General features: G+C 36.6%; 3 protein-coding genes across 3 annotated transcripts; 1 reads left to right on the top strand and 2 right to left on the bottom strand.

Annotated features, from left to right (window-relative positions):
- Nucleotides 1-33,473: 33,473 nt before the first annotated feature.
- On the top strand, nt 33,474-35,726 carry LOC127098481 (peptidyl-prolyl cis-trans isomerase FKBP16-4, chloroplastic). Its single transcript, XM_051037088.1, has 10 exons — nt 33,474-33,666; nt 33,752-33,904; nt 34,020-34,075; nt 34,259-34,314; nt 34,395-34,452; nt 34,580-34,654; nt 34,880-34,969; nt 35,077-35,154; nt 35,306-35,346; nt 35,428-35,726. Exons 1-10 carry the CDS (start codon nt 33,606-33,608, stop codon nt 35,453-35,455), a joined length of 696 nt encoding a protein of 231 aa, XP_050893045.1. The 5' UTR covers nt 33,474-33,605; the 3' UTR covers nt 35,456-35,726.
- On the bottom strand, nt 35,627-42,165 carry LOC127098480 (cactin). The gene is made up of 14 exons (XM_051037087.1): nt 41,967-42,165; nt 41,490-41,812; nt 41,297-41,388; nt 40,859-40,958; nt 40,511-40,582; nt 40,288-40,350; nt 40,062-40,199; nt 39,788-39,883; nt 37,580-37,864; nt 37,360-37,498; nt 37,102-37,253; nt 36,818-36,994; nt 36,212-36,478; nt 35,627-36,136 (listed from the first exon to the last, which is right to left on the bottom strand). Exons 2-14 carry the CDS (start codon nt 41,769-41,771, stop codon nt 36,017-36,019), a joined length of 1,983 nt encoding a protein of 660 aa, XP_050893044.1. The 5' UTR covers nt 41,772-41,812; nt 41,967-42,165; the 3' UTR covers nt 35,627-36,016.
- Nucleotides 42,166-56,514: 14,349 nt separating this feature from the next.
- LOC127098479 (polyadenylate-binding protein 7) lies at nt 56,515-59,475 on the bottom strand. The gene is made up of 7 exons (XM_051037086.1): nt 59,112-59,475; nt 58,549-58,661; nt 58,239-58,432; nt 57,829-58,088; nt 57,618-57,724; nt 57,353-57,542; nt 56,515-57,061 (listed from the first exon to the last, which is right to left on the bottom strand). The coding sequence occupies exons 1-7, from the start codon at nt 59,305-59,307 to the stop codon at nt 56,790-56,792; spliced, it is 1,332 nt and encodes a 443-aa protein (XP_050893043.1). The 5' UTR covers nt 59,308-59,475; the 3' UTR covers nt 56,515-56,789.
- Between the last annotated feature and the right edge of the window lie 12,614 nt (nt 59,476-72,089).

Below are 72,089 nucleotides of genomic sequence, written 5' to 3'. Positions count from 1 at the left end.
AAATATGTGAAGAAATGTCACAAGTGTCAAATTTATGCGGATAAGATTCATATTCCTCCGACACTTCTGAATGTGATTTCATCACCATGGCCTTTCTCTATGTGGGGAATCGACATGATCGGCATGATTGAGCCGAAAGCGTCCAACGGACACAGGTTTATCCTCGTAGCAATTGATTACTTCACCAAATGGGTTGAAGCCGCTTCATATGCGAATGTAACCAGACAGGTGGTTGTGAAGTTTATCAAGAACCAGCTGATTTGCCGTTATGGTGTGCCAGAAAGGATCATTACTGATAATGGATCCAATCTGAACAACAAGATGATGGATGAGTTGTGCGCTGAATTCAAGATTGCACACCATAATTCCTCTCCCTACAGACCTAAGATGAATGGGGTTGTTGAAGCTGCTAACAAGAATATCAAGAGAATTATCCAGAAGATGATTGTCACGTACAAAGATTGGCACGAGATGCTGCCATTTGCTTTGCATGGGTATCGTACGTCTGTACGCACTTCAACAGGGGCAACCCCTTTCTCTCTTGTTTATGGCATGGAAGCCGTTCTCCCAGTAGAGGTGGAGATCCCATCAATGCGAGTCTTGATGGAAGCCAAGTTGACTGATGCTGAATGGATTCAGAGTCGTTACGACCAACTGAATTTGATCGAAGAGAAGCGATTAACTTCCATATGCCATGGTCAGTTATATCAGCAAAGAATGAAGAAAGCATTCGATAAGAAGGTCAAGCCTCGTGTGTTCCGAGAAGGTGACCTCGTGCTCAAGAAAGTGTTGTCTTTCGCGCCCGATTCCAGGGGCAAGTGGACTCCAAACTACGAGGGTCCATATGTTGTTAAGAGAGCCTTTTCAGGCGGTGCTTTGATGCTTACAACAATGGATGGGGAGGATTTCACTCGTCCTGTGAATTCAGATGCAGTCAAGAGATACTTTGCCTAAAAAAAAAAGAGTATATGCAAATGAAAAAACAGAATAGCTCGCTAAGTTGAAAACCCGAAAGGGCGGCTTAGGCAAAAATGAGCGTCTCGGTGGAGAACCCGCAAGGGTAATCCAGGCAAAAATTAGAGACTTGAAAAAAAAAGAAATATATTTGCATCCCGATAGATTGAGTACCTCACCCTGGGGCAATCTAGGCAAAAATTAGGGATTTGGCAAGTAACTGCATCCTGACAAAACTTTCTGGTTTATCAGCCGTCATTTCGTCAAAAGATCCTCGATTCGTCGTCAACTGAAGCTTCGGATACATCGAGATTCAAATTGGTAGAGAAAGGATCATTATGTTCAATGTAGCCATCTTCCAATATATATCACTGATTTCAAATTTGTACAGATCTATGGAGTCTTGCCATTTGCAGACTACCATTCCATCAAATCAATTTGAGCTTTTTATCCAATTATTTGCACTCTTATTTGTTTCAATTCAACAAATGTTTTGCATGTTTTAAATTGATAAAATGTCATTGTTTTAAACAAATAAATTTTTCAAAAATATTGTTTTAAACAAAAGTGAACATTCACAAGATTGAAAGGATACTCAAGAATATCTCAGTGCTCTCCCGAGGGTGGCATGATTCCCAACAGGTAAGACATTCGTTCATATTCCTGGTTTGGTTGTATCTTCTTTCTTCAGATCTTTGTTGGGGTTATTCCTCAAACAAAGTTGTTGTTGGGGTTGTTCCCCAGTATAGTCGCAAGCAGAGTGTTGTTGAAGACTTCGTTTTCTCCAGCAGCAGTTTTCCTAGCATGGGTGTTTTTCTTGTAGAAGTTTCGGCGGTTGATGGTTTGTCATCTTGGTGCCCCGTCACTTTCTCCAGTGGGTCTCCTGCCCCAGACTTTATTTGTCTCCTCAGTACAGTCATGAGTAGAGTTGTTGTTGATATCCCCATCGGATTTGCGAGCAGAGTTGTTATCACTCTTCCCAGTGCAGTTGCCAGCGGAATTGTCTGTTTCCTCAGCACGATCGCTTTCTTTTTAAAGACTCGGTAAGTCAGCGGTTTGATACCCGGTACTTTACCTTTTCCCCGGCAAAGTCGTCTGTGGAGTTGTTGCTATCTCTCCATCAAAGTTTTTCTCTCCTTAGCAGAGCAGGATTTATTTTCCTACTCGCTGTTTGTTTGGTTTGATATCCCAGTGTATTTGCAACCATCTTTTCCTCAGCGTAGTCTGCAGAACGTTTGTTGTGGCATGTTTGCCTGTTGAGTACTCCTTCGATTCCCAGCATGGTCGGATGATAGCTCTACCATCCAGTGAACGGATTGATTTCCTGACTGTTTGTGATCCCCAGTAGAGTGGCTTGTATTGCAGAATCTACTTGTTGTGATCAGATTGCTATGTGTATTCTCCCCAAGTGGAGTGGTTTGTTGCAGAATCTGCTTGTTTGATCTGTCCTCCCTCAGTGGTTTGTTCCCCAAGAGAGTAGCCGGCAGTTTTCCCCAGTAGAGTTGCTTATGCAGTTAGATTCTATCTGGATGATGTCATTCTCCCTCAGTGGGTTGTTCCCCAGTGGAGTTATGTGGATTTGCTTCTACAGCAGTTCGTGCTATGCACCCTTTTGTTTCTCAGCTGACATTGGGATCCCCTGCAGATATCTTGGGTTTTCTCTTGTTCCCCTACAGATTTGTCTTGGTGGCTGTTTTGCCCGTTGTGACTTTCTGTACCCTGATTGGGTTGTTTCTTGATATCTCTGATCCTCTGCTTTTTCAGCAGTGCTCGCAGATCTTTGCTTTACAGCATGTGGACCTCCGCAGATTGGCTCTCCAGCTGGTTTTTCCCCTGGAAGTATAATACCGGATGTTTGGTTCCTGAACCTGTTTGTGTTAGAATCGTCTGTTTTGTCAGCATTCATCAAACATAAATCACGCATATTCATGCATACTCATAAACATTCAGATATTCATGCTGCATTTCCTGCCATATATCTTTTGTTTGTCGTGTCTCCTGCTATGGTGATATAGATCTCTTTACAGATCTCCCCAAGCAGATGTCGGGTGTTATAAATCTCTCCATATAGAGTCAGCCCCATAAGCAGAAAACGTTGTCTTTCCTTCTGCAGTTCCCCACCGAGATATATCCTCGTGGATGACGGTTTCTTCCGTTTCCTCCCAACACATATATTGGGATGGATTTTCCTATTTGAGTTACATCCTCATTAGGACGTGTCTTTATTCAGTCTGTCTTTTCGGATTATTCCCGAATTGGCTATTTGTCAAAAGTCTTGTGCTTCCCAGTGGGTTGTTCCCCAGTGGAGTAGTTTTTGGGCCTCTACCCTCATACCGGTAGTTATAAGTCCTATTCTTCCTGGCTTTCTTAACAGAATTTGTGGTTATACACCTTTTATTCTCCAGCCAGAGTTTTGGTTTTCTACCTACTACCCGGTAGTTGTAAATCCTATTTTTTCCTGCTCTTCAGCAGTTTGTGGTTTGTTATAAACCTTATCTTGGTTTCCCGTGCGGATTTGTGATTTGTTCTATCCCCCACGTGGAGTTGTTGGTCTTCTACCCCGTATTCGGTAGATGTAAACCCTAATTTTGTGGTTATCTTCATCTAGTCTTTGATGTTGATTTTTCCTTTGCTTGGATAAGTTGCTCAGATCAGCACTTATATCCCTAGCAAGTCTTTTGTGGATAATTGCCGTATGCTAGCAATTTTATCCCCAGTGGGTCCTTTCACCGTTTGCTAGTGATTTGTTCCCCGGATCATTGGTTGTATACCAATACATCCCCAGCTAGTCCCTGTGGATAATTGTCGGGTGCTGGCAAATTATCCTCAGCAGATCGCCTTTCATTTACCCTTTTGTTGGTAATGTCTGTTGCTCCCTTTTGATTGGTCATCATTATATACCTAGTTTGGTATCCCGATGCCTTTCTTTTCGGATCTTATCCTATAAACAACCCAGTAACCGGTTCAGGATAATTTTCCTTTCGAGTATATTATTCACGGTCTGCCGGTAATGAATAATATGTCTCATGCGCTCTTTGGTTGGAGTCCTTTGTTGATCTTCCCCAACTGAGCAAGATTCGCATTCCTTGTGGAATCGAATGTCCATCCTATAAACAAGTCTGCTGTTCTAGCTTTCTTCAGGGTGATGAGTGTTTTGGAACACACACCAATTCACGTTTTTTTCGGCCATCCTATAAACAAGTCTGCTGTTCTAGCTTTCTTCAGGGTGATGAGTGTCTTGGAACACAAACCAATTCACGATTTCGGATCTTATCCTATAAACAACCTACAACCCGGTTCAGGATAACTTTCCATGCGAGTATATTATCTACGTTTTGACGGCTATAGATAATATATCTCATGCACTCTTTTGTCGAACACTTTGTTTGTTTCCCCAACTGAGTAAGATTTGCATTCTTTACAGAATCAAATATCCATCCTTTAAACAAGATTGCTTTCGCTCTCTTCAGGATGATGAGTGTTTTGGAACACACACCAATTCACGTCTTTGGTCGGTCACCTGTTACATACCTACAACCCGGTATCCTTGGTGTTCCTTCCTGTTTTTTGTTACCCTTTTACCGGTAACACCTCATTTTCTTTGGTGCTTCCTTAGTGAAGTCTTTCCTGTTGCTTCTCCCCACGAGTCAGCTTGTGTCTCTCCGATGGATTTATTTTCCTTTGGAATTCTTTTCCCCAGTGTGAGTCCTTCACTCCCCAGTGAGTTCTCCAGTCTGTTTTCTGTTATTCCCTAATCAGAGTCGTGTCTTGTTCACGCTGTGTCAGTTTTGTTTATCCCCAACTAGAGTCTTGTTAGAGTCTCTGTTCCTGGTGAGTGTACTACTCCGATGGATCGTCTTTTCTTCTGTGTGAATCATTTTCCCCACAGAATTTGTGTCTTTTGCATACATACATCTGCATCATGAGGTCTCTTAGGGACCAAAATTTGTCTCATTACTGTTATTTAAGCCCATTCTACCGCGTCGAGATGAAGATTTCTAAACTTCTCTTCTCCGGCTAGAATGACCTTAAATAGGGGCATCTGTAAGACCCCAATTTTGGCCCTAAGATCCCTCATGGCCCATATCATATCATATCATGGCCTCAAGGATCATTGCATGCCCTAGCTTCCCTCCTAGTGGGTAGGTTGCCTTGTGAGTGTGATTCTTGATCACAAAGCATGTTTGCATTTGTATATCTTTGCTTTTCATATGTTTATCATTCAAAAAGTATAAAAATATTGTCAGTCTAACCTTGTTGCTTGCAGATGAAGCAATTAGGTCAAAATCAGTCAAAGTCAGTCATTGCAATGGATGGTGGCCATTCTTGCAGAATTTGGGCACCATGATCAATAATAAAGAGTTCATATAACTTGGGACATCATTTGGAATCAAGATATCAAGGAATTAGGGTTTGGAATTCATCAGAAGGTGCTTCAGTCAAGCAAAACCCTAGAAAGTCAAACTTGGTCAACTGTGGATTTAATCAGTGATTTGATGGATATAATTGATTTGAAGGAGCTCATTCATGTCTATACAAGCCTCATATATCATGCCAAACCTCATCATGGAAGAATTTGAAGCAAAATCAGAAATTTCCAGAAATAGAAAGTTGACCTGTAATTTTAACTGCCAAAAATGGAAACTTCTTGATCTTAATCTTGCATCGTGATACAAGCTTCAAATGATTTTTTGCCCAACATGAAAGTTGAAGATCTTGTTCTCCCATTTTCAAAAAGTCCAAGAACTCTCAAATCCCATGTATGGTTGTCAAGATATGATCAATTCATTTTCACAATTTCATGAACTTCAAGAGGCCATATCTCATGAACCACAAGGCCAATTTTGGTGGGGTTTTTTCCTACAAACCACATTTCATCTCCTCTTTCCAAAAATATAAATTTCATGTACCAAAAATCTATGGATCAAAATGGCATTTTTGGACTTGTCTTATTTAAATTCAAGTGTGGACCAAAGTTGACTTTTTGAATTAGGCATTTTTGCTCACTTTGGCCAATTGGGATTCATTTAAGAGGTTATTTGAAACATGTTTGAGGCCCAAACTCGGCCAGAACCATACACCCCATGTGCTTATGTTGGAAAATTAGCAAAATGCAAATTCACTTCATTTAAGTTAACCAAGCTTAGCACCTTCATTACCAACCTTAAACAGTCCATATATAGTTCATTTTCTGTGAATTAGAACCCTAGCTGCAGCCTTTACACAACAGAAAACCTTCATTCTCTCTAAACTTGCATTTTCACGATTTGCATTTTTCTGCACAAAACTCCCAAAGAACCACGAGTAACTTTGTTTGTTCCATCATCTGGACAACATTTGGAAGCTTTTTCAAGCATCATTCATCACCTGTACTGCAGCATCGAGCTCTGTTTTCTCCAAAGCACAACAATGGCAGATCTTGATTTGAACATTTCCAAGCATTGCTGAGCTCGATTACTTCAAGCATCCATCATTCTGAACCATAAGGAAGATCTGTTTCAAGCCAAAGCACTCAAACATCACTGTTTTCTCAAGTTTCTTCATAACCAAGTAAATTTTCGAATCTCATATTTCATTAAACTATGCCATGCTTCTTGTAGATCTTTGTTTGCTGGTTGCATTAAGCTTAAAATCGTGCGTTTTGGTTGTTTGAGCTGAGAGAAATCTAAGTTTAAAGTATCATGTTCAAAATGGTTTTTGTTTGTTTCTTCTTTGATAGATGGATTTAATGGTTATGGATGTTGTAGTGATGATATATGATGTTAGATGCACTGAATGCCATGTTTAATTTCGATTTCTGGGTAAAAAAATTCATGTTGATGCGATGAGAACGATGAAGTTACTGTAGCAGCCCTAGGGTTTTCCAGAAATGCGTTTGATTACTTCTGTTGGCATGGTTACTGTTTTATTGAATCAACCAATCACAACATTTCCTCTGCGTGTGCTAAACGTTGCGTTTTGATAAATGAAGGTCATATTCACGAAATTGCCATCGGTCAACCACCTTTGACTTGCTAAATCATGTTATGTTGCTCATGGTATTCCAAATTGTTACTCAACTTCTAAAAATCATTTCTCACTCGTTTCAATTCCAAAATTCATGAAATTTTTTTCATCATGTTCACATGAATGTCTACTTTTTTATCATGATTTTTTCTGAATTTTTGGTCGGCTGGATTTTAAATGGTATCAGGTTTCTTGACATGTATGCACATTTTGTACCTTTTGCCATTTCTTTTGTGAAATTGTGATGATGTATCCAATGCCCCTGAAATTTTTTGTGGTTAATCTACACTCATTCATGTTTGTTTTGATGTAGAGTTCTTGAATTTATCATATGTGGTTTGTGAGATATGAATTTTGGAAGTAGGGTGTGACAATTTGTGTCACACCATTGATATGCAATTTCATGATTTTTGTTGACATGCTTCCTGACCTCCAATTAATGTGAAATTTTGCATGAACCTTCTCTTTTATGTCTAGTTGACTTTTGAATTTTCCTGGAATTAATTATGCCATTTCCTATTTGTTTGAGATTTTTCTTCTCTGCCTAGTCAAATGTTGACTTTGTGTGACACATCTTGCCATTTCATTTGGGAAATTCTCATGCTTTATTGTATGATCATGAAATTCTACATGTGCATACTAGACATCTTGAGCTTTGCATTGGTGTTGATCCCATTCATTTCTCATCTGTTGGCATTTAGTTATGATTTTTTGAAATTGATACATGTTTGTTTGACTTCTTTGAGCATATTCAAATTTGCTTTGACTTCATGATTTTCATTGACTGCCTTCCACTTGTCCAATTGTGATGAAATTTTATATGCTTACCATGCTAGGTGTTAGGATTGATCATGAATTATTTGGTGATTTTTGAAAATGTTTGAGTTGACTTTTGATGCAAGTCTTGCTGTTGACTTCTATGAGCTTTCATTTGCCATGCTTTGACTTCTTTTGCTTATGAAATCATGATGATGAATGATATGAACTTGAGACCAATTGGGTTGGCTTCTTAAATGTTTGAACTTGACTTTGGTTGACTATCCCTTGCTGTTTTGACTTTCTCATTTCATTTTGACCCTAGGCTTGTCCTAGTGGTCCTGTTGCTTATGTTTGAGCTCATTGTTTCAGGTTAAGCACAAATGCTTCAAAGAGAACAATCCAATTTGTTTGAGCTTGATTGTTTATCATGTGCTAACCTCTTTGTTTTGTAGGTTGCTTGGCTCATAAGCTTTGTGCCTTGTGCTTTGCACATTTGCTTATCTGTTTTGACTGTTAATTCTATTCTCATTTTGCTTTGACTGTTGAATCGTGTACTGATTTGTTTGACTATTTCAGGTACCATTAGTTGCTTAAGTTCTTTGAACTTGCTTTGCTTTGCTATTTAGCAATTTGCTTTGAGGTATAATTCCTTTTTCTTCATGTAGTCTGGAGACCCGGCCTGTTATTTGGCCGGGCAAACTGTCTGAAGTCCTCCTTAAGAGGCAATGCTTGTGTGTGTTTAATTTTGTCCCAAGCAGGAAAAGTCCTTCAAGTAAGGCAATTGGTAGATCAAAGGGATAAGTAGCCTATCCCCTACTATTCAGTGAGTCTTCTCCTTGCTCCCATTACATGGTTGTAGCATTGAGATCCAAGCCCAAGATCAATCGAGTCTAACATGTGGAGAGAGTTCCTACTTTCTGAACTCCCACCCTTTCTGAAATGCTCTCCCTGATCAGGGATAAGAGCAATGAGGCACACCCCTCATCTCCTTTCATCTGCTTCACCTTAGCCTCTCAATGGCAAGGTTAAGAGCAAATCTTTGACCCTATTCCAGTTGGCCTCAGTGCCTAACCCTCTTGTGTGAGCCTCCTTGTTTGGCTATAGAGTGTGCTGTTTGATATTGATTGATTGATTGATTGCTTCATATGCACATGCTTTCTTGTATGCTATATGCATTTATCATCATTAATTGCTCATCAATGCATAATCATCTCATTTGTCTTTGTGACATTATCATTGTTGTTTACCCATTGAGGACAATTGTAAGACCATCCATTGGCCATTGCTCCTGTGATATGGAAGTGAGTATAAGACCATCACCTTGGCCACTCATCATATCTTTGCTTGATGCATTTGATTGTATGTGAGGTTGCAATTGTAAGTCCCTGTAAGTTGGCATTTGCTTTCCTATGATCACATGTTGGTTTGTTTGTTTGTATGTGAGGATACAATTGTAAGTCCGTGTAAGTTGGCATTTGTATTCCTAGGACCATACTGTGGAGGTTAGGGTAAGCCCAGATAGATTGGCATCTGACGTCCATGTTTTGCTTTTCTTTGTTTATGTGAGGATGCAATTGTAAGTCCCTGCAAGTTGGCATTTGCTTTCCTATGATCATATGTTGGATATTGGTATAAGTCCAGACAGATTGGCATCCGGTATCCAAGTTTCATTTTGTTAGGAGATTAGTGTAAGACCATTGAGTGGCATCTGATATCCAGTTTTATTTTAGGAGATTGGTATAAGCCCAGTGATTGGCATCCGATATCCGCTTTTGTTGACTTTCTTGTTTGTTGTTATTATCCATTGCTTATTCCAAAGGACACACTTGAAGCATCTCCTATATGATTTCAAGAAGTGAACCTTCTAAGAAGTTTTACAATCCATCCTCATCCATTCATTCTCATTGTGTCCTAAACCTTTTCACACATTGTTTTCAAACTTGACATAGATATTGTACAAACATCTTCATGTTTTCAAACTAAAAACCTGGACTCAAGTCCTTGACTTTTTTTCAAACTCCATTTCGTAATACTTCTTTTGAATCAATCTTAATCATACTTTGACTCCACTTTCATAATCACAATCAATTAACTTCACCCATTCACTTGTTTTGGCTCTGTCCATTGTTAATCTTTTCACATTAGCCATAGGTTTCAATTATCATTGTGGTTGATGTAAATCTTGCCTATCCTTAGTGAGTCGACAGTAAGACTTCCGTACTGAAAACAGGGCTAACCCCTCTAGTACGTCGAAGCTATCCTCGCATGGTGGATGTGGGTCTTGGTCGAGTTTTCTCCCATTGATAATGAAAAGCCTCAGTGCTATTGTTTAAAATTGAATCCACCAACTTTTGGAAATCTTTTAGCCGAACTACGGCGTTTTGATCCTTACCTTTGATGGAAGGTACGTAGGCAGCGGGTTCATCCGTTCAAACCCAATAAAAATTGTATATTCTTTTCTCATCATCCCAATCATGTTTGCACAATGTTTATGTCATAACAAATAACAATTTATTACAACAAGTGTGAAAAGGGCTCCCTAGGAGTACCTAGGACGTAGTGGGTGCCTAACACCTTCCCATTGCGTAATTTACCCCTTACCCAGACTCTCTGATCTTTTTATTAGTTTTCTACGTGTAAAACTTCTTAGGCTTTTGTTCGCTTTTTAGCCAGTCCTTTGGATAAATAAAAGTGCGGTGGCGACTCGAAAATTCATTGTATACCTTGCTTATGATTTAATCGATAGATCATATAGCGATGAATACACCGCTACACTAATCAAGCTCTAATCATCCAATTAACCAAATGCCATGTGATTAGCAAAATGCAATTTTCTTAAGCAAGGGCAAATATGTCTTTTCACTATGGGGCCCATGACAGCTGTATGACAGCTCACACATTCTCTAAATATCAGTTATGATGTGTTGCAACTTGTCCCACATTGATTGGCCATGTAATTTTCATTTTCCACATGTCATGGCACTTTGTACAATTTCAAGTGCATTTCAAAAGTGACTTAACCAAATAATGAACCTCAACATGTTATGACAGTTGAAACCACTTCTAATTGGCATATGTGAGGTGTTGCAAAAATCCCCATGCCAAAATTCCAATTATTTCTCAACTTGGACCATTTTGCCCTTGGATTTTTAATTGTACACTTGAAAATTGACTTTTTGCATCGATCATTTTTGATGAATTCCAATTATGCACCATGAAAGTACATGTCAAATGGAGTTTGCACATAAAAAGATCACTCAATTTGGACACTCCATGTGGAAGTTATGCCCCTCTGATTATGGGTCATTTTTGAAATTGAATGGACCATAACTTGCCAACCATACATGGGAATTTCAAGTTCTTGGACTTTTTGGAAAGGTGAGACCAAGATCTACAACTTTCATGTTGAACAAATTTTCATTTGAAGCTTTTTTGGACACGTAATTTTGTGGTCAAAAACTTTCCATTTTTGGAAACTTCCATTACAAGTCACTTTCTATTTTTGGCAGTTTTTGTTCTGACTTGATTTTCTCCATTCTTGAGCTTTGAAATGTCAAATAACACTTGTTCCAACATGAATGAAGTGTATCCAACTCTCTTCCACCTCCAAATCCATAAAATCAAGCATAGTTGACCACAGTTGACTTTTCCAACTGATAGATGAATTTGGCAATGCATTGATCAAACTGAGCTCCAATCTCCTAATGAAATGGCCCAAGGATGAAACCCTAGCCTCAATTAGCTCCATATAACTAAATAATGATCCCCATATCCATCATAGACCCCATCTCCTAGCCATGCCCTGATTGGCCCAATGCACCTAATTAGGGTTGACCAGTGGTCAAAACCCTAATCTCAAGGAATATGCTCCAACACTTGAATCTTCTGATGATAAACCATGATGATGATGATGTATCACTTCAATCAAGATGAAGACCAATCTCCTTGAGAATCACAAAACCCTAATTTGGACCTCCACATCCTCAGATGATTAATGACCAGTCCAATGAACCCCTATCTTGCACACAACCTCTTATCTTCTGACCAAGACTTGGGAGGATGATTTGCACAAAGTAACCACATGATATGCAATATGCAATGCCTAATGACCTAAAATGATATGCAATATGTTAAGCTAGTCCCAAGAGAGGAGGGCAAATTTTGAGGTGTTACACTTACATATCAGTAATATTTCCCTTGAGTATGTCCTCTCCACCCCATCATGGAGTGGAGCCATCTAAGTATCAATTACTGGCTCATTAAAGTTGGAGGAGAAATGACAAAGTTTTACCGATAATTTTGTTATGGCTCCAACAAATATGGGGGGCTATTTTATTCAGAGCTTCATCTTAAGGATCTCTAATCCAATTGGAAAAGATATTATTTCTTTTCTGAAGTTGGTGCTTCCTATCAAGTACATGCAAGTTGATTATGAGTTTTGTGAGTGCATTCTTCTGTTTAGATATGATTTGCATGATGACAAAACTAGAAAGTAGCATTTATGTACATTGGACGGTATCATCCAAGTCTAGTTGTTCATTTTAGCGTTCTTACATTAGGAAACATGTTAACATTGTTGGAAATGGTCTAGAAAACATTTGTGCATCAAAATAGTGTGTTGTGCATGGTAAACTTATTTTAAGTAAAAAAATCATCATTATAGGTCGACACATACGACTACAGGTTGACCTATAGATGAATTTTTAAAACTTCAGGTCGACACATAGATGGTATAGGTCAACACGTACGCTGCGATATTAAAGCCTCCGGATTTTGTCTCATGTGCTGAGTCTTCAAGTCGACCTATGGGTAACACATAACCTTACAGGTCGAAACATGCTTCCAACAGGTCGACACATGACTTGAATAGGTCAACACATGATTCATATAGATCGACCTATTGGTTAAATGTTTTGAAAAATTGAATTTCTTTTCATTCCTTTTGCTTCTTATGAGTCTCATATATATAAATACTAAAGGAGAAGGGCGATCCAAAACGCAGCGGAATTTAAAATTTCTCTTTTAATGATCCTTACGAATGGGCATGATCAGTGATAGACTCGTTACCTCTTGTGGCGATTATAACCTTTGATGCAGATCTACGGAGCGATCACGAGCGTTGAATAATGACAACGCCTCTACTCAGTCCACACGAACGGATTCCTTCAATCTCAGTACTAGCTGCTACGAATGAAGGCTTTGAGTGAGAGAGAAAGAGAGAGAGAGAGAGAGAGAGAGAGAGAGAGAGAGAAATGAAATTGCAACTGTACAAATGCTTCTACACAAGGGTTTTATTTATAGAACCACTTGTGTGGGCTATAAGCTAAAAAGTCCACTCAAGTGTATATGGCCCATATCTTATAATATGCCAAAATCACTTAAGCGTATGGTACCTTACCATATTTCGTATTCTACTTAAGTACACCATACCTTACGATGTTCTATAATTCACTTAAGTGCACCGTACCTTACGATGTTCCTTAGTTACTCTATCTCTCATCAATCCGTCCTTTGTGTGTAACCCTGTAGGTTTTCGTGGCATTGGAAATTATATTAAATCACGCATTTAACATAATAAACAGTGAGCAGTATCTAGCAACACATCCCTGCTACCCAAGACACGAAAATGTCATGTGATCTGACAAATCCTTCTGTGATAATACTTATGTGTATAATTATCCTTTTGCCCTTATGTCTATATTGAACACAAGGCATAGACCGTGTCATCCTTGTCCAGTTCAATATTGGACCCATAGACATTTATCCTGTTACGCAGGATGGGAAAATTCTATCTAGGTCACTCATGGCCCTTAGCATGCTTCGTGGAGTACCCATCAACTGTCTTTATGGTCATCCAGTTACAGACAATGTTTGATCAGCAATAAGGCACTCGACTCTACATCTAGGGTCCATAGTGGTTTTAGGTCGAAGGGTGGTATACACCATTATCACCATGAGAATAACTTATGACACTTTGCATAACATTCTATATAGTATTCTCATAGCGGGTCAATCCAGTATAAATATTACTCTTAATATTCATACCTATGTTTAAGACTTGATAACTCTTTATCCATGATCCATGAGATGTGATCATCAGTCTATAAACATAATAGTCTTCATGCTTTAATGTTATCCCACTTCACAATAAAGCTTGACTACAGATACTTTAAGAATAGTGTCATTATGTTTAATGTGATCTCATGATTAAGTCATACTTGATACATTAAACGGACTAGCTATTCTAGGGACTTTATTAAACAAACATAATAAAGAAAAAGCCTTTTATTATTAATAAATAATTCGATACAAGTACCAAAATTATTGGCCTCTAGGGCTTACACCAACAATCTCCCACTAGCACTAGAGCCAATCAGGCATACCCCTAATGTCCATAGATCTAGTATGGCCATCATGCTTCTGCTGCACAAGAGGCTTTTGGCAGTGGGTCAGCAATATTGTCAAGTGTAGTACTCTGCATGTTTTCACATCTCCTCTATATATTATCTCTCGAATGAGGTGATAACGCCTAAGTATGTGTTTGGATCGTTAGTGAGATCTAAGCTCCTTAGCTTGTGCGATAGCACCATTGTTATCACAATAGAGACCAATGGGATCCACAATGCTAGAAACTATGCCAAGTTCACTAATGAACTTTTTGATCCGAACTGCTTTCTTTGCTGCACTTGAGGCAGCAATATACTCGGCCTCGGTTGTAGAATCAGCAACTGTATCTTGCTTTGAACTTTTCCAGCTCACAGCGCCACCGTTTAAGCAAAACACATAACCAAATTGCAATCTAAAGTCATCCTTATCTGTCTGGAAGCTAGCATCGGTGTATCCAATTACAGCCAACTCTTCCTGACCTCCATATATCAAGAAAGGGTCCTTAGTCCTTCTCAAATACTTAAGGATATTCTTGACAGCTACCCAATGGGCATCACCAGGATCAGATTGGTACCTACTCGTTGTACTTAAAGCATACGAGACATCTGGTCGAGTACATAACATGGCATACATGATAGATCCTATTGCAGATGCATATGGATTCTTATTCATGCGATCCCTTTCTTCCTTAGTTGAAGGGGATTGTGTTTTTGATAGACACAGACCATGTTGCATAGGTATGAATCCTTTCTTGGAATCATGCATATTAAAGCGTCTCAGCACTTTGTCTATGTACGTACTATGACTTAGGCCAAGCAGTTTTTGTGATTTATCTCTATAGATTTTGATTCCTAATATATAGGTTGCTTCACCTAGGTCCTTCATAGAAAAGCATTTCCCTAACCAAGACTTTACTTGTTGCAGAGTAGGGACATCGTTTCCAATGAGTAATATGTCATCTACATATAATACCAGGAAAACGATCATTCTCCCACTAACCTTCTTGTAGACACAAGGCTCATATTCGTTCTTGATGAATCCATATTGTTTTACCGTTTCATCAAAACGAAGATTCCAGCTTCTGGAAGCTTGCTTCAATCCATAGATTGATCTTTGTAACTTACATATCTTTTGGGCTTCTTCTGGTATGTCAAATCCTTCAGGTTGTGTCATGTACACATCCTCAAGAAGATTCCCATTAAGGAAAGCAGTTTTGACATCCATTTGCCATATTTCATAATCATGATATGCAGCGATAGCAAGTAAAATCCGAACAGATTTAAGCATTACAACTGGTGAAAAGGTTTCATCATAGTCAACCCCATGAATTTGTTTATATCCTTTTGCAACCAGTCTTGCCTTATAGGTATGTACCTTACCATCCATGTCAGTCTTCTTTTTGAAGACCCATTTGCATCCTATAGGGTTAACTCCTACAGGAGGCTCTACCAAGGTCCAAACTTGGTTTGTGTACATGGAATCCATCTCAGATTTCGTGGCTTCTAGCCACTTCTCAGACTCGGGACCAGTTATGGCCTCTTGGTAGGTCACATGCTCATCTTAATCCATGAGTAATACATCACCTTGATCAGTTATGAGATATCCATATCTCTCAGGTTGGTGGCGTATCCTGCTTGACCTACGTTGGTCTTGTTCTACTTGAGCAGGTTGCTCTTCCACAACTACTTGTGTTTCCTGCTCTAATTCCTCCATAGGTGTATCTATGCTTTGTGATTCTTGAATTTCTTCAAGCTCTACTTTCCTCCCACTGATTCCTTTGGAAATAAAATCCTTTTCTAGGAAAATTCCAGTTCGAGTGACAAACACTTTCCCCTCAGAAGGATTGTAGAAGTAATACCCTCTTGTTTCTTTAGGATACCCCACAAATAAGCATTTGTCAGATTTGGGCTCAAGCTTAGTTGAAATTTGTCGTTTCACATAAACTTCGCAACCCCAAATCTTCATGTAAGACATATGTGGTTTCTTACCACTCCATATCTCATATGGTGTCTTCTCAACCTTTTGGATGGAACACGGTTAAGTGTGTAGGCTGTTGTCAATAGTGCATATCTGCAAATGGAGTTTGAAAGATCGGCGTGACTCATCATGGATCAGACCATGTCTAACAGGGTTCGATTTCTTCTCTCAGATACACCATTCCATTGGGGTGTTCCAGGAGGAGTAAGTTGGGATAGGATCCCACACTCTTTCAGATGTTCATCAAACTCTAGGCTTAAATATTCACCACCTCGATTTGATCGAAGAGTTTTAATATTCTTACCTAGTTGGTTTTGTACTTCATTCTTGAATTCCTTGAACTTTTCAAAGGACTCTGATTTGTGTTTCATTAAATACACATAACCATATCTACTGAAATCATCAGTAAATATGATGAAGTACTGAAAACCTCCTTTGGCTGGTACGTTTAGTGGTCCACATACATCAGTATGTATTGAAGGAGAATTGCCATCCAAGGCGCAGCGGAATTTAAAATTTCTCCATTTAGTGATCCTTACGAATGGGCATGATCAGTGATAGAATCGTTACCTCTTGTGGCGATCACGAACGTTGAACAATGACAACGTCTCTACTCAGTCCACACGAACGGGTTCCTTCAATCTCAGTGCTAGCTGGTGCGAATGAAGGCTTTGAGTGAGAGAAAGAGAGGGAAACGAAATTCCAAGTCTTCACTTGAGTGTTAGTCTTAATGACAATGCTTCTACCCAAGGGTTCTATTTATAGAACCACTTGTGTGGGCTTCAAGCTAAAAAGCCCACTTAAGTGTATTTTGGCCCATATCTCATAATATGCCAAAATCACTTAAGTATTTGGTACCTTACCATATTTCGTCTTCCACTTAAGTGCAGCGTACCTTACGGTGTTCCTTAGTTTCTCTATTTCTCATCAATCCGTCCTTTGTGTGTGACCCTATAGGTTTTCGCGACGTTGGCAATTATATTAAATCACGCATTTAACATGATAAACAGTGAGCGGTATCTAGCAACACATCACTGCTACCCAAGACACGAAAATGTCATGTGATCTGACAAAACCTCCTGTGATAATAATTATGTGTATAATTACCCTTTTGCCCTTATGTCTATATTGAACACAAGGTATAGACCGTGTCATCCTTGTCCAGTTCAATATTGGGCCCATAGACATTTATCCTGTTATGCAATATGGGCAAATTCCATCTAGGACACTCATGTCCCTCAGCATGCTTTGTGGAGTACCCATCAACTGTCTTTATGGTTATCCAACTACGGACAATGTTGGATCAGCAATAAAGCACTCGACTCTACATCTAGGGTCCATAGTGGTTTCAGGTCGAAGAGTGGCATACACCATTATCACCATGAGAATAACTTATGACACTTTGCATAAGTTTCTATATAGTATTCTCATAGCGGGTCAATCCGGTATAAATATTACTCTTAATATTCATACCTATGTTTAAGACTTGATAACTCTTTATCCATGATCCATGAGATGTGATCATCAGTCTACAAACATAATAGTCTTAATGCTTTAATGTTATCCCACTTCACAATAAAGCTCGACTACAGATACTTTAAGAATAGTGTCCCTATGTTTAATGTGCTCTCATGATCAAGTCACACTTGATACATTAAACGGACTATCTATTCCAGGGACTTTATTAAACAAACATAATAAAGAAAAAGCCTTTTATTATTATAAATAATTTGATACAAGTACCAAAAGTATTGGCCTCTAGGGCTTACACCAACAATCTCCCACTAGCACTAGAGCCAATCAGGCATTCCCCTAATGCCCATTGATCTAGTATGGCCATCATGCTTCTGTTGCGCAAGAGGCTTTGTCAGTGGATCAGCAATATTGTCAAGTGTAGGTACTCTACATATTTTCACATCTCCTCTATCTATTATCTCTCGAATGAGATGATAATGCCTGAGTATGTGTTTGGATCGTTGGTGAGATCTAAGCTCCTTAGCTTGTGCGATAGCACCATTGTTATCACAATAGAGACCAATGGGATCCACAATGCTAGAAACTATGCCAAGTTCACTAATGAACTTTTTGATCCAAACTGCTTCCTTTGCTGCACTTGAGGCAGCAATATACTCGGCCTCGGTTGTAGAATCAGCAACTGTATCTTGCTTTGAACTTTTCTAGCTCACAGCGCCACCATTTAATCAAAACGCATAACCATTGGAACCATTGATATTAAAGCGTCTCAGCACTTTGTCTATGTACTCTGACTTAGGCCAAGCATTTTTTGATCTATCTCTATAGATTTTGATTCCTAATTTATAGGCTGCTTCACCTAGGTCCTTCATAGAAAAGTAATTCCCCAACCAAGACTTTACTTGTTGTAGGGTAGGAATATCGTTTCCAATGAGTAATATGTCATCTACATATAATACCAGGAACACGATCATGCTCCCACTAACCTTCTTGTAGACACAAGGCTCATCTTCGTTTCTGATGAATCCATGAGTAATACATCACCTTGATTAGATATCCATATATCTCAGGTAGGTGATGTATCCTGCCTGACCTACGTTGGTCTTGTTCTACTTGAGCAGGTTGCTCTTCCACAACTACTTGTGTTTCCTGCTCTAATTCCTCCATAGGTGTATCAATGCTTTGTGATTCTTGAATTTCTTCAAGTTCTACTTTCCTCCCACTGATTCCTTTGGAAATAAAATCCTTTTCTAGGAAAACTCCAGTTCGAGCGACAAACACTTTGCCCTTAGAAGGATTGTAGAAATAATACCCTCTTGTTTCTTTAGGATACCCCACAAATAAACATTTGTCAGATTTGGGCTCAAGCTTAGTTGAAATTTGTCGTTTCACATAAACTTCACAACCCCAGATATTCATGTAAGACATATGTGGTTTCTTACCACTCCATATCTCATATGGTGTCTTCTCAACCTTTTGGATGGAACACGGTTAAGTGTGTAGGCTGTTGTCAATAGTGCATATCTGCAAATGGAGTTTGAAAGATCGGCGTGACTCATCATGGATCGGACCATGTCTAACAGGGTTCAATTTCTTCTCTCAGATACACCATCCCATTGGGATGTTCCAGGAGGAGTGAGTTGGGATAGGATCCCACACTCTTTCAGATGGTCATCAAACTCTAGGCTTAAATACTCACCACCTCAATCTGATCGAAGAGTTTTAATATTCTTACCTAGTTGGTTTTGTACTTCATTATTGAATTCCTTGAACTTTTCAAAGGACTCTGATTTATGTTTCATTAAATACACATAACCATATCTACTGAAATCATCAGTAAATGTGATGAAGTATTGAAAACCTCCTCTGGCTGGTATGTTCAGTGGTCCACATACATCAGTATGTATGAGGGCCAAAAGATCATTAGCTCTTTCACCTTTTCCTGTGAATGGAGACTTTTTCATCTTTCCAATTAAACAAGATCTGCATGTCTCATATGATTCATAATCAAAAGAGTCCAAGAGTCCATCTTTATGGAGTTTGGAAATGCGTTTATCATTTATGTGGCCTAATCGACAATGCCAAAGGTAAGTTGGATTTAACTCATTAGGTTTCATCCTTTTAGTATTAATGTTATAAATAGGCATTTTAAGATCAAGGACATATAGTCCATTGTTCATTTGTGCAGAAGCATAGAATATATCATTCAAATAAATTGAGCAACAATTGTTCTTTATTATAAATGAAAAACCAAACTTGTCCAAACAAGAAATGGAAATAATATTCCTGCTAATTGCAGGTACATAATAACAATTCTCTAACTGAATTATTAAACCACTAGGTAAAGTCAATACATAAGTTCCTACGGCTAAAGCAGCAACCTTTGCTCCATAGCCAACTCGTAGGTCGACTTCACCTTTTGCCAAATCTCTACTCCTTTTTAGTCCCTGCACATTTGTACAAATGTGAGAACTACATCAAGTATCTAATACCCATGATGCAGAAGTAGATAAATTAATTTCAATAACAAAAATACTTGAAGTTGAAGTCTCTACTCCATTCTTCTTATCTTCCAGGTACTTTAGGCGGTTTCTCTTCCAATGTCCGGTCTTACCGCAATGGAAGCAAGTGCCTTCTTTTGCTATTCCTCCACTAGGCTTTAAAGCAGCAACAGTGGGTTTGGGTTTGGCAACTTCCTTACCTTTCCCTTTATCACCCTGCTTAGTGGGCCTTTTGTTCTGTCTCTTTCCATTTCCGATCATCAGAATGGACTTCCCTTTTGACTTCAGATTCTGCTCGGCAGTTCTTAACATGGCGAGCAGTTCAGGAAGCGATTTGTCCATATCATTCATATTGAAATTTAGGACAAATTGACTGAACCCATCTGGCAACGATTGTAAGATCAAATCAGTCGCAAGTTCCTTTCCGAGGGGAAAACCCAATCTCTCAAGGTTTCCCACATACCCAATCATCTTGAGTACATGGGGACCTACATGGGTCCCTCAGCTAACTTGCCATGAAAAAGGGCTTTTGAAACTTCAAACCTCTCATGCCTTGCTTGCTCTTGATAGAGCAACTTCAGGTGTTCGATCATATTGAACGCTGACATGTTCTCATGTTACTTTTGCAATTCTGAGCTCATGGTAGCTAGCATGAGACAAGCAATTTCATTGGCATCATCGACATGCTTCTTATAAGCATCTCTTTCTGCCTTAGGTGCAGAACTAGGAGGTTCCTCTTCAGGAACAGGTGTCTCCAAGACATACAGCTTTTTATCATGTTTGAGGACAATCCTCAGGTTTCGGTGTCAATCCAGAAAATTTGTCCCAGACAATTTTTCCTTATCAAGGATTGATCGCAAGATGTTGTTAGAGGTGTTTGATGTCATGGTGATCTACATAAGGATTAATGAAAATATAAGTATCATTGACATATTTAATTAGGCCTTTAATCAAATATGCTCCCACTATTTTACTCAAAACAAATGACCTTCATCATTTGATTCGGAAAATCCCGTTGGAAGATTTTCTAGTGGGTTGAGATCCATATTTCACTTCGTTCTAAGTCCGCGTAGGCGGATTACACAAAACTAGGTTATTTAGATAGGAACTCCTTCCAATTGTATCTCATACAACTCTCGAAAATTTCAGTTGGGTGAATAACTCCTTATTCCAATCCATCATATGGATCATTCCCAACTCTTGCTTCTAAACATATATAATTTGTTTAGTTAAGTTTGACCCATTGTTTTAACAATTGGATATTACAATTATCCCATCGCACCTTACTAATATAGAACATGCACCTCGCGTAGGCGAAACCTACATTATCCGATACTAGTCTTGATGAGTGTTAAAACTTGGAAAGCATAAACTTAATATTTAATTTGAGGGAATTGCCATTTTTCTGATCTCACCGGCTTATTTATCATATAAATCGCCTCTCACATGCATCAACATACATTCACATGCATCAACATACATACATACATAATGAAACAGTTATGGCCCCTAGCGCAATTGTTCTCCCAAGCCAATGAGAGAACCTAAGTTAACCTAACAACGATCTAAGCTTCTCCAAGCAAGATCTTCAAGGTTGTCCTCCTTTGGCACTGACTTCTTTGCTTTCTTCATATCATTACATTACATAAAGAAACTCGTTTTACATACGAGGGAGTGAGATGAGAAAAGAAGTTACATTTGGGAGATTAAGAGAGAGGCACGACACGTAGGTCATATTTTAAAAAACCAAAACAAAATAAAGGAAAATTAAGGCCATAACCGATCACCACAAGACAATAATAAACACATTATTATTATTATCAATTTTAATTCTTTTAATTGATTAAAACCAAATTAAATCTCGACGACCGATCACACTACGCAGAGTTAGCCGGGGGTCCGCTGCCCGTTCAGCGGACGGGGGTCAAGGGGGCAGCGCCCCTTGCGGGGTTGAAGGGGCAGCGCCCCTGGCCGAAATTTTTAATGAACAATTCATTTGAAATCAACTTCGTTTTTCGCATCAACACTTGATACTTTAAAGCACAACTCTTGCGCAGTCACAATCCTAATCGCATGACTCTCTGACAACACAACCCTTGTGCCGTCATTAACCCTAATGCACCAATTTCAAACCGTCAAACACATCTCGATTGTTGATTCAGTATGATTGATCAACATGTCATTGCTTCACCATACTAATGTCGGATCAAGAAGCAAACGACCAATGATCACTCAAAGGAAAACAACCATTAAGTGTTTGAATGAATGAAACAGAAATAGTATATCATATATACCGTATTTTGCATCAGGATTACTTATATCATATATATAACTTGATCGATCTCAACTTAATTACTCGTTTATTCTTTGATTCATTCCGTCTTTTAATCGTATTAATACAGAAAATACAGAAAATAAACAGCTATCAGATGCATGGTTTCGTAAGTGGCTCTGATACCACTGAAGGAGAAGAGCGATCCAAAATGCAGCGGAATTTAAAATTTCTCCTTCAATGTTCCTTACGAATGGGCATGATCAGTGATAGAATCGTTACCTCTTGTGACGATTATAACTTTTGATGCAGATCTACGGAGCGATCACGAGCGTTGAACAATGACAACGCCTCTACTCAGTCCACACGAACGGATTCCTTCAATCTCAGTGCTAGCTGCTACGAATGAAGGCTTTGAGTGAGAGAGAGAGAGAGAGAGAAACAAAATTGCAACTATACAAATGCTTCTACACAAGGGTTCTATTTATATAACCACTTATGTGGGCTATAAGCTAAAAAGCCCACTCAAGTGTATATGGCCCATATCTTATAATATGCCAAAATCACTTAAGCGTGTGGTACCTTACCATATTTCGTATTCTACTTAAGTACATCGTACCTTACGATGTTCTATAATTCACTTAAGTGCACCGTACCTTACGATGTTCCTTAGTTACTCTTTCTCTCATCAATCCGTCCTTTGTGTGTGACCCTGTAGGTTTTCGCGGCATTGACAATTATATTAAATCACGCATTTAACATAATAAACAGTGAGCGGTATCTAGCAACACATCACTGCTACCCAAGACACGAAAATGTCATGTGATCTGACAAATCCTTCTGTGATAATACTTATGTGTATAATTACCCTTTTGCCCTTATGTCTATATTGAACACAAGGCATAGACCGTGTCATCCTTGTCTAGTTCAATATTGGGCCCATAGACATTTATCCTGTTACGCAGGATGGGAAAATTCCATCTAGGTCACTCATGGCCCTTAGCATGCTTCATGGAGTACCCATCAATTGTCTTTATGGTCATCCAGTTACGGACAATGTTTGATCAGCAATAAGGCACTCAACTCTACACCTAGGGTCCATAGTGGTTTAAGGTCGAAGGGTGGTATACACCATTATCACCATGAGAATAACTTATGACACTTTGCATAACATTCTATATAGTATTCTCATAGCGGGTCAATTTAGTGTAAATATTACTCTTAATATTCATACCTATGTTTAAGACTTGATAACTCTTTATCCATGATCCATGAGATGTAATCATCAGTCTATAAACATAATAGTCTTCATGCTTTAATGTTATCCCACTTCACAATAAAGCTTGACTACGGATACTTTAAGAATAGTGTCCTTATGTTTAATGTGATTTCATGATTAAGTCATACTTGACACATTAAACAGACTATCTATTCTAGGGACTTTATTAAACAAACATAATAAAGAAAAAGCCTTTTATTATTAATAAATAATTCGATACAAGTACCAAAAGTATTGGCCTCTAGGGCTTACACCAACAAATACATGATACATGCATCATTCTCTAGTAAGGTTTATAGAGTGAGTAAAACCTATATGAATCTAGGATTTCAAAGCATGTCATCATCTTCAATTCATTCTATGCATACACACAATCAAACTACACATAATCATTTTTTGATTGGGTGCCATCTAGATTAGGATTGATAACGTTCAATTAGGTTTGTTGTACCGAGAATATTGGGTTGCAACCTTTGAGGAATTCAAATAAGAAAATTGGTTCAAGGTTTTCCTTCAAGATCTTTAGGGTTTGAAGGTCTTTGTCAAGATTGTGCAATTTGGATCCGATCGAGTGAAAGCCTTGAGGCTAGGTGTGTCGGTAAGGGAGTGGCGTGAAACGGTGAATCGTATTGATAAATCTTGGGTTCAACAAGTGTGTGCTTGGGATAAATTCAGTCAGGTGAAATCCTTGAGACAAGGAGGTCGTGCAAGGAAGTAGCATCAACAGGTGAATTGAAGCGGAATTGTTGGTGACTTGACTTGATCAAGCTTTGGTCAAGGTTTTTGGAGGTGCTAGAGTCAAGAATAAACCTAGGGTTTATGGGATTTGATTTCTCATCTCTTGCATTGATAATTTTTCAAAGTAAGATTTATTATATTAATATCTCAATTTGAATTCCAATTGAGGGCAGACATACCCATAGCGAGGTCGATTGGGGAATTGCTCAAACAAATCCTTATGTACTCTCTCTCTCTCTCTCTCTCTCTCTCTATCTCGTTAATTTTTGTGTTCACAAATTGTTAATTACTTTGATCTCTTGATCAACATTGTTTGGATAATAACTTTTGAATTCTTTTTTAAATTTTTTTTGTAGTAATCACTTACCATTTGGTAGTGGTTAGTTGTTAAGAACTACAAACATTATATTAATATCCAAACTTTGTTGATTGCACGCAAAGTGTTTGACGAATTGTGTAAATTAGTCTTTAGTGTATTGTTGACATTGGAGATAGATAGTTAATATAGTAGAGTATTCAATTTAGTGCTTGAATTATTGATAAATAAACTATTGAACTATTAACATACCATTGGTACTCATACGCATATCCTAGTTTTTCAATAGAAGGTTCGGTTAGATGATTTTGGATCCGGGAAATATTTTAAACTTGCTTCCACACCATAAAATTTTCTAAATCAAAGTTTTGAATAAATTTTTAATTTGGGATCTATTTACCCCCTATAGATCTAGGCATATCGTCTAATAAGTGGTATCACGAGCTCTAGTTGTTTCCGGTCTTAATATTTGATTATTAGATAATGACTACCGAACCTAAATGGGCGTATAATGGAGCGGTTATTTTCACCGGCAGAAATTATGGATATTGGAAAGCTTATATGTGTATCCATATCAACTTCGTTGATAAGGGTATATGGGACGTCATCGCCAATGATCTTAATCAAATTACACTGACCAATGGTGAAGGCGTCATCGTACCAAAACTGGAAAATCAATAAAATGATAATGATAAGAAGTTGTGGTCTCATGATTGGAAAGCATTAGGTGTTGATGAGTATTATCGTGTATCTCATTGTGAAACCGTCAAAGCTATGTGGAACGCATTAGAAGTTAAACATGAGGGAACTAATGAAGTCAAACAAGCTAGGATCAATACTTTGAACCAAGAGTTTGAACTCTTTCGTATGAAGCATGGTGAAACCATTGCCGACATGCAAAAGAGATTCACACATCTTATTAATATATTGAATGCTCTAGGTATCCTATCTCCAATGTTATTGCTACTAACAAGGTTTTAAGATGTCTCAATAGGGAATGGCAACCCAAGGTCATCACTATCAAAGAGGATAATAATCTTAAAGCACTTGATCTTACTACTTTGTTTGGTAAATTATAAGAACATGAGCAAGAACTCACTTGCTTGGAAAAACATGAAAAAGAATATGAAAAGACGATGAAGAAAGATAAATGTAAATACAAGGTGAAAGAGAAGAAGTCCATTGATCTAAAGACTTCTAGTTTAAAGTCCTAAAATAGTGAGCTTAGTGATTGTGAAACTCAAGATGAGGAAGACTCCGATGAAGAAGGCATGGGGTGGTTCATCAAAAGGTACAATAGATATATGTGGGAACGAGCAAATAAGCACTCTAAAAAGAAGGATCATGGAAAATCCAGAAGGTTGTCAAATTCCTCAAAGGATGATGAGAAGAAGAAAATTAAGGGTAGAAATACATGCTTCCATAATGGCAAAGAAGGTCACATTAGGCCGGAGTATCCTCAAATCGTGAAAAAAAAAATGAAAAAGGTCATCAAATAAGCCTAGAAAGACTTATGTTGCTTGGGAAAGCGGAAGTGGTTCTTCAAGTGGAGAAAGTTCTAGCTCAAGCGACGAATCGACAAATATGTGTTACATGGCCAACAAAGGAAAGAAAAAGAATGTAAGTCACTTTAAGCCTAAATCTACTCATAAATTATCTTATTCTAAGTTGCAATAGTCTTTTGAAAATCTACAAAGACAAGTCATAGAAGCTTTTAAAAAGCTTGCTTCAAATAAAAGAATTTTCTCTCATTTGCAAGCTAAAATGTTAGAAAATGAAAATAATATGGAAGATCTAAGGAAATCTATGATAGACATTTTAAAAGATAATTGTGATGGTAATATAAGCTCATGGTTTGGGTGTGAGACTTGTCATATTTGGCAAAAAGAGTCAAAAGATCTTAAAGTGAAGTTTAACAAGGCTTTGCAACCCAAAGTAACTTTTTATTGACACTTAAAAATATGATATGTCTTCTCATAATCCTTATAAAAGGTATATTTATGTTGAAAAGAGTTCAAATTGCAAAAGAGCATCTTCTAACAATGTTTATTGTTATTATTGTTGCATGAAGGGTCATACAATTCCAAAGTGTAACTTTAGGAGACTCTTGGTCCCCAAAGGCACTCATCAATGGTTTCCTAAGTGTAACCAAGGTTTCACTAATCATCAAGGATCCAATGAATATTGGATACCTAGCACTAGTCGTTAATCTTGCAGGATAAATGTCTTGACACTATGAAGAGAGTATGCGATCTTTTTCGTGGAAGCTCAAGACATAATATTTGTAACACTTCTCTATATCTTGACTTGGTAACAATAAAGATAGAATGTGTTACTAAAGTGGTTAATGTTTAGTGCTCTCTTAATTGGTAAAAGTTTGTTGATTATTACTAATGTTTTCTTCCAAGAAGTGACGAAAAAGGTATTGTTCTTAATGGTGTAGGTTATCTTTGACAAGACATACTCAAGTTCATCAAATTAGGGATTGATCAATCTAAGATGATAAAGCGTGAGGAGGAGCAAGATTATTATCATAATTGAACAAGATTGAAAGTCCAAGTATTAGGATGATCAATGAGACTCTTGGATACATTATTAATAGCAACTCTCATATACTTGTACAAAGAGAAAAGTGGTAAGAGTGGTTTGGTTCTTTTTGTGTTTGTGGCACATGTGGATTTCATTTCAACTTTATTTCAAAAGTTTCTCGTGGAAATATTGTGCATCCTCCGTCTTCGGTATGGTGAGGTTATATCGTTTCAATCCTTTTTCTTATTTCGTAAGTGAATATTTCTTTTACCAGGTTATTTTTCAAATGTATATGATGTAGTATGTGTATGACGTGTTATGCTTGTTCACTTTCAAAAATCTCAATGCAACCATTGTGTGCTTCATTTCATATGTTTATAGAGACTTCATACTAAATGCCATCATATGTGATTTTTTTTGCCAACTCATGTCTACTATTATGTTTGCATGTTAATTTCTTTCAAGCCATTAAATCATTGCATATGCATAGCCTCTTATTCATTAGTCATGCATAAGTCATTATGAGTCATCAAAAATCATTTCATAAGTAATAAATGTGAGTTTTGTCAAGCTTTGTCCATCATGAATCGACACATGGTCACATAGGTCGACGCATAAATTGGTTTTATTTGTATTTGTCAAAAATGCTTTAGGATGTATCGACACATCCATGGATAGGTCGACCTGTGGAATTAATTTTTCTATTCTTGATTAAACGTTTTAGTATGTGCCGACACATAACCTTAATAGGTCGGCACATTAACTCACAGGTCGACTCATATTCCATTTTTTGGTCAAAAAAATTCATTTCACATTCATGCTAGAAAATCTATCAAGTCTCCAAGCTTCATCTCATCTTATAAAAGTCATTCATTTCCGTCAAATCTTATTTGTCTCTCTCAACCCATTTCATCTTCCTTCACACTTTCATCAAATCTCCTACATTCCTCTTATTTTTCTTCTTACTCTTTCAAAAACCCTTTTTTCACCCTAAGTCACAAAAAGTTCTAGATTTTCCACTTGTTTTTGGTTTATTTTCTTATTATTATATGTTGTTACGACTGTGTGACATGCTTGAGTGTGTGGGTATTCAAACATATTTCATACTCATTCATTGTTCATTCAAAGTTTTCATCAAACACCTGGTGTGCATACCTTTGCTTCAATTTTCGTTATGGCTTTAAATATTTTTAAGTCCAAGAGTGATGTTAAGGGTAAAAGCAAGGCTATTACCTCTACTAATGCTGCTGAAAATCCATTCACTTTGTTTTCCAAGAAGTATGTCAAGGATTTTGAGTTAAAGCATCAAAATCGTCTTATAGTGAAACAATTTATGTAGAAGTAGGTTATTGTTGGTTGTTTGGATATACTTGATGTTGTTAAGCTCGTTGAGCATCAAAAAATTGACTACTTCCTACAACTTGCTCAGGATTACAATGAGGATATTATTTGTGTATCATACTCAGGTCTACATGAAGAACAAGGTTCTTGCTTCAAGTTTTCGATGGGTACCAAAGTTTATCAGCTTACTAATGATTTGTGGAAAACTTTGTTTGGAATTACTGCAGACGATCCTGATGAGGTTGACGAGGTTGATCCGTTGGTAAGGGATCTTTACACTCACATAGATTTTAATTGGAATGTTCATTTAAATGATATACTCAAGGCTCCTCGTGCCGAGGACTATTATGATCCCATTACCATCGGTCATTTAAAGATGGTGCCAAGAATTCTGCTATGGGTGATGTCTCATATCTTGTGACCAAAGAATGGAGGGTTTTCTAGAATTGACTATACTGAGATTCATTTGGTATACATTTTGCTTCACAAGGTCAAAATTAACTGGCCTCACTACTTCGTATCCCGTATGCTCTCTATCAAAAAATGCAACAAGGGCACTTCTTTCTGCTATCCCTCTATGATTGCTAAGATTCTAAACTACTTTGACATTGGTTTTTCGAATCTCACCTATAAATCTCCTGGTTCTTATCAAGAATTTTCTCACTGCACACTAGTTAACATGAACTACTTTGGGGATGTAAATCTGCGTGTGTACTATTTACGCTTAAGTAAGCATGGCAGGAAGATGTACAACTTTGATGATCCTATTGAGTATGGTGATGACACAGCTGGAGCTCCCATGAATAATGAGCAACCTATGAGGGTTCATCATAATGTTATGGAAGGAGATACTGTAAGATGCTCATATTGGTGATGATCATGGTGTAGGTTTTGGTACTAACTATCCTGATATTGCCTCTATTATGACTATGCTTCAGGATATGCAGCTAAAACAAGACGAGAGACATGATGAGGAGTGCAAGTGGCGAGAGTCCTTTGAAGGTGCACAAATGGAGCACTTTTGTTTGTTGCAACATCATATGTCTACTCAGAATTCCAACTTTGAGTCCTTTGCTTCATACGTGACTGAGGCATTGGTGTCCTTACGCACTTACATGAACGCAAATCATGAAGTTATTTTGGCTAAGATCAATCACATTGTTTCTGCTCATGAAGATGACTCTCATCAGTATGAGTGTTTCTATAGGGAGATATGTGAGCTTATGGATTCGCAATACCGCATTGAAGGACGGGGTTGGCAAAGGGGTGCACCAAGAGGACGTGGCAGAAGATAGATTGGTGTTTAAATGATGGGTTGTGAGATTGGTTTGGTGGTGTCCGTATATGTTTGGTGTCTTTGTGATGTTATGTATTCTGTTAATTCATGTTTGATATCTTTATGCATGTGCCTTTTAGATTATGGTTTGTTTGTCTCTTGGTTTATGTATTAATAATGGCTCTTTAACTGTTTGGATTTAGAAAATGGTTGTTGTATTAAGTACGTATGGTTGTTGTTATTGTTATGTTGTTTATTTAGTTTGTGTGTTATCATATATGTTGTACACATGTGAGCATATTTCTTATCTTCGTAAATTTCCTCTGTATTCTCTACTATGTATATGTGATTCTTCTCATTGTGTGCTTGATCTCTTTTTGATGTTGTCAAATGGGAAGAAGTATGACGGACACATTTAAGGGGAGCTTTCCATGAACAAGAACACATTGTCTCAAGGTTTTCCATTATAAAAAAGGGGGAGTATGTGAGTGCATTATTTCGTTTAGATATGTTTTGCATGATGTCAAACTAGGAAGTAGCGTTTATGTATATTGAACAGTATCATCTGAGTCTAGATGTGCATTTTAGCATTCTTGCATTAGGAAACATGTCAACATTGTTGGAAATGGTCTATAAAACATTTGTGCATCAAAATAGTGTGTTGTGCATGAGAAACTTGTTTTAAGTGAAAACTCCTCATTATAGGTTGACACATACGATTATAGGTCGACCTATAGATGAATTTCTAAAACTTCAGGTCGACACATAAATGGTATAGGTCGACACATACGCTGCAGTATTAAAGCCTGCAGCTTTTGTCTCATGTGTCGAGTCTATAGGTCGACATATGGGCAGCACATAACCTTACAGGTCAACGCATACTTCCAACAGGTCGACACATGACTTGAATAGGTCAACACATGATTCGTATAGGTCTACCTATTGGTTAAATTTTTTTAAAAATTGCATTTGTTTTCATTCATTTTGCTTCTTATAAGTCTCGCATATATAAATACATGATACATGCATCATTCTCTAGTAAGATTTATAGAGTAAGTAAAACCTATATGAATCTAGGATTTCAAAGCATCTCATCATCTTCAATTCAATTTATTCATACACACAATCAAACTACACATAATTATTTTTTGATTGGGTGTCATCTAAATTAGAATTGATAACATCCAATTAGGTTTGTTGTAATGAGAATATTGTGTTGCGTTCTTTGAGGGATTCAAATAAGAAAACCGGTTCGGGATTTTCCTTCAAGATCTTTAGGGTTTTAAGGTTTTTGTCAAGATTATGCAATTTGGATCCGATCGAGTGAAAGCCTTGAGACTAGGTGTGTCGGCAAGGGAGTAGCGTGAAACGGCGGATCATATTGATAAATCTTGGGTTCAACAAGTTCACGCTTGGGATTGATTCAGCTGAGTGAAATCCTTGAGACAAGGAGGTCGTGCAAGGAAGTAGCAACAATAGGTGAATTGAAGCGGCATTGTTAGTGACTTGATCAAGCTTTGTTCAAGGTTTTTGGAGGTGCTAGAGTCAAGAACAAACCTAGGGTTTATGACATTTGATTTCTTATCTCTTGTATTGATACTTTTGCAAAGCAAGATTTATTATATTAATATCTCAATTCGAATTCAAAATGAGGGAAGACGTACCCATAGCGAGGTCGAATGGGGAATTGCCTAAACATGTCCTTGCATACTCTTTCTCTCTTTATCTCGTTTATTTTTCGGTTCACAGATTGTTAATTACTTTGATTTGTTGATCAACATTGTTTGAATAATAACTTTTGAATTCTTTGTTAAATTGTGTTGTTGTAGTAATCACTTACCATTTGGTAAGTGATTGGTTGTTAAGAACTACAAACACTATACTAATATTAAAACTTTGTTGATTGCACACAAAGTGTTTGACGAATTATGTCAATTAGTCTTTAGTGTGTTGTTGATATTGGAGATAGATAGTTACTATAGTAGAGTATTCAATTTAGTGTTTGAAGTATTAATAAATCAACTTGTGAATTATTATCATACCACTGGTACTCATACACATATCTGAGTTTTTCAATAGAAGGTTCGGTTAGATGACTTTGGATCCGGGAAATATTTTAAACTTGCTTCCGCGTCAGAAAATTTTATAAATCAAAATTTTGAATAAATTTTTAATATGGGATCTATTCAACACCCCTCTAAATCTAAGTCTATCGTCTAACAGACTTATTGATGAAGTTGATTCTGGTGTTATTGATGAAGAGGAGAACATGATATCTTATGGTAATGTTGATGAAGAGGAGGACATGATATCTTATGATAATATTGATGAAGAGGAGAAGATTGTTGCTACTGATGAAGATGTGAAGACTGCTCCTACTGATGAAGAGGGGAAGATTGTTGGTATGTCTAGATTTCTCCTACTGATGAAGAGGAGAAGATTGTTGGTATGTCTAAGGAGAAGACTGCTTCTACTAATGAAGAGGAGAAGATTATTGGTATTTCTGAGGAGAAGACTGCTTCTACTAATGAAGAGGAGAAGATTATTGGTATGTCTGAGAAGAAGACTGCTCCTAATGATGAAGAGGAGAATATTGTCGATATGTCTAAGGATAAGACTTCTCTTATTGATGAAGAGGAGAATATTATTTGATATGTTTGAGGAGAAGACTTCTCCTACTAATGAAGAGGATAAGATGATATCTTATGTTGCTACTAGCGAAGAGGATAAGATGATATCTTCTAATGATATGAGTGATGAGAAGAAGTTTTCTTCAGAGGATACTCCAAGAACAAAAACAATTGCAGGTTAAGGCATGGCATCCTTCATCTGAGAAGAAAGACCCCAAAGGAGGGGTTGCTACATATTAGGGAAGGTTTTATTAAATTCTGTTGAGCTGTTTTGTTAAATATTATAGGTTTTGGGAGTCGTTAAATATTGTTTCATAAATGATAATCTTGGGAGGTGTTTTGTTGTAGTTGAAATGTTTTACATGTACTAGTTAAATCTGGAATTTGTATGCATAATTATTCAAAAGTTCAATTTGAATTTGTATGTCTAATACTCTTTGAGACTAGTGTAGACTAGTACTCCTAATCTAGAATATAGTTTTGTTTGATATTTTTGTGTTAAGAAATTGACTTTGAATTTGTTGGTCAACCTTATTATCTAACACTAGTTAATTTACTTTTTTATTTTTCATTTCTAGAACCTATTTTAAATATGTTAAAAATGGAATGATAAATCTGTTAAAAAATGTTTTTTTAAACTCCAATCACTTGTTATTGGGTAATAGACAAGAAAATTTATGTACACAAAATGTGGTACACTTAGATTTACCTTTTATTAATAGGAAATAGGCTGAAAAGAAACTAGTTGTTTGTTAAAAAAGAAAGAAGAAGAAATTTAAAAAGAAATTCCTAACATATTCTTTATAAAATCACTCTCAATTTTCAAAAAAATAGTCCAAAAAAAAGTTAGAGTAGGAGAAATGCGCCATATGTTAGAAAAAAAATCATTCAAGAAATTCTCTTCTTTAAAAATGTAAGAGATTAAAAACTGATATTAATGGTTTAGTTCATGCCATATATATAAAAATAGAACCTATAAAAAATATAAGCTTATTGATATTAATGGTTTAGTTCATGCCATATATATATCACTGTCAAAGAATAAAAATTGTGGATAGAATTAACTACATTATCCTCTCTCTATATTTTCTTTCTCTTTTTCCTCTCAAACCAAACTAAAAAGAAAACATAAAACACTTATAGAATAACAAAGAACAAACCAAGATCATGGAACTCTCTCTTCTCACCCATCAGCACAATCCTTTACTCGCCTCCAATCTCTTCACAAGTAACTTCTCTCTTTTCTACAACTTTCCTAATCACTTTTTTTTATCTATAAATAATCTTATACAATTGAATTTTCAACTCCACAGGAACACACAAAAAATTGTACAACAAAAATTCAAGTAGGTTATTACCATGTAGCTGTTCACATTCTTCTTCCAATAATGCTTCTGTAGAACCAGTTAATGTGTCTTCACAAATTGAAGGAAGAAGAGCATTACTCACTTGTCTCCTCACAACATGTAGTTAGTTAGTTAGTTATACATTTCATGATTTTCCTTATATATGACATTCAATGTTTGAATTATAAGGTTCTTAGGTTTGTTAAATGTTTATATCTTATGTGATTCTGATCAGTTGCTGGAGTCTATGCATGTGATGTGGCTGAAGCTGTTAGCACTAGTAGAAGAGCGGTATGTGTCTCCATCATTAAAATAAATGATGATTTGGAAACATAATTGTTATTTGAACATCGATTTGGGACATCAAAATTCAACACATTTTGATGTCCCAAAACGATGTTGAGGTAACATTTTGGTTCTGAAGATGTGACTAGTAATGGGAATTATGTTTTTCTTATTTTTGGTTTTCTACAGCTAAGAGGGGCCAAAATTCCTGAAAGTGATTTCAAAACCTTGCCGAATGGTTTGAAGTAAGTATATGTTGATTACATCTGCAATTGTTTTGATTATGGAGCAGTGTGTGATAAAACTCGAATATGTTTATGTTTAGATACTATGATTTGAAGGTTGGAAATGGAGCTGAAGCTGTGAAAGGATCGCGTGTTGCAGTACGGTTGTGATTCAGTTAAATATGTTTCACACTTGACAATGTTTTTGCATGTTTATACATGGACCTGACTCATATTACTCAGTTTGAAATTGGAACATGGAAATGATTCGATTATGATATTGTAGATTCACTATGTTGCTAAATGGAGGGGAATCACATTTATGACTAGTAGACAAGGAATGGGCGTTGGAGGAGGAACGGTACGATCCTAGTAACTCAACCGAAATCTACTTGTTGTTCTATAAGTTAACAGGTTCTTCCATGTATAAACAAGGCATGTTCTTCCTTGTTACATTATGATAACACATGGAGAAAATTATTTTCTTGATGATCATAATTCATAAAGTATAAATCTTCTAAGATATGTTCTGGTTGCAAAATTTACTTGTTGAGTGATTAATGAGAAGATGCTTGAATCATTGCAGCCCTATGGATTTGACGTAGGCGAATCTGAGAGAGGAAATGTCCTAAAAGGTTTGGATTTAGGAGTAGAAGGCATGCGAGTTGGAGGTCAGGTAAGAAGTGATTCTAAGCCGAAGCAGATCTCTGTGTTCTGTTACAAATTTCACTGAAATCATGACAGTCCGTAAATGGAAGCAGTAATTGAGTTAGTTTTCTGCAGCGACTGTTAATTGTTCCACCTGAACTTGCCTATGGAAGCAAGGGAGTTCAAGAAATCCCTCCAAATGCAATAATAGAGGTAAATTACTCTGATCTCTGTGTTATGAATACCTCTTGTAATTTGTTACTAGAGCTACCATTTTTGCTTCATTTAACAAGACTCCTACTATATGCTTGTGCATCTATATAAATTGAATTTTGTTCTAGGTTTAATTATTCAATTTCTGCAGGTGGATGTGGAACTGCTTGCCATTAAACAGAGCCCATTTGGGTAAGTAATGGTTTCAAAAAATATTGTATTCTTATACTAAAGCACTCTTGTAGTTAATTTCAAGGAATTTGGGTTCTGCAGGACTGCTGTAAAGATTGTTGAAGGCTAATGCAGTGGTTTAATATTCAGAGTGCTTTGCTATGTTAGCAAAAACTGGGAGAAGATAATATCTGTCCTGGTAGGAGACGTACCAGATGGCTCTTAGTCTTTGATGTGAATGAACATAGAATTTTACATGTTTCTGGACTAGCATTAAAGAAACATTGAAAAGGCTGAAACATTGCTAAAGAAAACTTGATTAGTTGTATTCAATTCAATATTTCAATACAAAAGTTCATGAATCGATACCACATAAATATAAACAATAATAGTTGTTTTCATGCCGTGCTCTTGCACCATACATCAATTGTTTCCAAGCACAGACCATTGATTCATAATTGCTCCACCGATGTTCACGAAAGTAGCTGTTCACCATTACTGATTCCTTCAACTTTGAATATGTGCCATCAATAGTAAACTAATTTTGCTGGAAATAACACAAGTCTTCCAAATATCTAAAAGAAACTCTACTGCAACACCTTCACATACATTTTACTCTTCAAAACAGTAGCCTTTTAGGTTCCTCAAGCTTGCAGGAGAAATTCACCAGAAAGCTAACCAGTGGCTGAAATTATCGGCGGTAGCGGTGGCGTTTGAAATTGAAGTAGACGTGTAGAATTCCACGTTCAAACGTGCACTTAAAACCTTTCTTGTGAGAATATTCCCATTCTTTGTTTACAATGCGGAAAGCCTGTTAAGACACATGAAATAAGTAATTTGGTTGGAGGGAAAAAAACCTCAGAACCATCAGGAACAGTAGACTTACAATGTCTTCGTATGGTGGCCCTGCATGGAATCTTATGATGCAAGTCTCACCATTGCTGCCATCCTTCTCAATAGTGTAAGTTGGAGCTTTTATCTTGTCTACAAGGTCTGGGTAGAAAATATTAAATTTATACCCTTGTACAACCTTTGGAGGTGGATTGTCATGATCATAGTGAGTCTGATTATATTTGTTCCACTCATATCCAGTATGAACGCGGTTGAAATACTTCGGTTTCCTAGGCCTGTATTTGTCATGCCACCAATAAACCTGCGCCAACATTATCATTTACATACGAAACTTTAACACAAACATGCAGTTAACAAGCATTCTAACTCACCCTAAACTAACAATATATTATGAGACAACATAATAAGACAATATTTAACGTGATGAACAAAACTCTTATTGTAAGTTGTTAACCAGCCCTCTGTTATAAATAATAGAACTCAAGAATTTCAGACTTTTGTATTCCAATTCCCAACTAACAAAATATTTCCCACTTCATGATAATTCACATTAAAATTTCTAGGAAATGTAGAAAGTGACGAGGATTTGAAGCCATTTTTCAAAGAGTAAAAAATCATACAAATGACCAAGACAAGATACCTGTGAATCCAGATTCACTTCAGCACCAGAGCCAAACATTACATCTCCTTCTTCCATAGCTCCCATAGCTTTCATGGCTTTCATCTCAAAATTATCTTCAGATGGAGCAGGCTTTGATGCCATTGCTTCCTGAATTCGTCTCTGCTGCTCTTCCTTTACAGCCATACGTTTTTGTTCCTATGAATGTACCATCATGGACGAGTTAGCAAGTTAGCCTATATGCTAGATACAGACACAAACTTAGAGACACAAGATCATTAGATTAAGTGCTAAATAAGATTTACCAGTAGAGCTCTGTCCTCTTCAGGGTCAATAGCTTCTTCATTTTCATCACCATGAAACAGTTCGGGTGAAAAGGACCCAGCCTCATCTTCAACTTCTTGACCCTCCTCTCCTTTGATGGGTTCTGGAGAAAGCGATCTATTTGTAGGTTGGACTGCATAAAAAAAAAACAGGAAAATATCGTATGAAATTTTGAATAGAGGAAGTGTATAAAGAGTCTATATTTCACAAATAGTTAAACAGTAACAAGCAAGTTATACATTCAACATAGTCCTCAATATCTTCCTCGGATTTCACTGCATGGGCGTCTTCCAATTTATCTTCTTCACCTTCGGATGGTTTCTCAAGGCGATGTAAATGCTTGCGTAACATTTTAGCATGAATTTCCCTTAAACAAGCCTGTATTGCAGCAAAGTAAAACAATTCATTGATTTATGGCATGTAACATAAAATACAAAAATAAAATGTTAGGAAGATTACCTTGGCCTTGTATATGCGGAGGTGCTTTAAAACAGTCTCCCAGTACTCAACAAGCTTTGCTGCACCAGTACGCATTTCTGACTCAATATGCGCCTGCAAAGCCTCCAATTCTGCACGTGTCTTCCCCTGCAAAAGCTTCTTCACATCTGGTTCAACACTGCAATGCAGACCTCTTTGTTCTGCAAGCACCTCAGCTGGAGGTTCTTCTCCACGCACCCTAGCTCGATCAAGTGCATCTTTTTTTCGAGCTTCAGCTAGCTCCCAATCACTCACCAGTAGGAGTGCCTGCATGATGATATTGACCAAGAAATATTCAACTTTGAACATGAACTATAAAATGACTAATTAAGTGCCAAGATGCATAGCATTTACATGTTAAGGAAACAGAAGAGGAGAATATTGAAATAACTAATTCATTTGAGCTTCCGTGCCTATATAAGACATAAATAGCTGCATAACCATGCTTCCATAAACATACCAAGAAGACATGCATAGTTGCATGAAAGACAAAACATACATAAATGATCATTCATCCAAGAAAAAATAAGCTTGAGTAACATTTCTCTATCACAAATCACGCCCAAACCAATTCTCCAATTAACTTACCCTCCTATTTGGATCCTATAGTTAACATCTCCCTATATATCCCCATCATTACATATGATGAACCTAAGGTACATAATATTTGTGATATAATATGTTATTCAATTTTTGTCTCTAATCTAGGATGTGTGCCTTCTACTAAACGTGTATTGTTTTATTTCTACTCGAGCGAAAACTATATGTTTCCATGATCTGTCTTCAGCTATGACTAAGTCATACAAAAAAAGTATGTATGATGGCACTGTCTCTCGGATATGTAAAACCACAATAAAATCATAAGCGGTCAAAGCAGACCTTAAACAAAGATAAATAGTCAAAACAGACCTTTGTTCAAATCTTTACTTATGAAACCCCATATGAACTTTCCACACGTTAATCGTGACCCCCACACACATATATTAGATTGATCAAGCATAAGAAATCCAAACTATTTTCTTCTTAGGGTCTTTATAAAACCTTTTAAAGAAAACTACCATATGTTTTTTTTTTTCATATCAATGAAAATCATAAACAAATCCTTCTGACTCCTCCAATATCACTACATTGATCTTCGCTCCACCGCATCACATTAAAAAAAATGGAATAAATTTTTCATTCAAAAACCAATTTTAAAATGTCTATACTATTAGAAAGAGAGAAAGAGAAGAAGAAAGAGAGTGAGAGGATTTGATTTCATTTGCGACTGAATTATGAATTTGCATTCTTGAGTTAGTTACAATAGGAAAGGGACTGAACTTATATAGTTCAGTTAGGAATGTGCTGACTCAGCACAGTCTGTTACAAAGTTTGTTATGAGAAACTAATCTACTATTCTATTTACTCTAATATATACTTATGAGGTCATATCATTGCAAATAATAGTTGGTTTTCAACTCAATGGGCACTAAGAAATGCATACGAGATATTGTGCTAATGTACTTTTAGAAATTAAAACTAAATGATTAAAGATATTATTCCAATGTTATTCCTGAAGAGTTAAAATTCAAAACTATCAAAATTATTAGGCATGATTGTAAATGTTGAGATCCCTATTATAGTATTATTCCACATGTGTTAGTCCGCACTTCAGATGTCAAGTCCTAAGCCTGTTGTGGGTGTCGAGATTTGAGAGTTCCACGTCAACTAGAGATTAGTGCTTATAAGGCTTGGGCAACCCTCACCATACAAACCAGTTTTGTGAGTTCAGTTAGACTTAAAGCTCAAATTCTAAGATTGTATTAGAGCCCTTCCTAGATCTTAGATTTGTTATCTGGCCAAGATCTGTTATACCAGCTGCATATGTCCACGCTTAAACGTCCAGCCATGGACTTGTTGAGATTCATGCATCCCATCCGCATTGGTTTTGTACAGTTGAGTAAGGTTTAAATTTAAACCCCGAATTCCAAGAGTATACAAGCATATATAAGAACAGATGCATGATATTTTCTCTTAATCTTTAGATAATTCCATAATTTTACTATGGAACCCGAACCCAAAACCAACCAGAAAAAGCTGTTAGTTCAGAGGTCATAGCTCCAAATATTCTACATGGGTTGGTGTTGCCCTATCAAAAACCTCTATGGAGAACTATGACGTAACTAAACCGGTTATGGACAAAGGAAATACCTCCCAATATTCTACATGGGTTGGTGTGGCCCTGTCAAGGTCCAAATGCATTTTGATATCATCACGAAGCTCTTCCATTTCGTTCACTGTCAAACCCTGCACCATAAATGTCAAATTATTATGTAATTTGTTCAATAATATTGACATTCGAAGCTAGAAATTTTTAGTCACACTGAGGAAAGGATTTAATAAGTTTTTGAGAAGTGTTTTACATTATAATTTACAACAGTTAAAGGAAAACAAAGATATTGCTATTATAAAGCCAAATATTAACCTTGAAGACTGTGTATGGTTCATTTATTTCAATATCCAAATCATCGCCATCAAGATGCTTGGTAAGGACATCAATTGGCTTGGCACGTCCTTCACGCAATCTAATCTCAGACCTAAACTTGCTTTGGTCGAAATGAAACTGCATATGAAATTGTTTTAATCATCAGATTGCTAATACTATGTTATTTTAGAATAACAACAAATGAAAGCAATTCAAGCAATCATACCTCCTCTTCTCTTTTTTCCCAGTCCTGGAACTCAGCTCGAGCACGTTCTCTAGCTAACAATGCCTGTGAAAAGATAATGGGTATAAATTTCTTTTTTTAAATGTAGTTTATGCATAAACAAGGTTTGGGAATAATTGGCAAGTCATGATAGAATATAGCCAAAACAGACAGGTGGTATCCTAAAAAGAATAATACTTCTAACGTAATATAAGAACGAACTTACCATTTCTTCTTCATGTCGCGCTTTCTCAAGTGCCCTTTCTTCTCTTCTTTTTTTCACCTTTTCGATTTCCGCCTGCATTATAATTTTAACATAAAATTAGTGAATGTTAAATGGATGATGGAAATTTGATTGTTTTGATTGACCACATCATCATAAGTCAAATCAATATCCCGGGTCACACCAACAAAATAACTAGTTAGTAGTGGCAAATTCACAACTGTATACATAGTAATACCAACAAAATCTTATCTAATACATGTAGAAATTTAAAATAAAAAATTGTAACGTAGTCTACGGTCTATATGCATATGTCCCTAACACAAACATTTTTTGGAGAAAATTGCTTACCATCCTTTCTCGCTGTCTCTTTTTCTCAGCTTTAACTGAAAATTCATCAATAGGCACACCTTGACCAACATCACGCTCAATCTTCTTCCGCCAAACAAACCTACAAACAGTATGTTTGTAAATAAGATGATATAAGTAAGCATCACTCAGCTACTAATACATTAATTTCTAGATAGATAACCTAGCCACCGCATCTAGAACACAACAATGTCAATTAATTTGCATTCTTAGAGGAACCAATAAAACAGAAGGAAAAAAAATGAACAACAGATTATCTAAAAACTGCTGCTAAACATTAACCTCACCCTCAACATGAGAGATAGTAGCAACGAATCAGCAAAAACTTCGATGATTAATATTCATTCCAAGGTTATTCAATTGTTTTCTTGTTCAATAGTCCTCCAAAAGTAAACACAAAACAGATAGAGCAGAACTTACTTCTCATTAAGATTGGAGTCACCAAATGGATTCGAGTCATTTGAATATCCCGACACAGTACGAGTCTTTAATTTCTTAGCAACTTTCAATGCCTGAGCACAAAACCAAGAAGAATGAAACATGAAACCCACTCTTGAAAACAAAATCAATTCATAAAACATCAGCAAATATGGATAGAGAAGCAAATTCAAACCTTTCTCTGCGCTTTTTTAGCCAAATACTGTGCAATTTCCTCTTCGGTAATTTTCCTGGAGGATTTTCTCTTTCTCCCACCCTTATCACTACCACTGCCATCGGAAGAACTATCGGAGCCCGAGTCATGTCGGCTCCGCCTCCGCCGTGACCGCCGGTCACTGCGAAGACCACCTCTCTGGCTTCTATCCGAATCATCAGATTGCGAAGAAGTTGATTCCGATGCAGAATCATCCGATTTCCGTTTTCTTCTTGATTTCCTACTCTTGCTACTACTACCCATTCTATTCTTCTCAGATTCTTACGCTCAGTAAAAAGTGGAACCTAAAATAACGATTTTATTTCAGAAAACAAAAAAACAGAAGCACTACGAGATTTTAGCCCTAGCAAATATTTGCGGTGGAGAATGATTCTCCAGTAGAAATTTGAAGATAGAATTTCAAAATTCGAAAAAATAATTGACGTAAAAACAACGAACCTGGAGCGTAGAACACAGTTGGCGAATGACGACGGCGGTGCCAATGAATGGCCGGAGTTCGACGCCGGGTTTGAATTTCGCTTTTTTATCGTCCGTAAAGACTAATGGGCTGAAGCCCAGCAAAAATGGCTATGGGTTGTTTTTCTACCCCCATTTACTCGTACACCCTCCCCTCTGCAGCAAATAATCTTGTTCCAAAATGAATTTTATTTTTATACATGGCTAGTGTAAACTTATTTTACACATAAATCAAATGATATATTGGGATCTCCTTTAACTACATGTAGAATATAGGGCTCTCTGAAGCATTTTTAATATCATTGGCCTAATGATTTGCGGTTTTAAGCAATCATATTTTTAGAAATTGGTATGTTGCATTGTTCGACACATATTGGTATCCGACACTTATATGACATTCGTATGATATATGTCAAAAATGTCAAACACGTGTCTCCAAACAAATGATTATTTTCTTTGACACTCTTTAAATCGATGGTTGACACATATTTGACACTCATACAATATGTATTTGGCACTTTAGATGTATTAAAGTATAAGAGAGTAAGAGACGTTTGAATAAACTATATGTTTAAAAGACACTATGGAGATTGTGTTATATAGAGAGAAATTACAGCTAATTACATGCTATAGTCGATGTGGAAATATGTTATATACAAATTTTTTAGCACTCTCCCTCGAGTTGGATTATATATGTCATATGAGCTGAACTTGTTACAAATGTGTAAGTTAGGAAAGAGGCTGAGAGGGGGGGTGAATTAGAACTTTAGAAAATTTATTCTGATTTGGTGGATAAAGGTTCTTTTCTTTTTTGGATTGATAAGATAATGAAAGCGGTAAAGAGCGGAAAATAAATAACACCAGGAATTATACTGGTTCCCCTCACAACTTAAGAGTATTTCAGTCCCCTTACAATGCGTAAGAGATTTTATTATAGTTAGATCTCCTAAAGCAAGCCTCTGACTAAGTGATCAAGAACAATCCTCTTGAAAACTTAACTCACAAGAAAAGAAAACAATTCTTCTTTTTCTTGACACTTATATCCAACAATCCTGGATAATAAGCAACACACCTAAAACCAAACAATCCTTGGTACTTAAGATTTTACAAAGTAATTTTAAATGAATATGAATAATTGTATTGGATAAGACTTTAATCAATTGATTAGAATCTTCTTATCTTTCAATATGAAGGTTCAAAACAAAATAATCTATAAGTGCTCAAGAGTACTTTTGAAGAAAATGATATAAAAAGTGTATTTCAAAAGTATCTGAATATGAAAATATAGATGAAAATGATTGTATAGAGATTTTGTAAATTGATTTGAAAGAGGTGAGTTTGAAATGAAAATATAAAGAGTATTTATAGTATGAATGCATCCCTTCAGTCATAACATGACAATGGTTAAAAGAGAAATCTGAGAATTGTTGATGAAAAGATGTAAGGTTTTGCCATGAAAAGTTATGATGAATTGGTGCAAAGAGTGGTGAAATAAAATTTCAGATTTTTCAAAAGTTTCCCAGCATCAATCGATTGACTCTCATGACCAATCGATTGACATAAACAAAAAACTGAAAAATACACTAAGATCAATCGATTGACATACAACACCAATCGATTGGTCCAGCTTTGAAAATAAAAAATGCTAAAACAGAAAGTTTAATCAATCGATTGACACAGGCAAAACTTTGAAAAATTTCTAAGTTAAAAAACTTTTAAATATGCAATATTTTAAACATCATTTTAAAATAAAAAATCATGATAGAAAGTTTTATAATGATCATATAATGTATTATAAAAACTTTTGAGCACTAAGAGTATATTGTCAAGAATTACATATACCTTTACTAGATCCATGAAAAACTTGAGCAAAGTTGATATAATCTTCTTTTTTTCATTCTTTTGATATGGAGGGCTTGATATGTTGTTTTCATCAAAATCTTGTAGGAAGCTTGTCTTTGAAGGAGAATTGCGATCCAAAACGCAGCGGAAATTAAAATTTTCTCCTTTAGAGATCCTTACGAATTGTCATGATCAGTGATAGAATATTTACCTCTTGTGACGATTAAAACCTTTCGTGCAGATCTCTTGTGAAGATCAAAACCTTTGATGCAGATCCACGAAGCGATCACGAACGTTGAACGATGACAACGTCTCTACTCAGTCCACACGAACGGATTCCTTCAATCTCAGTGCTAGCTGGTACGAATGAAGGCTTTGAGTGAGAGAGAGAGAGAGAGAGAGAGAAAAAACAAAAATAATGCAACTGCAATGAATGCTTCTGCACAAGGGTTCTATTTATAGAACCATTTGTATGGGCTTCAAGCTAAAAAGCCCACTTAAGTGTATTTTGGCTCATATCTTATAATATGCCCAAATCACTTAAGCACATGGTACCTTACCATATTTCGTATTCTACTCAAGTACACCGTACCTTACGATGTTCTATAATCCACTTAAGGGCACCGTACCTTACGGTATTCCTTAGTTACTCTATCTCTCATCAATCCGTTCTTTGTGTGTGACCCTGTAGGTTTTCGTGACGTTGGCAATTATATTAAATCACGCATTTAACATAATAAACAGTGAGCGGTATCTAGCAACACATCACTGCTACCCAAGATACAAAAATGTCATGTGATCTGACAAAACCTTCTGTGATAATACTTATGTGTATAATTACCCTTTTGCCCTTATGTCTATATTGAACACAAGGCATAGACCGTATCATCCTTGTCCAGTTCAATATTGGGCCCATAGACATTTATCCTGTTATACAGGATGGGCAAATTCCATCTAGGTCACTCATGTCCCTCAGCATGCTTCGTGGAGTACCCATCAACTGTCTTTATGGTTATCCAGTTACGGACAACGTTTGATCAGCAATAAAACACTCGACTCTACATCTAGGGTCCATAGTGGTTTCAGGTCGAAGAGTGGTATACACCATTATCACCATGAGAATAACTCATGACACTTTGCATAACTTTTTATATAGTATTCTCATAGCGGGTCAATCCGGTATAAATATTACTCTTAATATTCATACCTATGTTTAAGACTTGATAACTCCTTATCCATGATCCATGAGATGTGATCATCAGTCTATATACATAATAGTCTTAATGCTTTAATGTCATCCCACTTCACAATAAAGCTCGACTACGGATACTTTAAGAATAGTGTCCTTATGTTTAATGTGATCTCATGATTAAGTGATACTTGATACATTAAACAGACTAGCTATTCTAGGGACTTTATTAAACAAACGTAATAAAGAAAAAGCCTTTTATTATTAATAAATAATTCGATACAAGTACCAAAAGTATTGGCCTCTAGAGCTTACACCAACAATCTCCCGCTAGCACTAGAGCCAATCAGGCATACCCTTAATACCCATAGATCTAGTATGGCCATCATGCTTCTGCTGCGCAAGAGGTTTTGTCAGTGGGTCAGCAATATTGTCAAGTGTAGGTACTCTGCATATTTTCACATCTCCTCTATCTATTATCTCTCGAATGAGATGATAATGCCTAAGTATGTGTTTGGATCGTTGGTGAGATCTAGGCTCCTTGGCTTGTGCGATAGCACCATTGTTATCACAGTAGAGACCAATGGGATCCACAATGCTAGAGACTATGCCAAGTTCACTAATGAACTTTTTGATCCAAACAGCTTCCTTTGCTGCACTTGAGGCAGCAATATACCCGACCTCGGTTGTAGAATCAGCAACTGTATCTTGCTTTAAACTTTTCCAGCTCACAGCGCCACCGTTTAAGCAAAACACATAACCAGATTGCGATCTAAAGTCATCCTTATCTGTCTGGAAGCTAGCATCGGTGTATCCAATTACAGCCAACTCTTCCTGACCTCCATATATCAAGAATGAGTCCTCAGTCCTTCTTAAATACTTAAGGATATTCTTGACAGCTACCCAGTGAGCATCACCAGGATCAGATTGGTACCTACTCGTTGCACTTAAAGCATACGAGACATCTGGTCGAGTACATAACATGGCATACATGATAGATCCTATTGCAGATGCATATGGAATCTTATTCATGTGATCCCTTTCTTCCTTAGTTAAAGGGGATTGTGTTTTTGATAGACACAGGCCATGTTGCATAGGTATGAATCTTTTCTTGGAATCATGCATATTAAAGTGTCTCAACACTTTGTCTATGTATGTACTCTGACTTAGGCCAAGCAGTTTTTGTGATCTATCTCTATAGATTCTGATTCCTAATATATAGGCTGTTTCACCTAGGTCCTTCATAGAAAAGCATTTCCCCAACCAAGACTTTACTTGTTGTAGGGTAGGGATATCGTTTCCAATGAGTAATATGTCATCTACATATAATACCAGGAAAACGACCATGCTCCCACTAACCTTCTTGTAGACACAAGGCTCATCTTCGTTCTTGATGAATCCATATTGTTTTACTGTTTCATCAAAACGAAGATTCCAGCTTCTGGAAGCTTGCTTCAATCCATAGATTGATCTTTGTAACTTACATATCTTTTGGGCTTCCTCTGGTATGTCAAATCCTTCAGGCTGTGTCATGTACACATCCTCAAGAATATTTCCATTAAGGAAAGCAGTTTTGACATCCATCTGCCATATTTCATAATCATGATATGCAGCGATAACAAGTAAAATCTGAACAGATTTAAGCATTGCAACTGGTGAAAAGGTTTCATCATAGTCAATCCCATGAATTTGTTTATATCCTTTTGCAACCAGTCTTGCCTTATAGGTATGTACCTTACCATCCATGTCAGTCTTCTTTTGGAAGACCCACTTGCATCCTATAGGGTTAACTTCTACAGGAGGCTCTACCAAGGTCCAAACTTGGTTTGTGTACATGGAATCCATTTCAGATTTCATGGCTTCTAGCCACTTCTCAGACTCGGGACCAGTTATGGCCTCTTGGTAGGTCACAGGCTCATCTTGATCCATGAGTAATACATTACCTTGATCAGTTATGAGATATCCATATCTCTCAGGTAGTTGACGTATCCTGCTTGACCTACGCTGGTCTTGTTCTACTTGAGCAGGTTGCTCTTCCACAACTTCTTGTGTTTCCTGCTCTAATTCCTCCATAGGTGTATATATGCTTTGTGATTCTTGAATTTCTTCAAGCTCTACTTTCCTCCCACTGGTTCCTTTGGAAATAAAATCCTTTTCTAGAAAAACTCCAGTTCGAGCGACAAACACTTTGCCCTCAGAAGGATTGTAGAAGTAATACCCTCTTGTTTCTTTAGGATGCCCCACAAATAAGCATTTGTCAGATTTGGGCTCAAGCTTAGTTGAAATTTGTCGTTTCACATAAACCTCGCAACCCCAAATCTTTATGTAAGACATATGTGGTTTCTTACCGCTCCATATCTCATATGGTGTCTTCTCAACCTTTTTGGATGGAACACGGTTAAGTGTGTAAGCTGTTGTCAATAGCGCATGTCCCCAAAAGGAGTTGGGAAGATCGACGTGACTCATCATGGATTGGACCATGTCCAACAGGGTTCGATTTCTTCTCTCAGACACACCATTCCATTGGGGTGTTCCAGGAGGAGTGAGTTGGGATAGGATCCCACACTCTTTCAGATGGTCATCAAACTCTAGGCTTAAATATTCACCACCTCGATCTGATCGAAGAGTTTTAATATTCTTACCTAGTTGGTTTTGTACTTCATTCTTGAATTCTTTGAACTTTTCAAAGGACTCTGATTTGTGTTTCATTAAATAGACATAACCATATCTACTGAAATCATCAGTGAATGTGATGAAGTACTAAAAACCTCCTCTGGCTGGTATGTTCAGTGGACCACATACATCAGTATGTATGAGGGCCAAAAGATCATTAGCTCTTTCACCTTTTCCTGTGAATGGAGACTTTGTCATCTTTCCAATTAAACAAGATCTGCATGTCTCATATGATTCATAATCAAAAGAGTCCAACAGTCAATCTTTATGGAGTTTGGAAATGCGTTTCTCATTTATGTGGCCTAATCGACAATGCCAAAGGTAAGTTTGATTTAACTCATTAGGTTTCATCCTTTTAGTATTAATGTTATAAATAGGCATTTCAAGATCAAGGACATATAGTCCATTGTTCATTTGTGTAGTAGCATAGAATATATCATTCAAATAAATTGAACAACAATTGTTCTTTATTACGAATGAAAAACCGAACTTGTCCAAACAAGAAACGGAAATAATATTTCTGCTAATTTCTGGTACATAATAACAGTTCTCTAACTGAATTATTAAACCACTAGGTAAAGTCAATTCATAAGTTCCTACGGCTAAGGCAGCAACCTTTGCTCCATTACCAACTCGTAGGTCGACTTCACCTTTTGCCAATTTTCTACTCCTTTTTAGTTCTTGCACATTTGTACAAATGTGAGAACCGCATCCAGTATCTAATACCCATGATGCAGCAGTAGATAAATTAATTTCAATAACAAAAATACCTAAAGTTGGAGCCTCTACTCCATACTTCCTATCTTCCAGGTACTTTGGGCAGTTCCTCTTCCAGTGTCCGGTCTTACCGCAATGGAAGCAGGTGCCTTTCTTTTCTATGTCTCCACTAGGCTTTAAAACAGTACTAGTGGGTTTGGGTTTGGCAACTTCCTTGCCTTTCCCTTTATCATGTTTGAGGACAATCCTCAGGTTTCGGTACCAATCCAGAAAATTTGTCCCAGACAATTTTTTCTTGTCAAGGTTTGATCGCAATATGTTGTTAGAGGTGTTTGTTGTCATGGTAATCTACACAACGATTAATGAAAATATAAGTATCATTGACATATTTAATTAGGCCTTTAATTAAATATGCTCCCACTATTTTATTCAAAACAAATGACCCTCATCATTTGATTCGGAAAATCCCGTTGGAAGATTTTCTAGTGGGTCGAGATCCTTATTTCACTTCGTTCTAAGTCCGCGTAGGCGGATTACACAAAACTAGGTTATTTAGGTTGGAACTCCTTCCAATTGTATCTCATACAACTCTCGAAAATTTCAGTTGGGTGAATAACTCCTTATTCCAATCCATCATATGGATCATTCTCAACTCTTGCTTCTAAACATATATATAATCTTATTATAATTTGTTTAGTTAAGTTTGACCCATTGTTTTAACAGTTGGATATTACAATTATCCCATCGCACCTTACTAATATATAGATCATGCACCTCGCGTAGGCGAAACCTACATTATCCATTACTAGTCTTGATGAGTGTTAAAACTTGGAAAGCATAAACTTAATATTTAATTTGAGGGAATTGCAATTGTTCTGATCTCACCGGCTTATTTATCATATAAATCGTCTCTCACATGCATCAACATATATTCACATGCATCAACATACATACACATGCATCAACATACATAATGAAACAGTTATGGCCTCTAGCGCAATTGTTCTCCCAAGCCAATGAGAGAACCTAAGTTAACCTAATAACGATCTAAGCTTCTCCAAGCAAGATCTTCAAGGTTGTCCTCCTTTGATATTGAATTCTTCTCTAAGCTTCTCCAAGCAAGATCTTCAAGGTTGTCCTCCTTTGATATTGAATTCTTCTCTTTCTTCATAACATTGTCTTCTTTTCTTTCTTCATAACATTACATTACAGAAGAAACTCGTTTTACATACGAGGGATTAAAAGGAGAGGCACGACACGCAGGTCGTATTTAAAAACCCAAAACAAAATGAAGGAAGACTAAGGCCATAACTGATCACCATAAGGCAATAATGATAAACACATTATTATTATTATTATTATTATTATTATTATTATTATTAATTTTTAATTCCTTTCATTTATTAAAACCAAATTAAATTTCGGAGACCGATCATACTACGCAGAGTTAGCCGGGGGTTCCGCTGCCCGGTCAACACAACTCTTGCGCAGTCACAAAACAGAAACCCCGAGAATTCTGACTCTGTGAGTGTGACGACCGTCACAAGCATGTTACGACCGTCACAGGCCCATGACGAACGTCACGCGGCCAAAAACAGAAACGCCTAGAATTCTGGATCTGTGAATGTGACGACCGTCACAAAGCACGTGACGACCGTCACGTCCAGCTTGTTACGATCGTCACAAGCTCGTAACGAACGTCACACGGCCAAAATAACAGAACTTTGAAACAGTCAACAAACGTGTTCCAAAAAGCCCTAAATTCACAACTCTTTGACGACACAACCCTTGCGCCGTCACCAACCCTAATGCGCCAATTTCAGACCGTCAAACACACCTCGATTGTTGATTTAGTATGATTGATCAACAGGTCATTGCTTCACCAAACTAATGTCGGATTCCGAAGCAAATGACCATTGATCGCTCAAAGGAAAATAACCATTTAGTGTTTGAATGAACGAAACAGAAACAGTATATCATGCATACCGTACTTTGCATTAGGATTACTTATATCATATATAAGTTGATCGGTCTCAATTGCGTAACATATGGACGATCGATGTATCGCTGCTTCACCATACTAATGTCGGTTCCGAAGCATAGTCAACATCAATCATCCAACTTGTACACTCATGATGCCAAATTTAATTACCCGTTTAATTAATTGATTCATTCTGTCTTTTAATCATATTAATACAGAAATTAAACAGCTATCCGATTCATGGTTTCGTAAGTGGCTCTGATACCACTGAAGGAGAATTGCGATCCAAAACGCAGCGGAAATTAAAATTTTCTCCTTTAGAGATCCTTACGAATGGTCATGATCAGTGATAGAATATTTACCTCTTGTGACGATTGAAACCTTTCGTGCAGATCTCTTGTGACGATCAAAATCTTTGATGCAGATCCACGAAGCGATCACGAACGTTGAACGATGACAACGTCTCTACTCAGTCCACACGAACAGATTCCTTCAATCTCAGTGCTAGCTGGTACGAATGAAGGCTTTGAGTGTGTGTGTGTGTGTGTGTGTGTGTGTGTGTGTGTGTGAGAGAGAGAGAGAGAGAGAGAGAGAAAGAGAAAACGAAAATAATGCAACCGCAATGAATGCTTCTGCACAAGGGTTCTATTTATAGAACCACTTGTGTGGGCTTCAAGTTAAAAAGCCCACTTAAGTGTATTTTGGCCCATATCTTATAATATGCCCAAATCACTTAAGCCCATGGTACCTTACCATATTTCGTATTCTACTCAAGTACACCGTACCTTACGATGTTCTATAATTCACTTAAGGGCACCGTACCTTACGGTATTCCTTGGTTACTCTATCTCTCATCAATCCGTCCTTTGTGTGTGACCCTGTAGGTTTTTGTGACGTTGGCAATTATATTAAATCACACATTTAACATAATAAACAGTGAGCGGTATCTAGCAACACATCACTGCTACCCAAGACACGAAAATATCATGTGATCTGACAAAACCTTCTGTGATAGTACTTATGTGTATAATTACCCTTTTGCCCTTATGTCTATATTGAACACAAGGCATAGACCGTATCATCCTTGTCCAGTTCAATATTGGGCCCATAGACATTTATCCTGTTATGCAGGATGGGCAAATTCCATCTAGGTCACTCATGTCCCTCAGCATGCTTCGTGGAGTACCCATCAACTGTCTTTATGGTTATCCAGTTACAAACAACGTTTAATCAGCAATAAAGCACTTGACTCTACATCTAGGGTCCATAGTGGTTTCATGTCGAAGAGTGGTATACACCATTATCACCATGAGAATAACTCATGACACTTTGCATAACTTTCTATATAGTATTCTCATAGCGGGTCAATCCGGTATAAATATTACTCTTAATATTCATACCTATGTTTAAGACTTGATAACTCCTTATCCATGATCCATGAGATGTGATCATCAGTCTATATACATAATAGTCTTAATGCTTTAATGTCATCCCACTTCACAATAAAGCTCGACTACGGATACTTTAAGAATAGTGTCCTTATGTTTAATGTGATCTCATGATTAAGACATACTTGATACATTAAACAGACTAGCTATTCTAGGGAATTTATTAAACAAACGTAATAAAGAAAAAGCCTTTTATTATTAATAAATAATTCGATACAAGTACCAAAAGTATTGGCTTCTAGGGCTTACACCAACAGTCGTCACATTCTCCCCCTTTTTGATGATGACAACCAATATTGAAGCTTGAACTCATACTCCCCCTATCTCTTGAAAGTAATCAAATGAAAAACTCCCCCTGCATAAAAGACACTACGGAGATTATGTTTAAAAGACACTACGGATATTGTGTTATATATAGAGAAATTACAGCTAATTACATGTTATAGTCGATGTGGAAATATTTTATATATAAATTTTTTAGCACTCCCCCTCGAGTTGGATCATATATGTCATATGAGCTGAACTTGTTACAAATGTAATTCATTCGAGAACTGCTAAGAGACAAAGTACTTTCTGTTGTGATTTCTCCTGATAGTACTTTGTCTCTTACATAATGACAGTTTATTTATATGCGATTGGTCCATTCATAGAAAATCAGATTAGATGTAATGTGGAGTGTTGCATGATTATCGCATATGAGTTTTGTGTTCCAAAGATCTCTTGTCCTAAGTTCTGAGAGTAAACTTTTCAGTCATTCAAGCTCCTTTGAGGTTGCTGCCATAACATGGTATTTAGCTTCAACATTAGATAGTTATATTTTGTTTCTTCCTTCTCCATGGGATCATATTACTCCAATCATAACACAATATATGAATGTAGATTTTCTATTCGACGGTAATCTGGCACAGTCTGCATCCAAATAACAAATGATTTTAGCATCACCCTTATATTTATATAATAGTCATCTTTCTGGTGTATTCTTCATATATCTAAAAATTCGATTAGTTGCGTCCTAATTACTATAACAAGAAGCGTCCAGAAACTGGCTCACAATGCTCACCGCAAATGTAATATTTGGTTTAGTAATTGTAAGATAGTTGAGTTTTCCCACAAGTCGTTGATATCTTCCCAAATCTTTCAATGGATCCCCTAGCCTAGAAGAAGCTTGACGTTGGGGTCCATAGGAGTATCAACATGATGATAATCAAGCATACCAGTTTCACTGAGAATGTCTAAGGTATACTCGTGCTGGTTGATTGCAATGTCGAATGAGGATTGGGAAACTTCAATGCCTAAGAAGTATATGAGTGGATCCAAATCCTTTGTTTGAAACTTTTTTAAAAGATGAGTTTTGAGTCGCTGAATATCCTCAAAATCGTCTTTAGTGATAACAATGTCATCAACATAGGCCACATGAAAGATGTGCTGACTAGTGGATGAATCAAGAAAGAAAACAAAGTGATATGCTTCATATCTAGTCATACTGAACTATAGGGCCGACCTTTAGCAGGTGTTGTAGCTCTGGGTCCCAAAATTTTGGGGGCCCACATATTTTTTTTAATTACACAACTATACATTTTACACCTATTTTTTTTAAACTGGTGTTAAATCATAGTATTTTCAAAATCTATTTTACATCTGCTTGTTAAAAATAGATTTATATTTTATTTTCAAAATCTATGATTTTATATCGTTTTTTCAAAAATTTGGTATAGATTCGTATTTTTTAGGTCTGTCTTTTTAATTAGATCAGGCCCCCTGATTGATTGGGCCAGCCTTGCTGAATTGTATCAAGGCAGAGCTGAAGCGACCAAACCCAGCACGTGGGGACTGTTTCAGCCCATAAAGAGAATAAAGAAGCTGACAAACAAGTTTAGAATTGCTAAGAATTGCAAAACCTTAAGGTTGATCTATATAAACTTTCTCCTTCAATATAAAGTACGATATTTGATCTTGAAGGATCGATGAAGGCATTCCGTTGATAAAATGACAAGTTGTGAGAAAGGCATCACTCAAAAAACGAGAGGGGACATTGTGGTGAAGTAAAAGGGTTCATGCAGTTTCAATTAAACGACGATTCTTCCGTTCAACTACACCATTTTGTTGTGATGTATGGTCACATGATGATTGATGAATAATCCATTGTGATATTAAAAAAGATTGAAATGGAATGACATATATTCACGAGCATTAATAATGCGTAAATTTTTATTGGAAATGTTAAACTAGTTTTAAATTTCAGCATAAAATTATTGGAATATATGGAAGACATTAAAACGGTTTTTTTTATCAAAAATAACCAAGTACGTCGTGAAAAATTATCGATGAAGGTTACAAAGTAATAATATCCTTAAGTTGACTTGACGCAACTAGGACCCCAAATATCACAATGAACTAAAGCAAAAGGTTACGCGTCACTTTTATTTACTCGTTAACAATAGGTGTGACGAGTATGATTGCCTAATTGACATGACTGACACTCAAATGACGAAAGCTTAAAAAACTAGGAACTAAAAGACGCATTTTATTAAGGATAGGGTGACCTAAACATTGATGTGTAAGGCTTTTTGAGAAGCAATAGAAGCACATGCCATCAGCGGTGATAGATGATATAATCCTCCAGACTCACTCCATGTTCCAATCATTTGTCATATATATCGATCTTGGACATAAACTGATTTATCAATAAACAGAACAGAATAATCAAGAGTACGAGTGGGTTTTTTAGCATATATTAGATTGAAATGAAAACCATGAATATAGAGCACAGAATCTAAAGACAAGTTTGGAAGTGGGTGTGCTTGGCTAAGACCTTGAACTTTGATTTTAGAGTCATCCGCCATAGTGACAGAAGGCAAAGAATCAAAATAAAACAAGTGAGATAAAAGAAACCTATTACTAGTCATATGATCAGAGGTGCCAGAGTCAAGGATCCAAGGACCACGGGAGGAGGATGTAAAGACAAAGGCTACAAGATTACCAGACTAGACATTGGTGGCAGAAAATGGTGGTTAATGAGCTCCTTTGAACTTAAGGAACTCATTAAAATCAGCGGCTGGAATAGTAACTTATTTGGTGATAGTTGATTGAGTGGCAACAACAACTCTAGATTTTCGTTGTTGTTCTCTTGCCTTTGTACGACATTCAACTTCAATATGGTTGTAATGATTGCAGTAGTTACAACGAATACCATGGCATTGGCTTCCGTTTTGTCCACCACGACCATGGTAGTGGAAGGCAAACACAAATGATTAAGTGGATGTCCTGATTAGTCTCTCATACGAGATAAGCGGAACCTTAGTAAATATGGAGAAATTGGTGTCTCTTATGAGAGTTGAAGGCTTGAAATGAAAAACTGAGTACATACCGAGAAAGAGGGCAGGATGACGACACCGTCGATGGAAACCACGACGAAAGGGGTTGTAGGACGCGTGTTTCTGGAGCGGTGACGCATAAGGTCCACGCGCGTATGATAAGTCGCGCATGAAAGCATGTGGGAAGAAGGGAGACGGTGAGATTTTGAGAACTCTCCGATCTAGAAGAGGTGATCTCAGCGGTATAGGTACCTCGCTGAAAGGACGACAAGAGCGGTGGCAGTGCCAATTGTGGTTGGAAAAGCGGAGATAAGGTGGGAATCTGAATGGGTCACCTAAAAAAAATTCTCATAGAAAAATAATGGGTCAACTGGGTAAAGCACGGCGAACACTTGAATTTGAACAAGTTTTAGATACCATATTAAGAGAGTGAGAGACGATTGAATTGATCGTGTGCGTAAAAGACATTACAAAGACGGTAATATTGAGAGAGAAATTGTATTTTTTTATTTTTGAGAAAAAAAGATTTTTTTTTTTGTTTTTGAGTTTTTTTATTTATTGAAAAAAAAATATTTTTTAATATTTTTTCAGAATTTTTTTTTTCAAAATAAATATTTTTTTTTATTTTCAGAAGGAAAATAAATTTCCAATTTTTTATTTATAAAGAATAGATTAATTTGATTTTTATTTTAAATATGAATGTCCAAAATATGGATTTAGTTAAAATCGTATTAATAAGTATCTAAAATACCATTCTAATAATTAATGGATTTTTAATAAATATAAATATGAATAATTAAAATATTCGGATAATTTCAACCCACTTGAGTAGTTTAGGTGTAGTTCTTTTGTTTTGTTTTTTTTTCTTTTAGTCTTGTAAAAAGTAAAACTATGTGATGAATACGAAGTCATGCATTTTCAAACACTAATTGATATGACAACATATTATTAAATGTTCAGACACCGATATTACATACATATTAAACATCTTCAAAACATGTTTTTTCACATACAAATCATATTACGGAAAAGAAAAACCTTTTAGAATCTGTTCAAAGTGAAAAAACAGTGATTATCCTCTTATACTGCAAAGTAAAAAAAACAGAATACAGCAATAGAAAACTATAACCAACACCTAAAACCAACTAACACTAACAGAATAACTAACTTATAAACTAACAACAAATCTTATCAAAATCATCCCATCGACGTGTAATTGAAATGGATCTAGTGCAAGTGTGAGGACCTATAGTGCAGATGTACTTCCTTTATCTGTGCAGGACACAGGCACAACCTACTAAAGTTTTTGTATGAAGAAGTTGTGTAGTAGGTGTCAGCTACACAGTTCAAACAATCACATTTAAACTCGAAAACAAAGCTTATCTCCATTATTTGAATGTTATCATATCAACCATATTCACAATTAAACTGAAAAAGCTGAATGTATGTATCATGACTACATATTCACATCGAAAGACAAGAAATATACTGCAGTCTGCAGAACAAATCATGTAAAAAAATCACAAATGTCAAGAATCAAGTATTACAATATCAGATATCTTGGTTCGTGGAAGTTTCAACCACCACATCACAAGCTACGCCTATTAAGAGGGGTATCATCTCTTGGTTGTTGAAGTATATTCAGATGACAGAAACCTTGGCTGAAATAGAATCTGAATGAAGTACTTCCTGGCCAGAAACATGGGTCCTCTGATAAAACGTTGTAGAACCCATAGGGTGATGATAAACAACACCGGTGTGGATGATAGGAGAAAGTGCACCGGGGGTAACAGCAGCGGAAGGTCCAGCTAATCCGGATGGTTTTTGAGTATGCTGGAGCTGCAATAGGCCTTGCCTAACATCTTTCCTCTGAGCAAAAGCAACATACAGTGGTTTTCCATGGAACATGCGCCCTGTGGCATATAACATCAACTTAAATAACCAATAGTTTGGTAGCATTTGCCTATCCAAATAAAAAAAATGACATAACAAAAGTATTGCTGAGAATATTGTGTTCTAAATGGATTTCATACTTGGATATTTAATATCATTAAAAATTTCTTAAAAGGAAGTAAGAAACAGTGATGGAAAATTCTTAGATCAGAACTTCAATTAAAATTCAGAGCATGTAGCGTCTATCAAATCTCTCAACATTCAAATCCTATCACCTTAGTGTCTTACATATTCAAAGAAACTTAACTCACCATGAAAACTGTTTACAGCCTTAACCGCCTCATCCAGGGTTGAGAAACAGACAAACCCAAACCCTTTGCTTTTTCCTTTGTCATCTCGCATAACTTTTGCAGAAGTTATTGTGCCACATGCACTAAACTGACCCCTTAGTTTTTCGTCACTAACACTATCATTAATGTTCTTCACATAAATGTTTGATCCCTGAAAGTTAAATGGACAAACTAAGAAAGCTGAAATTAATTAGTCAACTATAGGAAAAAGGGTATGAAATTATACCTTGTATTTCATGTTTTTCTCCATGCATCTTTCCACAAACCACTGCTGCAAGATCTTCTCACGTTCAACCTTTTTTTGTGCCCTTGCAACATACAAGTTCTTTGAACCTAGTTATGACAAATCAAAACCAGATATATACAGAGAATCAACATCCAGGAAAGTACAACTTTGCCCACAAAAGATCTATGTACTAAAAAGATAAGTAAATTACCAAATTGTGATCCATTCATTGCTTCCGTTGCTCGTCTTGCATCATCCGGGTTTTCATAGTTCATAAATCCAAAACCTTTTGACAACCCCTTCTCATCCTTTGCAATAGCCAAGCTAATAATTTTTCCAAAAGAGGAGAATTTTTCTTTAAGAAGTGCTTCGGTAACATGTGGGTCCAAATTCTTAACATACAAGTTTGTATATTGGGCATCAGAGTCACCATAAGAGCGCTCACTTTTTCTGATAAATTTCCCAACATATCTGTGAGAAGAAATGGAATCAGATTAAAACCAATCTTAGGATAACCAAAACAGCAAATAACTGAAGGCACAAAAAACAGACTTCAAAAGAGAAAACGTATGGATATGGATGATGACAAATTTTAACAAATTCTAAAATAATTTCTCATACATCTGCTTATCTCTCACAGTAGAGCCATTCATTTTCTGGATAGCATCATTTGCAGACTCCTCTGAATCAAACTGGATATAACCAAACCCTTTGCTCTTCCCATCTTCAGACATGACAATTTTGCTAGACAAAATATTCCCATATTCTTGAAATAAATCATGTAGTCCCACATTATCTATGGATTCTGCTAAGTTCTGTAATGATATTAACACCAGCAAGTTTTCATTAGAATTCACTTCAAAGATTAAAAAACAAAACAGAATATCATCATTTAAGCATTTCACACAAAACTATAAACCCTATAACATACCTTAACAAACACATTCCCTTTGCCACTTTTCCTCACATCACAACTTGACCACATGACCCTTATCGCTTTTCCATTGAGTAAAGAATTGTTCTTCAGCTCAATAGCAGAAATTGCTACTCAATCAACAAATCAAATCACGTAGAATCAGTATACATTATAATTACACATAAACAATCTTAGATATATATGCTCAAAATTGTTCTTTCACAAATTAAATCTAACCTAACTATATATTAAACTTACAAATTTCAAGATCCATACAATTACAAACAACTTGCACAATCTTTAATCAACTAGCACAGTCTAGCATACATTATACATGTTATTTCCCCCTTTTTACTACATTACAATAAATGAAGTGTAGTTCATATAAATTTTTTCCATTTCTTTAATTAATTCCATTCTAGGGTTTCTTTACAGCAATACTAATTATAATAAGCCGTTAATTCGAGCATAACTAACTTTCGAAAGGCAAGAAAAGCAAAAGATGAATCAATCAAATGAACCGAAAAGAAAAATCTGAAATGCAATGAATCTAAGAAACCGTTAAATGTTATTGTTACCTTCTTGACGAGAGGTGAGGTTGACGTAACCGTAACAGAGGGACTTCCCTGTGGCTGAGTCTTTACAGATGTGAACGGAAACGAGACTCTTAAATTCAGAAAATGCCGCATAGAGTTGATCTGTGGTTACGTCGGAGTGAAGTTCGCCGACGAAAAGTGAGGCCGTCGCAGCCGGCACCTTCTGAGAATCCGTCATAGTTGAACGAAAAAGAAAGGTGGCGTTGATTCTTTGGGAAAGTTGTAACTGTAAATCTGTTACAGGAATGGATGAAGGAAGAGAGAGAAGAATGAGAATGTGAAGAGAGAGAAGAATGAGAATGTGAAGAGAGAGAAACAGAGAGAGAGAGTGGTGGGTGGTGAAGGTGAGTGTGAGAAATTTGCATGGCGGGTTCAGTTTAAATACGGTTACGCGCGCTTCGTTTGAGCGTTTCGTTAGAGCGCAAGAGTTCGTTTTTCATTTTACACTTTTGATTTTTCTACACAAAATTTAAAATAATTTATTTAAAAATATTTTATATTTTTATTATTTATACATACGTTTCATTAAATATTTGTGACTTAAATATTTATACTAGAAAATTACATAACAAATATTATTTTTAATTTAATATGAAAATGGCCTGGAACACAGATGATTCATCATAGAAGGAGTTTATTAAACTATATGACCATTACTTTCAGTTAGTTGGTTAGCGTTTCACGTAGTTTGTTAGTTAGTTACTTACCTAGGTCTAAAGTTATGAGTCTTGGAGTCGTTCGTTGAAAAGAGCTCTCTTGAGCAAGAGCAAGATCAAGTTCATCAATGGCAAACTCATTGCCCCTGAGGATTATGATCATCTCTTTGATACGTAGGAAAGATGCAATAATAGTGCTTGCTTGGATCTCTGCATCTCTTTCTTCCGACATTGCTTAAATCATGATTTATGTTGAGAATGTTGCACAATTATGGATAGATCTGCATAACAGGTTTGCCAAAAGCGAACACTTTTGTTTGTCTGGTCTTCTAGAACACATTCATTCCATATGGAAAGGTGACAAATTGGTTACTGGTTTCTTTAATGAGTTAAAAACTCTTTGGGAAGATTTGGAAACTCTTAAGGTTCTTCCAAATTTTACCTATGGAGTCAATACAACCATCAAGAAGTAATGTGACATGGAGTATGTGATTTACTTTTTGAAAGATTTTAATGATAATTTCAACCATGTCAAATCATAGATACTAATGATTCAACCTCTCCCTGATGTCACCAAAGTCTTCTCATCCATCTTGCAGCAAGAATGACAACTATAATCTTCTATTCCCTCTTAATCATCTAAAATGATCATGACCAACACCAACTCATCTTTTACTAATGGCTGATTTCTTCACAAACAAGGCAAAGGCCGTGGTAAACCAATTTTTCAAGGAAAAACTTCATCTAACTACAAAGTTTGTTCTTTTTATGGTAAAATTGGGTACGCCCAAAATTCTTGCTACTTCAAACATGGATTTCCTCTAAGATTAAAATTCAAATATAAGGTTAGCTCATCCAAGAATGTTGATACAAGTTATGAGGCTCAATATCCACCTACAAATCATGTTGATCAATCTCCTAACAAAGTAGACACCATTCCTAACATGTACAACAAGCCCATAGCCTTGATCAACAAAATTGAACATACATCTCATTTTTATTCTCACATCATGAATGCATCCTCTTAAGGTTTGATTTATCCCTTCATTAATGTAACAAGTAGTTTTTAAACCATAAGTGGATTATTGATACATGACCCACTTGCCATATTTATTTCTCTCTTAAACACTTATTTTCTCATCATAATATATCACCTATTATCATCAATTTACCTAATGGATTTCATATCTCATCAACAATATCATGAACTATTAAATTGAATGCTGATTTAACTTTATACAATGTTCTTTGCGTTCTTACATTTACTTTGCAATCTCATTTCTGCATGCCAATTATCTTCCAATAATAAATCTCATCTCATTCTTTACCAGTGTTCTTGTATTATTCATGAACAACCTTCATTGAAGATGATTGAGCTTGCTAATATTCAAAATAATCTGTACATTTAATGTCAAGAACATATCTTAGCTTTTTTGTTTAATTCAAATGTATATGTGAATCAATGTAATTCTGATGTTCAACATATGTTTAGTATTTGGCATCATAGACTTGGCCATCCATCTCACAATGTACTTAAAACTATTCAACAAATATTCTGTTATGTTTGTGGTCCTATTAAATCTATACTTGATTATTGTCATTATGCCAAACAAACTAAACTTTCTTTTCCCTTAAGTCATATTCAAACTACATCTTCTTTTAAACTAATCCACATGGACATTGTTTGTCCTTTCACACCTTCATTTGTCCATAGACATTGTTATTTCCTAACAATTGTAGATGAATTTACAAAACACACTTTGGCTTTTCTGATGAAGAACAAATTTGAGACAATGCCCTTGATCATGCAATTCATCAACTTGTCTCATACTAAATTTGGCAAAACAATAAAGAAGATCAAATCAGATGATAGCAAAGAGTTTCTCATGGATAGATATTTCAAGGAAAATGACATAATTCACCAAAATACATGTGTATAATTTCCTCAACAAAATATTGTAGCAGAGAGAAAGCATAAGCATATTATGAATGACTCTCATGCTCTTATCTAATTTGCCAAATCTCTTTTGGAACTATGATACTAGTCATGCAATCTATCTAATCAACAGATTTCCTTCATATGTCATCAACTTTAAGTCTCCTAATGAGATTATTCATCAAACATCACCAGACTACATCAATCTTAAAGTCTTTGGTTGTTTAGTTTTTACTTCCACCCTTGTCCAGGGGCACCGAAAGTTTGATCCTCGTACCACAAAAGGTGTCTTTCTTGGGTTTGAATATTTTGTTTGTAATAATATAAAAGGTATGAAGATTTTGTGTGTAATAATATCACTTTCTCTAAATCTACCAACATCTCCACACCAGATTACCCTATTCCAAACCACCTTAACACTTCTCATCTTCCTGCTTCTTACAACACATACATCTCTAACATCACCTCTCAAGTTGAACCTATAACATACAAACAAGCTTCTCAAGAAGACAGTTGGAAATAAGTAATGCAAATTGAACTACAAGCTTTACAAGACAACAATACTTGGACCGTGACTACTCTTTCCATTAACAAGAAACCTATAAGGTGTAAGTAGGTCTATAAAATCAAGATACATGTTGATGGTTCAATTGAGAGACACAAAGTGCGTTTGGTGGAAAAGGGATATACACAAACTGTATGCATTTACTACATCGACACTTTTTCTCCTATTTCTAAAATTCCAAATGCCAGACTTCTATTAGCCACTAATGCTTCTAGAAATTAGCACCTCATTCATCTCGATGTTAACAATGTGTTCCTTCATGGAGATCTTCATGAGGAAGTTTACATGACCCCCTCCTCTTGGCTTCTTTCAATATGTTCCTAATCAAGTTTACAAACTGCAAAAATTGATTTATGGATTAAAACAAGCTAGCGGGGAATGGTTTTCTAAGATTTCATCTCTATTGATTTCCTTCCACTACAAGCAATCTCAAGCAGATCATTCTCTTTTCATCGAAACTCACGAGCAGAAATTCACCATTTTACTTATCTATATCGATGACATCATTATCTCAGGCAATTAAATTAATGAAATACAAAGCTTAAAATCCCAACTTGATCATAGTTTTAAAATCAAAGATCTTATAATTCTGCAATTTTCTCTTGGTATTGAAGTTGTTCACTCATCTCAATGTGTTTCCAATTGCCAACGCAAATATGTTCTTGAGTTACTTCATGATACATGGCTCTTAGATGCTAAATTTGTTCCCACACCCATGACAGACCCAAAAGCTCAATACCATTGATAATTCCCCTCCCGCTAATCCAACAACCTACAAAAGGCTCATTGGAAAGTTGATATAATTATGCACCACACGACCTAACATCAATTTCTCTATTCGATAATTGAGCCAGTTCATGTCCTCCTCGACCATTGTGCACTTACAAGATGCCTATAAGATTGTCAAATACATAAAATTCTCTCCTTCGCATGAATTATTCTCTTCGTCGGCATTCACTCATCAACTCAAGGTATTTAGTGACTCTGACTGGACTTCATGCAGTGACACTCGACGGTCTATCATCGTCTTATACATGTTCTTAGGAGATTCTCTAATTTCCTAAAAATCTAAAAAACAAGTCATTATTTCTAGATCTTCCTCAGAGGTCGAGTATCGTGCTTTTGCTTCAACAGTCTATGATCTACATGATCTACATGTTAATTTTACAACATTTGTTCTTCTCTACTGTAACAATCAATTTGGTCGTCACATTGCTGCAAATGCTTCATTCTATGAAAGAGCTAAATATGTTGAAATCGACAGCCAAGTTGTGCGTGAGAAACTTCTTGCAAAATTGTTCCAGTTACTACTCATTCCAACCTCAACACAATTGACCGATGTTTTCACTAAGCCATTTGATCCCTAACCTTTCTCATTAATCTTATCTAAGCTTGGAATCTCCATTAATTAAGCTTCAGCTCGAGGGAGGTTGTCAAACTATATGAACATTATTTTCAATTAGTTAAGGTTTCATGTAGTTTGTTAGTTAGTTACTTGGGTCTCAAGTAACTCTTGTTGTATATATATCTAATATCCATTAAATGAAAGGCTAAGCTTAATATTTAGTTTCATGTGTAATTCTACATGTTGTAGTAGAGTTAGCCTAGATATTAGAGTTTTATGACTCAACCCAAAGCAAGAGGTGGGCTGACTTGGTCTAAAGTCATAAGTATTGTGTATGTAAAACAAAGGGAATGCCTAAATTCTATATTTTGTTGGGGCAAAGGCAATTCTTAAATCCTAGTGAAAGAGAGTGAATAAATTAAATGTGTAATTGGTAAATCAATTCTAAAGGAAGAAATATAAACATTATTAAGATGTTGCGTGACTTAGTAACAATATATATGAGGGATATAAGTGTTCGTGATATAATCCAAGTTGTAGCCCAAGTCCAGATTAGTTAGGATTAGGGTTTGTGATGTTAGTTACTTAGTATACAAGTAACATAGTTGTATATATACACATAATTATGATTCAGTTTATATAGCTTTCAATAAAAACAATTCATCAATTATTTTTCATTCTCTCTCTCATTCCTTCTCTCACTCAAAGTGTCTCACACACTAACAATAAATATGCTTTTCACTAACAATAAATATGCTTGATACGCTTCTGATTAAATTGAATTGATAACATGACTTTCTGCTGCCATAATATGTTGAATGAATTTCATGTGAATTGTCTAAGTTTTGCTAATTCATTGTAGCTGTTAAAAATTATTATCAAGATTAAGTGACTTATTGTCGTGACTTTTAATGTCATTGATTCCTTGATTGTAATTAATATGAAAATGTTATATATTTTGAATGTGTTTATATTGTGTGATAAAGTGAACCTTAATAAATATTATGTTAATATCAAAATTTGTTTGTAGATTATGTGATGGGGCAAAATATGAACTATGATAAACTCTATTAAGTCTTAAATTTTATGTGACAATAGGTTTCAAGGTAAATAATAATTTGAGTCTATGATAAAAGAAAAAGTATTAGAACATATCAAGTATAAAACAATGTTAAGTTCTAGTTCTAGTTCTTTATTATCCTTGGTCGAGTCAACGGGAGGATAAAGAAAATGATAGAATGTGTGATCTAAGTGTATATGATCGTCATGTAAGTTGAGTCTAAATGACCTAATGACCGAGGGAAAAAAATACACAAATGTAATGGAGTCTTAATTAGTGGAGATCTACTTGCTAGATCTTGAAAACATAAAGAAGAAATTGCTAAGTGATTAAATGAAGCACCTCAATTTTCAAGAGCTACAAAACAACTCTTTTGTCACCTAAAGGGTCTTGAAGTCAGTTGAGAAAGTATTTGAAAGCTTTAATATGCTTGCATCCATGAGAGCATAGTATCATGTTCTTCACCTATTATTTTGGAGCATATGGTACCAATTTATAAAAGAATATATAAAATTGCATTGTATTATCCAAGTGTCTTGAGAAGTCATTATGAAAAACACGTGTTAAGTATATGTGTGTCTTGAAAAGTCATTATGGAAAACGCAAGTGTTAAGTATATGTGAGTTTCTTGTGTATTCTTGCATCGTGATGTTGTTTTTAAATGTGATTACATAATGATATGTATCCTTGTGTTAATGCGGCAAATGGTTAAATATGATAAGTGGTTAAGGAGATAGATACATGTTAATGTTATACTTATTAGAATGTGTCAATATGTCTCGAATTGGTATTTTATGATTGTTTGATAAAATGACATTGCTTGCTTATATGACTCTAAATGTTGAATAATGTTGATTATGATAATTCTTTAATATGCCAATGTATAAAAAAAGTCTAACTATATTGTTATGAATTTATGTGATTACTAATATGAAATTCTGGTATCAGATATAAAATGTCGAAGATAATGTTACGACACTAATATCTGGTAATACACAATGGATTAATAAAAACAGAATGGTAAAGCAAATAACACAAGCAATTGTTAACTCAGTTCGGTGCAACTCACCTACGTCTGGGGGCTACCAAGCCAGGAAGGAAATTCACTAAAATAGAATTAGTTCAAAGACTCTCCGTACACTTCAACAAGTTACAGTCTTTCTCACCTAATCTCTACCCGTGCAATTTCTACCTAAGCACTCTTAGATATGAGAACCCACTCACTTCCCTACAATCACACACTAGTGATTTTAAACAACAATCCCTTGAGAAAAGAAAATACTTTTCAATTACACACTCTTGATTTTACTTCACAATTTCAATCAAGAAGAAACACTCTTGATCTTGCTTCACAACTTTGATCAAGAAGACACACACTCTTGCTTAACAGCTTTAGAGTGACAAATTACAACCATAAATCAGTCCAATTCAATCATCAATGGATGACTTGAATGACCTACAAGTCTTACGACTAAATAGACACAAACCCTAGCTCTCTCTCTCTATATTTCGCTCAGTCTTGGTTGTGTGTTCAAACAGGTTTTCTAAGTCCCTTTTTATAGAAGCTTTCAGTTGGGCTTGGACATCTTGAAAACCCTAAATCTATTTTCGAATCAAATCTTTTTATAACAGTTGTATAGATCTCCTTGGAAAATAAGTAAATCTGGTTGTAATCCATGATTGAATGCGCCAGCTAGCCATATCTTCAATCATCCAAAGATTGCCATTAACTGTGCAATCACAAAACACCAGACATTCATACTGAATGTTCTGTGTACAGGATGTCATGACATCGGGTCTGACATCCTAGAAAAATCCTGCATAATCCAATAGTTCCTTTTATAACTTCCAGCAGGTACAGCCATATCAGATGTCATGACCTTGTGTATGTCATCTGAAACAATCCTGCATGAACATGTCTTTCATTTAAGCTCCAGCAGGTACATCCAATATCAGGAGCCATGGCATTGTATATGGCATTCTGAAACAATCCTGCATGCACATGTTCTTGAACTCCAGCAGGTACATAGGATATCTCATGTTAAGACATCACACATAACATCTTGTGAACACTCTTTAGTTTTACCAAAATTGCTGCCAACACTTAGAATCAACAAACTCTCCCTTTGGCAAATTTTGGCTAAAACATATATCTGTCCTTTTTGTTCACAAGGTAAACTATCAGCAGTTTAAACAACATAACAGAAGTTTAATCAGCAGCAGAAGCAAAACAATTACTAGCTATGGCTACTAGTAATACACACATGCACAAGGGTACTTCTCCTCCCCCTAAATCTGTGCAACAAACAACAGAATTACTAGTTATGGATGCAACTAGTAAGACACACAAGGGTACTCCTTCTCCCCCTAAATCTGTGCATACAACAAATAACAGCTGCTGTAACTCCAGCACCTGTACCAGCCAGAATGTCATACTGACATCTGCTTCAACAACACATGTGCACCATATCAGACATCCTCTTTGACATCTGTAAAAAAACATAACAACATTCTGTTTTAGCACCTGTGCACTTCTTTCAATAATAGTCGTCCTTCTGTCCAGCCACATACAACTTCCGCAACAACTTCCATATCAGCATCCAAATCAGCACTTCTCCACCTTTTTAGTCAAAATTGACCAAAGGTGACCTTATAAAACTTCAATCAGCAACATAATAGCTTCCAGCCACACAGTCTAGTCCTTGCCACAATACAGTTTTCCCAGGCAGAAATATCCTCTGGGATAACCACACACTCCTTTGCTTGCTATAGGTTCTCATGAACACAAATCCCCAACTTCCCCCTTAAACATTCAAATTGATTGGCATCCAGAGCTTTAGTGAAAATGTTTGCTAATTGCTTTTCAGTAGTAACATGCTCCAGAGTTATGATCTTCTCTTCTACTAGTTCTCTGATGAAGTGATGACGAATGTCAATGTGCTTTGTCCTGCTATGTTGAATAGGATTTTTGGAAATGTTTATGGAACTCAGGTTATCACAGTATAATGTCATGACTTCTTGTGTGACATTGTATTCAGACAACATCTGCTTCATCCAGACCAGTTGAGAACAACTACTCCCAGCTGCTATGTATTCAGCTTCAGCAGTGGATAGAGATACACAGTTTTGTTTCTTGCTAAACCATGAAATCAGATTGTTCCCCAAAAAGAAGCATCCCCCAGATGTGCTTTTCCTATCATCAGCACTTCCAGCCCAGTCAGCATCACAGTAACCAGTCAACATGGATCCAGATCCATGAGTATACAACATCCCATAGTCACTGGTACCATTGACATATTTCAGTATTCTCTTCACTTGGTTTATGTGACTGACTTTTGGTTCAGCTTGATACCTAGCACAAACACCTACAGCAAATGCAATGTCAGGTCTACTTGCTGTGAGATATAGGAGACTTCCTATCATGCTTCTGTATAGACTCTGATCTACACTGACACCATTTTCGTCTTTGGAGATTTTCACATGAGTAGGAGCAGGTGTCCTTTTATGGCTAGCATTTTCCATTCCAAACTTCTTCACAATGTTCTTGGCATACTTGCTTTGAGATAGAAAGATAGAGTTTTCCATCTGTTTGACTTGTAGCCCAAGAAAGTAGGTCAGTTCTCCAACAAGGCTCATCTCAAACTCAGATTGCATTTGTCTAACAAAATGTTCAACCATCTGTTCTGACATCCCACCAAAAACAATGTCATCTACATATATTTGTGCCACCATGAACTTTCCTCCTTCATTCTTCACAAACAAAGTTTTGTCAATACCTCCCTTTTTGTATCCATTGTCAGTGAGGAACACTGTGAGTCTCTCATACCAAGCCCTGGGAGCTTGCTTCTGTAACACCCTTCTAAAATACCCCAAATATTTAATTAAAATAACAACATATATCTATCAGAGTAATTATGCAATTAAGGGTGTCACACAATCATTTCACACCATTCACCAAATAACTGTCATGCTCTTTTATTAATTCAAAACATAAAGCATTTGCACAATACGCAGCGGATAGAAATCAAATCAATCATGCAAAACATGTAACACATTACATGTAAAATTATTCAACAAGGTAAAACATCCCGTCCCGATGTTACATCTATCAGAGCATGACCCACTAAGGAGACTACACTAGACTCCAAGCACTAGCTTCTACTCAATCACTGCTCGTTACCTGAAAAATAGTTGTAAGGGTGAGTTCCTCAATCGATATAATAAGCATTATAAAATATCATGTAATGCTAAGTAAATAACACATTAATCACCCTAATCATATCACACATTCGGTAACAGCAACCTCCACTCAAACATCATAATCATGCTCAACATAAACATCAAACACACGCAATAATATTGGAACACATCCATTCATATTATACACAATACATATATTATGCAATGAGACTCCATGCATGCGGTACCGACTATTCGTGAACATATAGTTCACCTCACCGATCAAATCCAGATACGGCTACCAAGCCCACTAGTCCCACTCATTTGAGACCTAGTGACTCACTCACTAATTCCTCACCACGGGAATTAGCTACCACCCCAAGGGCCACGCTATGCACGCTAATCACCTAGCATGCAAACATCAACAACAATCTACAATGATTTACTCACTAATTCCTCACCATGGGAATTAGCTACCACCATAAAGGCCACAATATGCATGCTAATTCACCTAGCAATGCAACATCATCAACAACAATCCACAATGGACATATGCTCACACTCTAAGCCATAAAACAGTCCATTCACCAACACATGCATAATATATACATTCACAACATTATGCATATTTTCACACCTCATCAGCATATTTATCACATAATCATATCATGTCATGCCAATTAATCAATCACAGTATTAGCATACTCTACTAATACCTATACTACTCAAAACAGCGGGAAATAATCCCTACTATATCACATACCGATATAGGCCAACCATCAAATATGTACACAACATTTAAATACCAATTTTCCCACTTTTCAATAGTGTTAACCGGTTAACGCCCTGGGTTAACCGGTTAACGCAGACCAAAACACGCTTCCTGGCAAAACTTAACAGTGTTAACCGGTTAACGCCCTGGGTTAACCGGTTAACGCAGACAGAACAGCAATTTCTCAGAAACCACAACAGTGTTAACCGGTTAACGCCCTGGGTTAACCGGTTAACGCAAGCAAAACAGCAATATTTTCACAGTTCATAACAGTGTTAACCGGTTAACACCCTGGGTTAACCGGTTAACGCAAGACAGAAAGCTGTTCCTGCGCTAACACGAAGCAGAATGCAGAATTCTCCGCATTTTCCGCCGTTGGAGGACTTCCGGACCTCCGATTTCGATTCCGTAAAAAGCTATACGTTCGGGAAATCACAACTCACACAATTACAGATTCAATTACAGCTTTAACACAACTTATCCAACACAATTTTTCAGCATTCAACATCCCAATTAGGGTCAATTCAACGGTTTATCACTACCCATTACATGTTAACCCATAATACCCATTAAACGACGATAAACCCCCCTTACCTGAGTTAATCCGGCAATCCTTTAGCCTCAAGCTCTTCTCTTCTCCAACCTTCTTCCTCTTGCTCTGCCTCTTTGCCCTTTTCCTCTTTTCAGCCGCTTCTCTGCTTTTCACGTAAAACCCTCTTTACCAAAAAATGAAACTCTTTTCTTATTTCCAACTTATATATTTTCCAATAATTATTATTCCAATAATAATAATAATAATCCAATAATTCCAATTATTTAATTAAATTAATAAATATAATATTAACTTAAATTAAATAATTATCTTATTTTTATCGGGGTGTTACAACTCTCCCCCACTAAAAGAGTTTTCGTCCTCGAAAACATACCTCAAGCGAATAACTCCGGATAAGACTCCTTCATCTGACTCTCAAGTTCCCAAGTCACATTGCCACCTGCTGGTCCTCCCCAAGCTACCTTCACCAAAGCAATCTCTTTACCCTGCAACTGCTTCAACTCTCGATCCTCGATCCTCATAGGTGATGTTTCAACAGTCAGGTTATCTCTCACCTGTACATCATCTATTTGGACCACATGCGACGGATCAGGAATGTACCTCCTCAACTGAGACACATGAAAAACCTCATGCAAATTCGCAAGTGACGGCGGTAAAGCGATACGATAGGCTACCTCCCCTATCCTCTCCAAAATCTGATAAGGACCAATAAATTGAGGTGTCAACTTCTTCGACTTCAAAGCTCGACCAACACCAGTTATCGGAGTAACACGAAGAAACACATGATCTCCCTCTTGAAACTCAAGTGACTTCCTCCTCTTGTCGTGATAACTCTTCTGACGACTCTGAGCAATCCTCATCTTCTCCTGAATCATCTTAATCTTTTCCGTAGTTTGTTGAACAATCTCCGGTCCAACCACAACACTCTCACCGGACTCATACCAACATAAAGGTGTCCGACATCTCCTACCATACAAAGCTTCAAACGGTGCCATACCAATGCTCGAATGAAAACTATTGTTGTAGGTAAACTCAATCAAAGGTAAGTAACAATCCCAAGCACCTCCCTTTTCCAAAACACAAGCCCTCAAAAGATCCTCCAGTGACTGAATCGTCCTCTCAGTCTGACCATCAGTCTGCGGATGATATGCAGAACTCAATCTCAGCTTAGTTCCCAAAGCCCTCTGCAAACCTTCCCAGAACTTCGATGTAAATCTAGGATCTCTGTCCGAAACAATACTCGACGGAATACCATGCAAACTTACAATCTTCTCAATATACAACTCGGCTAATCTCTCTAACGGATAATCCATTCTGATCGGAATGAAATGAGCCGATTTCGTCAATCTATCTACAATCACCCAAATAGCTTCAAAATTCTTACTTGTCCTCGGTAAACCAGAAACAAAATCCATACTGATACTATCCCACTTCCACTCTGGAATAGCCAACGGTTGCATTAGCCCAGACGACTTCTGATGCTCAATCTTTGACTTCTGACAAGTCAAACAAGAATAAACAAAACTCGCAATTTCTCTTTTCATTCCCGGCCACCAAAATAACTTTTTCAAATCATGATACATCTTCGTAGCTCCAGGATGAATACTCAGGCCACTACGATGTCCTTCCTCAAGAATACTCTTCTTAAGTTCGGTAACATCCGGAATACACACCCGATTACCAAATTTCAAAACACCATTCTCATCAACTCTGAATTCACCACCTTGACCTTGATTCACTAAAGTCAACTTATCAACCAAAAGCACATCGGATTTCTGACCCTCTCTAATCTCATCCAGAATACCACTCGTTAACTTCAACATTCCCAATTTAACACTATTGTGAGTACTCTCACACACCAAACTCAAGTCTCTAAACTGCTCAATTAAATCCA

The sequence above is a fragment of the Lathyrus oleraceus genome, chromosome 6, assembly GCF_024323335.1.
Source record: "Lathyrus oleraceus cultivar Zhongwan6 chromosome 6, CAAS_Psat_ZW6_1.0, whole genome shotgun sequence".
NCBI lineage: Eukaryota > Viridiplantae > Streptophyta > Magnoliopsida > Fabales > Fabaceae > Lathyrus > Lathyrus oleraceus.
Note: the sequence above shows the minus strand (reverse complement) of the source record. Positions and strands in the feature narration are given on the sequence as shown.

Bases quoted from the DNA above. Each gene is read 5' to 3' on its own strand.
- LOC127098481 (XM_051037088.1), top strand. From the start codon at position 33,606: ATGGAACTCTCTCTTCTCACCCATCAGCACAATCCTTTACTCGCCTCC. The intron at 33,905-34,019 runs GTAGTTAGTTAG...GATTCTGATCAG, and splicing joins CACTTGTCTCCTCACAACAT to TTGCTGGAGTCTATGCATGT. The intron at 34,076-34,258 runs GTATGTGTCTCC...GGTTTTCTACAG, and splicing joins TTAGCACTAGTAGAAGAGCG to CTAAGAGGGGCCAAAATTCC.
- LOC127098480 (XM_051037087.1), bottom strand. From the start codon at position 41,771: ATGGGTAGTAGTAGCAAGAGTAGGAAATCAAGAAGAAAACGGAAATCG. The intron at 40,200-40,287 runs GTATGATTGCTT...TTTCATATGCAG, and splicing joins GGGAAAAAAGAGAAGAGGAG to TTTCATTTCGACCAAAGCAA. The intron at 37,254-37,359 runs GTATAACTTGCT...TTTTTTATGCAG, and splicing joins TATTGAGGACTATGTTGAAT to TCCAACCTACAAATAGATCG.
- LOC127098479 (XM_051037086.1), bottom strand. From the start codon at position 59,307: ATGACGGATTCTCAGAAGGTGCCGGCTGCGACGGCCTCACTTTTCGTC. The intron at 57,725-57,828 runs GTAATTTACTTA...TGTCATAACTAG, and splicing joins AATGAATGGATCACAATTTG to GTTCAAAGAACTTGTATGTT. The intron at 57,062-57,352 runs GTGAGTTAAGTT...TATATGCCACAG, and splicing joins GGCTGTAAACAGTTTTCATG to GGCGCATGTTCCATGGAAAA.